Source organism: Lithobates pipiens, unplaced genomic scaffold (genome assembly GCF_037356315.1).
Source record: "Lithobates pipiens isolate NorthernLeopardFrog02 unplaced genomic scaffold, aLitPip1_a1.2 Scaffold_27, whole genome shotgun sequence".
Taxonomy (NCBI): domain Eukaryota; kingdom Metazoa; phylum Chordata; class Amphibia; order Anura; family Ranidae; genus Lithobates; species Lithobates pipiens.
Genome location: NW_027507788.1, coordinates 206,068,560 through 206,140,648, shown reverse-complemented (window position 1 = coordinate 206,140,648; position 72,089 = coordinate 206,068,560). Strand labels below are relative to the sequence as shown.

The window sequence follows — 72,089 nt, the reverse complement described above, 5'->3', positions numbered from 1 at the left end:
AGCACACGAAACTGCATCTGGTGTGAACTGGCCCTTAATGTGTACAGTTGTTGTATGATTTTTGTACGAGAAAAATCAGAAACAAAAGACTGCGCATGATCAAAAACAACAAAAAAAAGCTTTCTCCATGCAAGAATTTTTGTACATTATTTCCTTCCACGGTTCAGACTTGCTGTGAAACAGCAAGGAAAATCGGACAATCATTCGCCTGATTTTCTTGTAGTGTGTACCCTCCTTTTACAGAGCTATTTGCACATGTAGCTCCGTCTCTCAGGTACCTTCCTGAGTCGCAGGCCAGAGCACCCTCTTGTTCTAGCCCTTCCTTATTTATCCCACCTGCTGCTGGTCACAAGTGGGTAGCAAAATCTGGTTCAGGTCCCAAACTGCCAAAGTGGTCTGGAAAACCCAAACCGGATTTCACCTTATTTTCCCACATATGAAGGCATACGAGGTGACATGTAGTGTCCCTCAACCACCCCGCCTTTCATTATGTCACAGTCATGTAATATGAATATATAATCAGTGGTTACTTATTGATATTCCTATTCACTCCTTTATAACTATATTTCATTGGATCCCTAAAAAAAATCAGGTTTCCAGGCAGTGGCGGCTGGTGCTCCATTTTTAGGGGGCCTCAAATAAACCAACCACCACCCCATTCGGTTGGTAAGTCGATCAGTCAAAAACCCCCACCCCCCAACACTCGCCCACCCACCAGCCCCGTACTTACCCCATTTAGGTCGTGGGCAGCTTCAGCTCTGTAAAGAAAATTTGTAAGTTCTATATATACCGTATTTATCGGTGTATAACACGCACAGGCGTATAACACATACCCTAATTTTAAAAGGAAAGTTTGAGGAAAAAAACATATTTTTAAAATAAACAACTTTGAAGCAAATTAAGGGCCAGTGCCCATCAATGTCCATCTGCAGCCTGATTAATGCCCTTAATGCAGCCCAATTCATATGCTCAATGCAGCCTAAATAAAATCCTCAATGCAGCCTGATCAATGCATCAATGCAGCCTGATTAATGCCCTCAATGCAGCCTAAATAAAGTCTTTTATGCAGCCTGATTAATGCCGTTTTTTTTTTTTCAACTACTGTAATTTGCAGTCTCACTACCTCTCATAAAAGCAGCCTGAATCAGGAAATCACTGAGCCATCATTTACTCTTCACTCGGCACTCATGTCACACACACACAGTCCTGCCCTCCGCCATTGGCATTGGACCAGATCCTGTGATAGGCAGAACACTGGATCAATGCTGGTGGCGGAGGCGGGACTGTGTGTGTGTGTGTGTGTGTGTGTGTGTGTGTGTGTGTGTGTGTGTGTGTGTGTGTGTGTGTGTGTGTGTGTGTGGCATGCGAGCCGAGTGAGAGCTAAGGAGTGGAGAGGAAATTACAGCTCTGGTGCTCGTCCCCTTCCGAGGTATGCTGTCGGTGTATAACACAGGGGAAAAAGTGCATGCTATACACCGATAAATACGGTAATTGTATTCTATTTTGTATGTATTGCACACTGCACTCACTGTGCACATGGCACTAATAATGTTTTCATTACATATTTGCATTTTTTTGAGCCCTGATTAGAATTAGTCTGCCTATGTTATGCCCCTTGTTACCATAGAAGTACAATTGTAATATTAATGTGATAAAGCAGAACAGTTATTTGGAAAGATACGGCGTGTATCTTTTTTGTCTGTTTTATAAAATTCTATGTCATGCACCTAACTGCGTCTCCTCCTCCTTGGAGGCTTCACGGCAGCTTCACCCTGCATCACCTTCTCCTCGGCAGCCAATATGGTTGCTTCTCCTCTCGGCCAATGGGGTTTTAAGAGACACTTCCTGATTGACCGGGAGGAGAATCAGGAAGATAATAGCGAATATTAATTCGCTATTGTCACACAACTGGGTGGGCTCAGGGTGCAGCCCACCCTTTTCTTGAAGCCAATTAGAGCGTAAGACTCTAATCATGTGCTTCAAAAAAAAAAATTTCAATCCATGCATGGATTAGGGTGTCCCTTATAGGCAGGCCGTCACTGTTTCCAGGTAAGCCCCTGTACCTTGTTAGGTTTGTGATCCATACATCAGCACTTGTTTTTTTTTTTCTTCCAGCAAAGCGATCTAATAAACATCATGGATAATTCAGATTATATATGTGAGCCCACCAGTATTAAAATGCCAAATGGTGGCAGATTTTGTGGAAAACGTTATTCTACAAAACTGGGCAATATATGAACATAGGGCCTCTTTTTTTCTATGGAGAAAATCACAAATTACAGTTCATTCTATATTCTTTAACTGCAAATAATAGAATGTGACAGGAGCAAATTGTCAAATATGCTTTTGTTCTGTAATAGAGGAAAGAGTACGTAATCGATTTAGCATTATAGAGCTTAACAGGTTGCAGATGGGACAATTCTTTGTGTAGCAGTTGGGGGCCAGTGTGAAATGAAGTATGTTGAAAGTAGTTCATAGCACTGACACAAAGAATTCTCAATAAAATAGTTACACTAAGTGCCCGTTCACACAGGGGCGACGCGACTTGCAGCGCGACTCACAGACGCGACCTGCACACGACTTCAGCGCCGACTTGCAAAACGACTTCTGTATAGAAGTCAATGCAAGTCGCCTGAAGTCGCCCCAAAAATAGTACAGGAACCTTTCTCTAAGTCGGAGCGACTTGAGTCGCTTCTATTAGAACGGTTCCATAGTACAGAACGGAGCGTGACTTGTCAGGCGGCTAAGTCGCCTGACAAGTCGCGGTAGTGTGAACGGGCACTTATGAGTTATGTTTACTAGCCACTCATAAACAGATCGATGGTACCCAATGCAATCTCCAGAAAACTACACATAAACAAGAATTAATTCAGGGTGTTTACTCATGATTCCCCTCCCCGGACAGTTGCCATTTTCCAGCTTCCTCTGGACGTAGTCCAGTGAGTGATACAGTTCTTCTCTAACCACTTACAGACCGCCCGCCGTCGTTATATGTTGGCATTTTGAAGAGGAATATCCTTGTTATGGCAGCAGCTAGTTACTATAACCCCAGTATCCTCTTCTTCAGTGGGCGGTCCGCTTTCAAATAAAAGTGGTCTCTGCAATGGATTCGCCGCAAGATCACTTTTATCGGCGGCGGTAGAGGAGCCCTCCACCGCTTACTGGAGCTGCCGGCGGAGGCGATCGCATTCTCCTCCCTGTTAGGTATGGAGATGTGTGAGGGAGAGATGGTCCTCACCTGTCTCCATACCATTGCAGGGAGGAAGCGACGTCAAAACGTCACTTCTGCCGATAGCTCATGAAGCAACATTTTTTTTTTTAAATGACATTTAATTCTTATTATTATTGCATTTTTATTGCATTTTAGTGTAAATATGAGATCTGAGGTCTTTTGGACCCCAGATCTAATATTTAAGAGGTCCTGTCATGCTTTTTTTTCTATTACAATGGATGTTTACATTCCTTGTAATAGGAATAAAAGTGACACAATTTTTTTTAAATAAAAGGTAAAATAAATAAGAAAAACATTTTTTTTAAACATGCCCCGTCCCGCCAAGCTCACGCGCAGAAGCGAATGCATACTTGAGTAGTGCCCGCATATGAAAACGGTATTCAAACCACACATGTGAGGTATCGTTGTGATCGTTAGAGCGAGGCCAATAATTCTAGCCCTATAGCCCTAGATCTCCTTTGTAACTTAAAACATGCAGCCTGTAGAATTTTTTTAAATGTTACATATGGAGATTTTTAAGTATAAAAGTATGTCGCCATTCCACGAGCGGGTGCAACTTTGAAGCGTGATATGTTGGGTATCAATTTACTCTGCGTAACATCATCTTTCACAATATAAAAAAAATACTGTTGTCTTATTTTTTCATTAAAAAAAGTGAATTTTTTTCCAAAAAAAGTGCACTTGTAAGACTGCTGCGCAAATACAGTGTGACAAAGTATTGCAACAACCGCTATTTTATTTTCTAGTGTGTTCGAAAAAAAATATATCATGTTTGGGGGTTCTAAGTAATTTTCTAGAAAAAAAATTATTTTAACTTGTAAACAAGTTTGAAAAATAGGTCTGGTCTTAGCCCCTGTACACACGTCGGAGATTTCCACAACCAAATCCGTCGGATTCTGCCCATCGGATTTTGTCAGTCAGATCTTGTCCGAAACTGTTGCATACACACGGTCGGACAAAGTTGGCGAAAAATCCGATCTTTCAGAATGTGATGACGTAATTTCGTTATGATGGGACTACATTCAGGCTAGTAGCCAATAGCTTTGATGTAGGAATTTGATCTGAGCACTTGGTCCGAACAAAATGCTCTACACATGATCGGATTAGGTCCGACCGGCCCAGTTGGTCGGGAAATATTTCCAACATGTTGGAAAATTGGGTCCGACAGAGATTTGGACGGAATCAGTCCGATGCATACCACACAGTCGGATTATCCAACAACACGGTCCGATAGGACACATTCCGACGGATTCTCCGACCGTGTGTACAAGGCTTTAAAGTGGCTAAACAAAACCCTTATGGCAATGTCCTGCATTCAGCTTCTAACAAGGTCCACCCATACTCTCAGCCCTGACACCACTGGGGCTTTTAAACAGCTGCATAGCGCATAGGCAGCAGCCCCTCAGACCCTGGGAACCCTCCTGTGGAAAAAGAACCCAGTGTTTCAGACTACTTATCATATTTCCAGCCCTTTTCCGGATATACCTCTCAAGAGATTGGCTGAAGCCTGATAAATATTCAGGCTGGTTATTTGCATCTCCCTTCCTAAGCTCTGGAAGCTTCTTCCAGAGACAGTGGGAAAAAAATCAAACTCCAAGACTGTGAAACCCTGAGCAGGCCAGAACAAACGATCACTGCTCCCTTGATTACAGAAGGAGCTGAAAACGAAATTTGCCATAAATTCAATACATTTTCATTATTTAGAAAATAGAATTTTTGGCTCCATAGACTTCAATGGGAACTCCTAAATGAGCTTTTTTTGAGCATTTTGTTTCGCCACACAGCTGCTATCCACCCATAATCAGCATCACTCCACCCCTAAACACACCTTTTCTGATGAGCAAGATGGAGGACAGCACATCTCATCTCCTTGACCCAGAGAGCTTCATTACCCTGGTGCGTGCCCACACATGCCTTTATAACACAAAGGACCCCAAATATAAAAACAGGGGCCAGAAGAACCAGGGCTGGGAAGACATCCCACCCAAAGTATTTTCAGACTGGACCAGCTACTCTGCCTCACAGAGACAAGGAAAAATGTAATCTCACACCAGCATTTCTTGCTCCCATGACAGCAACATTTCAGTTGCATTTCTTGCAGACGTCTGATGATTTTTCCCACTATATGCAGCATGCTTTGCTAATTGTTACCTCCCTGTAAACTTTTGTGCTGAACTGCAGCTGTAGATTTTGCAGACATAAGTCAGCCATTTTATGTATTCTCGTGCTCTGTATCCTCATAATTTTCTAGTAGTCATAAACAGCCTAGAATGCAGAGGCGGCTGGTGCTCGATTTTCTTTGGGGGGGCGGCAAACAAACCACCCAGGTTTGGTCAGTCAAACTACCCCACCCCCCCCCCCTTGCCAGCACTCATTCGTCTGCCCACCAGCCCCGTACTTACCCCATCTAGGTTGTGGGGAGCTTCGGCTCCTTTCTGTGTCTCTTCTTCTACCGGTGGTTTCCCCTGCATCTCTTCCTCGGCGGCTTCCTCCTTGATGGCCGATACAGTCACTTCTTCTCTTGGCCATTCAGGTCTTAAGACCCGCTTCCCAATTGGCTGGGAGAAAAATCAGGAAGACAATAGCGAATATTAGTTCACTATTGTCACACAACTGGGTGGGCTCAGAATGCAGTGCTCTGTGCCCCAAGCCCACCCTTTTTTGAAGCCAATTAGAGCCTCAGGCTCTAATCATGTGGTTTCAAAAAAAAAAAAAAACAATTGAAATCCATGCATCAGGCACCCTGCATGTAGATTAGGGGCTGAACGCATGGATTAGGGGGGGAGGCACCTCTTGTGGATGGGCCGCCACTGCTAGAATGTTTGTGCAGCATTGTAGCAGCATGCACATGTATTTGCAGACATGTTAGCTTAGTTGGAAATATTCTCATTCAGCATATGGCAATCTTTTAGCTGACTGGTACTGCTAGAAGAAACAAAGTCTATCTCAAATGATAGCACCAAATAAAAAAAAACACATTTCAAAATCAGATCTGAAAATGCATCACTGCAAGTCTGCAGAGCTGATTATTTAGATGCTCCCAGTATTGTATAATTGGGACTCATATTGCGCTTTTGGATCATCTTCTTAGTGTTTGGGCTTACATGTACATCTTTAAGATGTACTCATCAGCATTACCATACTTTGATAATATACCTATGATATCTAGTATCTTCCACTTCTCCTTCCCCTTTGTGGGGCGGGGGGGGGGGGGGGAGGCTTTAACTATTTTTATGGCTACTTTGGACCCTTTTATACCTTTTTTTTTGTAGATTTTTGACGGGGAATCCATTATTCATATCTCCATCTCACATGTATGCACATATCACCCCCCCCCCCCCCACTGCTTTAGGGGTCATGTTGTGCCCTTATAGATACTATTTTTCAATTTGGGATCCCTGCTACTGTTCTTGCATAAGTAGGCCATAATCCCATTTCGTTTCTGAAATAAAATATTTTTAGTGATTGGAGGCGTCCCTCAGTGGCTTTATAAATATCACCAACATTGTGAGTGTATTTTATTGCAATATGTAATGTGCTATATTATATTGATGTAAACTTTTTTTTGTACTTTTTGGTTACTATATTGTTCTCTTGTAGAAACTACCCATCCTATCAACCCCCTATAGAAGACAACTAAAGTTAAAACACGTTAGTCCCTGTACACACGGTCGGAGATTTCGACAACCAAATCCGTCGGATTTTGTCCGAAACTGTTGCATACACACGGTCGGACTGAGTTGTCGAAAAATCCGATCATTCAGAACGTGATGACGTAATTTCGTTACGATGGGACTACGTTCAGGCTAGTAGCCAATAGCTTTGATGTAGGAATTTGATCTGAGCATGCGTGGCACTTGGTCCGATCAAAATTCTCTACACATGATCGGAGTATGTCCGATCGAACCAGTTGGTCGGAAAATATTTCCAACAAGTTGGAAAATTGGGTCCGACGGATATTCCGACGGAATCAGTCCATACCACACACAGTCGGATTATACGACAACGCGGTCCGATAGGACACATTCCGACGGATTCTCCGACCGTGTGTACAAGGGCTTAGGGTTCTATCCAAGTATTAGTGCCCTTAGGGTCTCCTTTTAGTGGATTGATGGGGATCCCATATGACAATTATGTGATACTGGTTTTATATGTGGTCTCTGTAATGGATTCATATAGTTGGTTTTAATCTTTGTACGATAAACTTTATGCATTTTATTTATGAATCACTCTTTTGGCTCCTTCAAAGTCCAATTTATCATTTCTACTTCAATGTTATCTTCCCTGTGTGTACTGTGTTGACAGTTGGTAATTTTGAATGTTGATGACCTGTAAAAGGCTTTTGAAACATATGCAACAAGGCTCATGACAATTGTAGTTAACATAGTTTTTTGCCATTTACAGGCACTTGCTGTTTCGGTATCTATTTTCTCAACACAGGCTTGTCTTTTATATTTTACTGGTATTTCATTTGGTTGGGTATTTAATTCTGTTTGTATGCTCTAAAATTACTTTGGGTGATTTTTTTTTACTAACAAATATACATTCGATAAACAGTGGCTCAGAAAGATTGACTCTGCCTCTTACTTATGCTTTATAACCACATATTACCTACAGAGATATTGCCATGAAGACTCCACGTTTGTAAAGATTTCATAATCTGTTTTTTATTATTTTGCAGTGTATGTATGTTCTTTGCTATTCTGACCCTGTTTTGCATTAACCTCCCTGGCGGTATGATTAGTTCTGGTTTTAGGTGCTGAAAGCGGTACAATTATCTTGCATGGAAATTTGGCGTTTTATATTGTAGTCCTGTAATTCTTAGGAATAACTCTCAAATCTGTTCAAACCAGAGTCTAGCAGACATCCCGGGTATGATAAAGTTTATAATATAATAAATAATAATAAAAATTATTCAATAATGTAATGAAATCCTAAAACACTGAAATTTGCTCATTTGCAGAATTGTCGCTGTCATTAGATTTAGAGTTTGATGACGAATTTCCCCACAAATCGCTATCGCTCAATTCTGCAAGTGATTCTAATTTATTATCGCTGTTTTCTAGTTGGTCTAAAATCACTTTTGACATAAAGGGACACTTTTTGGTTGCTATGGACAATCTCCAAATTCCAGGTAGAAAAAACAGTATTCATAATATAAAAGTGCATGCAGAGCACTGGACAGACCACTAGGGACAAAGGGGATCTGTAATTTTTTTTTATACAGTACTGTAATCTGTAAGATTACAGTACTGTGTGTGTTTTGTGTGTTTTTACTTTTTTGAATTTGGCGCCGTTCTCCGCTCCCGTGTGCCGTAAAGTCGCAGGGAACGGAGCTCGGCGACACTCGGGCACTGTGAATCGAGCGGAGGACAGCTTGATCACACAGCGCGGAGGACATCGCTGGATCCAGGGGACAAGGTAAGTAACCTCTCCCTGTATCCAGCGATGCGATCCCGAGTCTGGCTCGGGGTTACCGCTTATGGTACTAAAATCCCAGCCCGAGCCAGACCCTGGATTACCGTCAGGGAGGTTAATGATCCTAACTTTGCACCTGTTTAGTAAACTGCCAGTTACAGTTCCTTGTGTCTGATTATTTGGTCGATTACCCATAATGCTACACTCAGGATAGGACAGGAAGTGAAGGAAAATCTCCCTGATGAAACAGACAGAAAAAATTAGACAGTGGTTATATACTTTATATACATTCCTAAATCCTAAGCTGTAGCACTAAATCAACCCCAAAAGCTATATACTCATCTATTCAGGTGCCTAAAATATCTACACTGATTATTCAATAATGTCAGTGTAGGGACTTGCTACCCTCTGCTCTCTATATTTTTAAATGTCTGGGCTGCTGGTATATTATGTATGCACTTTTCATCTCTGCGTTGTTGGGCTGAAAACCCTGAAAGGAGGAAGTGGAGAGAGAGAGAGAGAGAGAGAGTGTCTAAGACCACATGTCCTGCCCGTTAAGAAGCTGGTGAAAAAAGGCAAGGGCTCCTATGTTTAATAGTTTACTATTGTTGCCGATAGCCTGTGTGTATGTGTGTATCTATCTATCTATATCTATCTCTATCCATGTCTCTATCTATATCTATCTATATCTATATCTATCTATCTCTATCTATCTATATATATCCTCAAAAAAGTGAGTACACCCCTCACATTTTTGTAAATATTTTATTATAACTTTTGATGTGACAACACTGAGTAAATGACGCTTTACTACAATGTAAAGTAGTGAGTGTACAGCTTGTATAACAGTGTAAATTTGCTGTCCCCTCAAAATAACTCAACACACAGCCATTAATGTCTAAACTGCTGGCAAAAAAAAGTGAGTACACCATTAAGTGAAAATGACCAAATTGGGCCCAAAGTGTCAATATTTTGCGTGGCCACCATTATTTTCCAGCACTGCCTTAACCCTCTTGGTTATGGAGTTCACTAGAGTTTCACAGGTTGCCATTGGAGTCCTTTTCTACTCCTCCCTGACGACATCATGGAGCTGGTGGATATTAGAGACCTAGGTCTGGAGACATGCTTGGCCAGTCCATCACCTCTAACCTCAGCTTCTTTAGCGTGTTTGGGGTCGTTATCATGTTTGAATACTGTCCTGCGGCCCACTCTCCTAAGGGAGGGGATCATGCTCTGCTTTAGTATGTTACAGTATATGTTGGCATTCATGGTTTCCTCAATGAACTGTAACTCCCCAGTGCCGGCAGCACTCATGCAGCCCCAGACCATGACACTCCCACCACCATGCCTTACTGTAGGCAAGACACACTTGTCTTTGTACTCCTCACCTGGTTGACGGCACACATGCTTGACACCATCTGAACCAAATATGTTTATCTTGGTCTCGCCAGACCACAGGACACGGTTCCAGTAATCCATGTCCATAGTCTGCCTGTCTTCAGCAAACTGTTTGCAGGCCTGTTTTGAGTGGAACCTGTCCTGTTAAACCGCTGTATGGTCTTGACCACCGTGCTGCAGATCAGCTTCAGGGTCTTGGCAATATTCTTATAGCCTAGGCCATCTTTATGTAGAGCAACAATTCTTTTTTCAGATCCTCAGAGAGTTCTTTGCCATGAGGTGCCATGTTGAACACCGAATTTAACACACCTGCTCCCCATTCACACCTGAGACCTTGTAACACTAACGAATCACATGACATCCGGGAGGGAAAATGGCTAATTGGGGCCAATTTAACATATTCACTTAGGGGTGTACTCACTTTTCTTGCCAGCGGTTTAAACATTAATGGCTGTGTATTGAATTATTTTTAGGAGACAGACAATTTAAACTGTTATACAAGCTGTACACTCACTACTTTACATTGTAGCAAAGTATCATTTCTTCAGTGTTGTCACATAAAAAGATGTAATAAAATATTTACAAAAATGTGAGGTGTACTAAATTTTGTGAGATAGTTTATCTACACGTATACACTGATGACAAAAGTATATCTGTCTCTTTGCTGTTTTTTATATATATATGATATGGTGTGTATGTGTAGTGATCTCCTTGCTGTATGTTAGTAGGAGAACCTGTTATTGCAATACAGTTTATATTCAACTGTTGTTATTTTAGTTAACTCTGTCCCATCTGGTCTGGGATTCTACAGCTAGTTTTACCTTAGGGCTCAATAACCAGCATAGGCTAGAACCAGGTTAGGCATCTGATGGCCACCTCTGGTAATTAGAGGTCCAGTTGCATGACTGATTAGAAACTAATAGGGACTAAAGGCTTGTACACACGGACCAAATCAAACTGCCCGACATTCGGCCAGTGTGTACAGCACCCTGTCTGACAGAAGCCAGATTAACGTTAGGCTTCTGTTAAACGGGCATGCCGGAAAACCAAGATCTGATTAGCACTCAATTAGCGATTAAAGCTGATGGCTGCAAGCAATGATCCCCACATATGATGCAGAGTAGATAGGCTGACTCTGAGTTCCAGTGCCACATCATGGTTTCAGCTTTTGAGAATCTGAATTCCAGGCTGGTTGAGCATCAGTTTAAGGATCACTCAATCATAGGTGATCTTGTCTTAGCCCTTGTACACACGGTCGGAGATTCTGACGGAATGTGTCCTATCGGACCGTTTTGTCGGATATTCCGACTGTGTGTGGTCTCCATCGGACTGTTTCTGTCGGAATATCCGACGGACCAACTTTTCCAACTTGCCGGTAAAATTTTCTGACAAAATGCTCCGATCGGACATACTCCGATCATGTGTAGCCTACTCCGACGGACAAAGTGTCACGCATGCTCAGATCAAATTCCTAGACCAAAGCTATTGGCTACTAGCCTGAACGTAGTCCCGTCGTAATGAAATAACGTCATCACGTTATGTACAATCAGATTTTCCGACAACTTTTTTTTTCCGACCGTGTGTATGCAACACCAGTTTCGGACAAAATCCGTCGGACAAAATCCAACGGATTTGGTTGTCAGAATGTCCGACCGTGTGTACAAGGGTTAAAAGTGGAAGTAAACCCTTCTATCATTTTCAGTCAAGGAAGCTGCCATCTTGGCCTCTAATGATTGTTCAACTGCCATAATGCTGTACATGTGATCAGTTATGACACCAGCCATTGGATGGTTTGAAAGTTTGGTTGAGAGCACAACCAATGTGAAAGTTAGCATTTCCGGCATGTAAGTGTTTTTTGAAACTGGGCTTACTCCCGCTTTAAGGTCTCCAATACCAAGACAAATGCTGCATTGTGACCATCTTCAGGGGCTACTGCAACTGCACTTTGCTGCAGCATTCATCTAAAAGTATCTCTATTACTGTATACCCAGGTATATGTGCACAGTTCCACCAGGCTTCCTGATGACATCAGCTTGACAGAACGTACGCTGAGGCATAGCTTCTGGTCACATCATTTCCGGTACGGTAATCAGAACGCACATTGGCTCCAGGGCAGAGAGCAGCGTGGCTGCATTTTTCTACTTGCATGTGGTGTTTGATTACAAAGCAGGCTATTCGTGCAGATAGAGCACTTTTAAATGTGAGCATTTTAATGTGTGTTTGTTAAATGTCTGGATAAATAAATATACTACACTATATCAGTTTTCCTTCCTTGGTTTCTACAGTGGAGTGGAAAAGTCTAAGCCCTTGTACACACGGTCGGACATCCCGACAACAAAATCTGTCGGATTTTGTCCGAAACTGGAGTTGCATACACACGGTCGGACAAAGTTGTCGGAAAATCGGATCGTACGTAACGTGATGACGTTATTTAGTTACGACGGGACTACGTTCAGGCTAGTAGCCAATAGCTTTGGTCTAGGAATTTGATCTGAGCACGCGTGGCACTTTGTCTGATTGGAATTCTCTACAAACGATCGGACAAAGTCCGTTTGTATCATGTTGTCGGAAAATGTTATAGCCCAGCTCTAAAACTTTGTCAGTCTGATATTTCGACTGAAAAAACAGTCCGATGGAGCCCACACATGGTCAGATTATCCGACAACACGGTCCGATCGGACATTTTCCATCGGAATGTCCGACCGCGTGTACAAGGGCTAAGATACAGACCTTTGACTATGGTGTGAATTGCGAAAGATCTAAAAAAAAGTTTTATGGTGAAGTGGAGGAGCATACTGGGATTTAAACTCCAGACCGTGGAATAAGCTGTGGAGGAGCAAGCCGAGGAGTTTTTTTCACAGAAAAAGCTTATATTGAACCTTATTTTGCAAGAAAGAGCACAATTAGGTCGGCGAGTGGTTTAATTCACATAACACTATCACAGGTGAAAGCCCAAGATCCTATTGTGGTTGAGAAGAACACAGTATAAATTCACATATAATAAATTGGCTTGATTTAGTTTTTAAGGCACTGTAAAAGTCATTATTATCCTGTGTTATACAAATTTAGAACTTTTTTATGTACTAACTATTTGCATGAATAGAGTGTAATTTTATATGGGTTAGCGCCACCATTTTTTCACTTTGTATAGGACTCTGCGTCGCTTTAACTGACAATTGCGCGGTCATGCGATGCTGTACCCTATCAAAATTTGCGTCATTTTTTTCCCACAAATAGAGCTTTCTTTTGGTGGTATTTGATAACCTCTGTGGGTGCCCTCTGGCGGCTTCTAAAGGGAAAGCCAGACCCATACAGGGTTTGACCCAGGAGAGCCACTGTGCCGCAATATATCTGCATGAGCCGGTCGGGAACCAGTTAACCACTTGCCTACTGGATGCTATAATTTTTTTTCCCACAAATAGAGATTTCGTTTTGCGGTATTTAATCATCACTGTGTTTTTTGCTAAATAAACAAAAAAAACATTTTTTTCATAGTTTGTTATAAAATTTTGCAAACAGCTAATGTTTCTCTTTCACTGATGTATGCTGATAAGGCTGCATTGATGGGCACTGATAGGCTGCAGTGATGGGCCCTGATGAGGCAGCACTGATGGATATTGATGGGCACTGATAGGCTGTACTGATGGGCACTGATGAGGCGGCACTGGTAGCAATGAATAGGAGGTACTTATGAGGCTGCGCTGATAGGCAGCACTGATTGGCACTGATAGGTGGCACTGATGGGCATTGATAGGTGAAAATGATGGGCACTGATAGGCAGCACTGATGAGTGCTGATAGGTGGCACTGGTAGGCAGAACTGATAGGTGGCACTGATGGACACTGATAGGTGGCACCAATGGGCACTGATAGGCCGCACTGGTAGGCAGCACTAATAGGTGATACTGATGAGGAGGCACTGGATTTGCACTGATTGGTAGTACTGGTGGGTACAGATTTGCAGCATTGGTGGGCCTGTACTGATCATCAGGATACTGATGATCAGTGACCTGATTATCAGTGTACATGTCCCTTTTAGAGATGCCAGTTATCGGCTCTCTTCTCCAAGCATGAGGAAAAGAGTGCTGATCACCGTTATCTGTTTACCTCCATGACCAGCTGTGATTGGATTGGCTCTTTACCTCAATCTGTGATCAGCAGTGTCCAAAGGACACTGTGATCACAGAGTGTGGTGCCCGCGCCCAGCAGCGTCCCAGAACTAGACAACTATGTGACATGACATAAAACTCAGGGCTACATAAAACTTATGTATACTAGTATAAATGATTGCTTATATTATCAGATATAATAAGTCAATTAATCTTTTTTACCAGGCGAATTATGGGATACATATACAAATATAGGGCACTTTCAAATCCAACAATCTCAATATTTTGTGGTCTATGGCTCTGTGCCAACCTAGTTTACTAATACCTGTTTTACAGTGTAATAGCTGTGCCACATTGTTGGCATTGAGACATTATAGAGTGAGGCATGCTTTCACGCCACTTTCATTGTCACAACAGAGCGGGGAGAGCAAAGCTGGGATGGACTTTAATACTGGAGGGCAAAACTGGAACTGGACAGGACTGGGGGCACAGTAGAGAACAAGCTTAGCCCCATTTATATCAAATGCATAAGATTTTATTAGTACAATTTTAATTCCTATTTAAAAAAATTATCTGAATAATTTGTGATAACATTTTTTACAGCTGCAAGTCTTTTTAGGTATGTCTCTGCCAGCTTTGCACATCTAGAGAGTGACATTTCTGTACATTCTTCTTTGCAAAGTAGCCCAAGCTACTGTGAACAGCAATTTTCAAGTCTTGCCACAGATTTTCAATTGGATTTAGGTCTGGACTTTAACTTGGCCATTCTAACACATGAATATGATTTGATCAAAACCATTGTAGCTCTGGCTGTATGTTTAGGGTCATTGTCCTGCTGGGAGGTGAACCTCTGCCCTAGTCTCAAATCTTTTGCATACCCTAACATGCTTTCTTTTAAGATTGCCCTGTATTTGGGTCCATCCATTTTCCTATCAACTCTGTCCAGCTTCCCTGACCCTGCTAAAGAAAAGCATCCCCCCCGGACCATGATGCTGCCACCCTCATGTTTCACAGTGGGGATGGTGTGTTCAGGGTGATGTGCAGTGTTAGTTTTTTGCCACACATAGTGTTTTGCTTTTAGGCCAAGAAGTTCAATTTTGGTCTGACCAGAGCACCTTCTTCTATATGTTTGCTGTGTCCTCCACATGGCTTCTTGCAAACTGCAAACAGGATTGTAATGGCTTTCTTTCAACAAAGGCTTTCTTCTTGCCACTCTTCCATAAAGGCCAGATTTGTGGAGAGCATGACTAAAGCCTCGTACATGCGATAAGATTTTCGGATGACCGTTCGTCCGTTTTTTGTTGCATGCTAGTCTCATGTTAAAAGTGAAGAGGTTACTCACCATACAAAAATTCTCATACGACAGAATAAAACTTCAGAAGTGATGTAATGTGTATGTATTCTTTTGTTTCTGAGCATGCATAGTCTTGCTCTTACTGTTTTTTCACACGAAAACTGTACGAATTAAATGAAAATCGGACGTTGAGTTCATGTAAGACAAAAATTTTGTAGTCTGCTCATCCAGCTTTTGTCTGATGAAAAACTGGAATCAGCCACCTAGAGCACCATACTAATGATCCGAAAATCAGAAGATTGTTCATTGGACGAAATTTTACTTCTGATTTTTGTATCGTATGTGTGTGCCTTGATAGTTGTCCTGTGGACAGATTCTCCCACCTGAGCTGTGGATCTTTGCAGCTCCTTCAGAGTTACCATGGACCTCTTGGCTGCTTCTCTGATTAATGCTCTCCTTGCCTGACCTGTCATTATAGGTGGACGGGCATGTCTTGGTAGGTTGCAGTTGTGCCATATGCGTTCTATTTTTGAATGATGGATTGAACAGTGCTCTGTGAGATGTTCAAAACTTAGGATATTTGTTTATAACCTGAACCTGCTTTAACCTCCCTGGCGGTACCATTATTTCGGATTTTAGGTGCTAAAAGCGGTACCATTATTTTGCATGAAAATTTGGCGTTTTATATTGTAGTCCTGCAATTCTTAGGAATAACTCTCTTAAATCTGTCCAAACCAGAGTCTAGCAGACATCCCAGGTATGATAAAGTTTGAAAAATTAAATCATAAATTATAATATAATAAATAATTATAAATAATTGTACCAAATAATAATATAACAATAATAAAAATTATTCAATAATGTAATCTAATCAAAAACACTGAAATTTGCTGAGTTGCAGAATTGTCACTGTCATTACTTTTCAGTATTTGATGACGGATCTCCCCACAAATCGCTATCGCTCAATTCTGCGAGTCATTCTAATTTATTATCGCTGTTTTCTAGCTGGTCTAAAATCATTTTTGATGTACAGTGACAGTTTTGGTTGCTATGGGCAATCTCCAGTTTCCAGGCATAAAGAACAGTTTTTACAATATAAAACTGCATGCAGGACACTGGACAGACCACTAGGGACAAAGGGGATGTGAAATATTTACATACAGCAATGTAATCTGTAAGATTACATTATACTGTATGTATACTGTTTATTTCACTTTTTGAATTTGGCGCCGATCTCCGTGCCCGTGCGTCGCAACGCTCGCAGGGCACGGAGATCGCCGATGTGATAGATCGAGCGAGACACGGCTCGCTCGTACAGCGGGGAGACATCGCTGGATTCGAAGGAGAAGGTAAGTAAACCTCCTCCTGGATCCAGCGACGCTGTCCCGAGTCTGACTCGGGGATACCGCTTTTGGTATAAAAAATCCACCCCGAGTCAGACTCGGGAATACCGTCAGGGGGGTTAAACTTCTCCACAACTTTATCCCTGACCTGTCTGGTGTGTTCCTTGGCCTTCATGATGCCATTTGTTCACTAAGGTTCTCTAACAAACATCCGGGGGCTTCACAGAACAGCTGAGATTCAATTACACACAGGTTTACTAATTAGGTGACTTCTGAAAGCAATTGGTTCCACTAGATTTTAGTTAGAGGTACCAAAGTAAAGGGGGCTGAATACTAAAGAATGTCACACGTTTCAGGTATTTATTTGTAAAAAAAAAAAAAAATGAAAACCCATTTATCATTTTCCTTCCACTTCACAATTATCTGCCACTTTGTGTTGGTCTATCACATAAAATCCCAATAAAATACATTTACATTTTTGGTTGTAACATGACAAAATGTGGAAAATTTCAAGGGGTATGAATACTATTTCAAGGCACTGTAGATAAAAGTGAAATTCAAGTAGATAAAAACAAAAGCCCAAATGACACAAACATTCAGAGAGACGGTTTTAGGACATGAACTTTTTTTTAGTGATGAATGTTATAATGCTTTTACATAAGGGAACACCAATAAATGTACTTATCATTATGTGGAATAATTGTCAATCAAAATAAAATGTATGTATAAATACATCCAATTACTAACTTTCTAAACATCAGCTAATACTGCAGTATTATAAATACATTGATAATGGAACTGGAGCCGCATGCATTGTTAGTGCCTGACAGTACTATTGATGGCTAGAATAATAATTTAGTATTCAGGCAACACTGAGCTACTTTGCTCCTGGGCCATAACAGTAAAATTGCACCAGCCCAGTAGGATCCCTTTTTCCTCTTTGTAATAAAAATGTTAAGGAGAAAGGCTGGTGCCATGGAAGTTGGCTAAAACATTGTTTTATTATAATATATATATATATATATATATATATATATATATATATATATATATATATACACACATACATACATGCATATATATATGTATATGTGTATATATATATATATATATATATATATATATATATATATATATATATACATATATATATACACACACACACATATATATAAATACACACACACATACATATATATACATATATACACATATATACATATATATACATACATATACATACATATACATATACATTTTTGGGGAAAAAATGTTTCATGAATAATAAAAAAAAAATCTCCATAGGCGACGCTGTAAACATTTTTTACAGGTTACATTTTTAGAGATTCAGAGGAGGTCTAGTGCTAGAAATATTGCTCTCGCTCTAATGCATACCTCCCAACATTTTGAGGCGGGAATGAGGGACACCTATCAGCAAAAGTATGCAGGCATAGGACACACCCCATTGCCATGCCCCCTTAAAGGAGAATTGTACAAAAAATGACAGTTCGGCTGTTTTTTGTTGCTTTTTTTTACTACTACTATTCCTTTATAATGGCTTTTGGAACAAATGCAGCAATTTAGAAATCTGATGAAAGGTTTAGCGCTAGAAAACACTTTTTGATAGATAAAAAGTGCATTTTATATAAATCTATATAGATCAGACCAAAATGAGGAGGAATGAGGGACAGAGGGACATTGCTCCAAATCAGGGACATTGCTCCAAATCAGGGACAGTTGGGAGCTATGCTCTAATGATTGCGGTGTAACCTGTGTGTATCTGGCTCTGATACTAGCCAGTGCCTCACCAGCCACTGACCTCACCGAACGTCCCTGCAATGTTGCCCATATATCAAGCCTCAGGAGTGCATGACTGGCTCTTGTTTTAACTTGTTGGACAGGGATCTAAAACAAAAGAGCAGTTCCTTCAAAGTATTCATTTGTTAAGGAGAATTAAATAATGGTGATAATATTCTACCCAAGTAGCTGTACAGTTCATGGTATTTTGTTTCATGTTGAAACTACATATGAGCTCCATGACCACCATAGGAGGCACAGAGTAGCTGCATAGGTTGAAAAGAGCAGTAGGTAGGCTCTAAACATGAGACGGTCTAATCTGTAACATAGGCCGAGCCAGTGGGTGTGCCAGGCTTCCTCTGACTCTATTCCTTGTATATAGGTATGGATGGAGGCCACTTCCTGCAGGATGTGCTCCATCAGATGGTCATCGGCTATTGCAGGGCTCTGGAATACTTCATCGACACCACAAATGCTTTCTAGAAGGCAAGACAGAACAAATTAAAGTGTATGTGAAGTCAAAAAAATCAAAACAATTCATTTAAAGACACATTATAGCCTTCCCGTGTCAGACCTTTTTCTCTACGTTTGCATGCAAAATATGCAGAAATACCTGGTGAGCCTCCCAATTGTACCCCTCTTCCTTGCTCTATTCTGTCAGTGCTATCTGCAAGCTCTGACTCCTGGTAGCATTGACAGGCATGTGCAGTTTAGCCTTCAAAGGAAGCACCAGGCACAGCAAAACTAGAGCAAGCCAACAGTTTCCTTGTGAGTCCAGGGGTTGGATTTACTAAAGGCAAATAGACTGGGCAATTTTCAATGTGCAGTTGCAGTCTGCAAGAGGTGTTGCTCCAGAGCTTAGTTAATGAGGAAGAGGGTCACTTTGCAAAGAATATCCAATCATGTGCAAGGAATTAAGAAAAAAAAAATTCTTGCACATGATTGGATGATAGAAGTCGGCAGAGCTTCTGCTCATTTACTAAGCTCTGGAGCAACTGCTCTTGCAGAGTGCAACTGTACTTTGCAAAGTCTAGTTGCCTTTAGTAAATCAAGCCCTATGTCCACACAGGCTGCTATGCCCCCCACAGCTAACATGGACAGTAATGCCACATACACACGATCGGACTAGCCGCCAATAAAACTGTGGATTTTTGTTCGAAGGATGTTGGCTCAAACTTGACTTGCATACACACGGTCACACAAATGTTGACCAACAATTCCGAACGTGAGAACGCGGTGACGTACAAGACGTACGACGAGCCGAGAAAAAGGAAGTTCATTAGCCAGTGCGGCTCCTTCTGCTTGATTCCGAGTGTGTGTGAACTTTTATGTGACGGACCTGTGTACACATGATCAGACTTTCCGACAACAAAGTTTTTTTGGCAGAAAATTTGAGAACCTGCTATCAAACATTTGTTGGCGGAAAGTCCGACAGCAAATGTTCAATGGAGCGTACACACGGTCGGACTTTCCGACAACAAGCCCACATCCAACATTTCCCGTCGGAAAGTCCGATCGTGTGTATGCGGCATAAGAGGGCAGCTTGGGTGGTCTTGTCAGTGAAAGCAACATATTATCAGGTGTCTCTGCTCCTATCCCTCAGAGCTCAGGGAGAAAAAGGGGATAAAGCAGTCATGTAACCAAATTTAAAATAAGCCAATAAATATCTTTATAAGACAATTTGTGGAGATTCTGTCAATGTGGATTGCTTTACTGAATATAAGCATACATTTTACACGAGCAAAGGAGTAGAAAAAAGTCCCCCGGTAGGCAGGATAGCCAGACAAACTCAGAAAGGCTCTTAGGCACACATTTTCATTTCATAAGATTCGCCCAGTTCCAGGTTCTTTGGAAAAATACTTCACGGAAAAAAATCATGTTAGAAATTACAAAAGTAACATGCCAAAATCTTTAAATTGTAATCCAAATTTCTTCTCCCAAATTACTTTGCATCCCCTTCCTAGTTAGTTATATTTCTCAGCAACATGGGCAGCTGAATTTTAAAGGGAGGCCCACAGCTATCAACACATCATATGCTCGCCCCAGGAGAAGTCCTTTGGTGACGAAATACATAGGGAGGAGTGACGTGCCTATGTCATGGCGTTTACCGCACGTGACATATGTGTTTGCGGTAGTATTGGATGCCTATCGGGTGATTACCTCAAGGTTGTGCCTACCTCTGCTCCAAGGTCATTCATCTGAATGCTGATTTAAAGGGGAATTTCCCTAAAGCTGACCAGACCTGCCTGTAACTAGGGGGTCCTAGATACATGGTAGGCGCACACATGTTTAACCCCTTGCCGCCGAGCGTACGCAGATGTGCGTACTCAGCTTCCGAGGGTTATACCGGGATGATGCCGGCACCTGCTATCCAGCCATAACAACCGATGCCGGAGGAGTCGGAGGGGACATCCCCCCTCCCACAGCTTCCTGCCGCTCTTACCGCTGCTCCCATTTAATCGGGAGTACCGATCTCACATACGCCGCTTCCAGTGGCTAGGGAGGGACTGGAATGAAGCCGTAAGCGACTTCATTCCAGTCTCCTAATTGTAAACACGGAAGCGACGTCATGACGTCACTTCCCGTTTCCTCGGCTGCCAATGGGGCCGGAATTAAAAAGAAATACACTATTCAGAATCACCGAAAATGGCGATCTGAATAATTTGAAGTGTAAAGAAGGGATTGGGGGTCTAGACCCCTGATCCCTCCATAAAGAGTACCTGTCACCACCTAGTACTGTCACAAGGGATGTTTACATTCCTTGTGACAGCAATAAAAGTGATAATTTTTTTTTTTTTAAAACAATTTATTAATTTTAAAATAATTAATTTTAAAGCGCCCCCCCCCCCCCCCCCGTCGCCACAAGCTCGCGCAGCAAAGAAAGCGCATACGGAAGTCGCGCCTGCATATGTAAACGGTGTTCAAATCACACATGTGAGGTATCGCCGCGATCGTCAGAGCGAGAGCAATAATTCTAGCACTAAACCTCCTCTGTAACTCTAACCTGGTAAATGGAATTTTTTTTTTTTAAAGCGACGCCTATTGAGATTTTTAGGTACCGTAGTTTGTCATCATTCCACGAGTGTGTGCAATTATAAAGTGTGACATGTTTGGTATCTATTTACTCAGCGTAACATCATCTTTCACATTATGCAAAAAAAAATTGGCCTAATTTTACTGTTTCATTTTTTTTTAAATTCATGAAAGTGTCCCTTTTCCCAAAAAGTTGCGTTTAAAACACCACTGCGCAAATAACGTGTGACATAAAATATTGCAACAATCAACATTTTATTCGCTAGAGTCTCTGCTTAAAAAAAAAAAAAAAATATATATATATATATATATATATATATATATATATATATATATATATATATATATATATATATATAATGTTTGGGGGTTCCAAGTAATTTTCTAGCAAAAAATATATATTTTAACTTGTAAACACCAAATTTCAAAAATAGGCTTAGTCATGAAAGGGTTAAATAGAATCTTAATGCTGGATTGCAAGTCAAAAATGTTATGCTATTAATACATGTAATTATGGTATTTTGTATATTCACCGTTTTTTTTTATGTAAAAACCCTTTATTTATATTTTCTCCATACTTACATGCAGCCAAAGCTGTCCAGAAAAAAACTGTCAGTAAAGCCCCTTACACACTATCAGATTGTCTGCTGATTTTTTCCATCAGATTTACCAAAACCATATAATATGAGGTCAAACCTTAGGGGTTTCAATGTGTATGCAATCAGGTAGGCCCTTCTACTACATGGTTTTGGTAAACCTGAAGGAAAAAATCAGCAGACAATCTGATAGTGTGTATGGGGCTTAACAGTAACTGCCACTGTCATATAAAGGGTATGTGTAAAGGCACCCACCCTCAATGGAATAGATTTGTGAAATGCTGTTAAGGCCTTTCATTTTCAGAAATGACATAACTGCATCACCTTCTGTTTCATTGGTTGAACTTATAGAGTGATCCTCTGTATTTTCGTCATGGTCATCCTGTCTCTCTCGATTCAGCATTCGGCATTGGGATATCAGAAGACTTTCAGATCCTTCCTTGTCAAAATGAAGAAACTTTACCACCATTATAGATTTGCCAAGACTCAGCACCATTAGGGCCATGAAAACCATAAAGAATACACCTAAATCACATTAAAAGATTTGAAAAGGTTTTTTTAGATACAAAGAATTTTTTTGGTTACTCTTTTCATATAGGTGGTGAAACGTGTCATCTATCACACTAAAACCTAAACCTCTATCAAAGTTGACTTTGCTGAATTGCTTAGTTAGCCCCCATGCTTATCCTACAATTTATATTTTATGGTAAGTAATGTAATAATTAGAGTCAGCTAGTATGTAACTGTTTCTTTTCATTTAAGCATTTTAAAAATATTGAAAGCCATGTCACATTAAATCCTTAACCTCTAGAGATCCGCGCTATAGCCGAATGACGGCTACAGCGCGGACCTCCTTTGCCAGGACTACGTCTATTGACGTCGTCCCGTGCACGAGCGGCCTGCGCGCCCCCTGAGGGGCGCGCGCGGCGCGCTCTGTGATCAGCGAGTCTATGAAACTCGCCTGATCACGGATCGAAGCAAGCGGTCAATCCCGACCCCTTACCACGTGATCAGCTGTCAGCCAATGACAGCTGATCATGTGATACAACGGAGATGGTAATCGGCTATTTTTCCTCCTCGTGCTGACAGCGCAAGGAGAAAAAAAAAGAGCCGATCACCAGCGGCCATGATCGGGACATCAGTCCCGATCACAGCCAGCTTACCAGTGCCCACCTGCCCTCTGCCAGTGCCACCTCAGTAATTAAAAAGTGCCCCCATCAGTGCCACCCATCAGTGCCCCTAGTGCCACCCATCAGTGCCCACAGTGCCACACATCAGTGCCCATAGTGCCACCCATCAGTGCCCACAGTGCCACCCATCAGTGCCCACAATCTGCCTCAAAGTGCCACATATCCGTGCCCATCAGTGTCATCTACCAGTGCCCATCAGTGCCGCCCATCAGTGCCCAGCAGTTCCACCTATCAGAGCCACCTATCAGTGCCCATCAGTCCCATCTATCAGTGGTACCTATCAGTGCCCCTTAGTGCCACCCATCCGTGCCACCTATCCGTGCCACCCATCTGTGCCATCTTATCTGTGCCCATCAGTGCCGCCTTATCTGTGCCCATCAGTACTGCCTTATCTGTGCCTATCGGTGCCACCTTATCTGTGCCTATTAGTGCCGCCTTAACTATGCCTATCAGTGCCCACCAGTGCAGCCTATCAGTGCCCACCAGTGGCGCCTCATCAGCGCACTTTAATGAAGGAGAAAAATGACCTGTTTGCAAAATTTTATAACAAACTATTAAACATGATTTTTTATTTTTATTTTTATTTTTTTGCATCTTTTTTTGTTTGTTTAGCAAAAAATAAAACTCCCAGCTGGAATTAAATACCACCAAAAGAAAGCTCTATTTGTGGAAAAAAAAATGATAAAAATGTCATTTGGGTACAGTGTTGTATGACCGCGCAATTGTCATTCAAAGTGCATCAGCGCTGAAAGCTGAAAATTGGTCTGGGCAGGAGGGGGGTTTAAGTGCCCAGTAAGCAAGTGGTTAAAGGTGTAGAGTAAACAAGTGTGCCACACCAAAAGGTTTATGAGCCCAAGACTATTTATTCCAACATAGAAGTCCAAAGAATTTTTTGGAGCTCTATAATGAAATAAATAAACTTGGACACCTAAGAATTTGGTGTGACACACTTCTTTTCGCTACACGTTACTGTATTCACCCTCTGAGGCCCCTTGGTGTCAGATAGCTGCATAAACATAGACATTGCGCTCAATAGTATGGGCTTAGCTTAAAGCGGTAGCAAACCGCCAGCTATTTTTTTTAAACCTGCAAGGAAAAATGATAATGTGCCAGTATGCATCACATACTAGCACATTATGTAAAAAATACCTTAAAATGAAGCCCTCCAGTGGTGCGCTGTCACTGCTGACAGGGCTTCCATCTTCACTTGGTCTTTCTTCCAGGTTGGCAGGCTCTTGTCATTTGATTGGATGAGCACACGGGAGCCGCTGTTTATGGCACAGGACTCTGAAGGAAGGGTACAGGTATGCTGGTCCTTCAGAGCATATGTCACCAGGGGTGGCCCATCCATTAAGGGCGCATTGGGGGCCACCCCCTCTATCCATGCCACCTCCTATATGAAAAGATTCATGCAAAGCATGAGTCTATCCACAGCTACCAAGGCCAACCCCTATTCATGCGTCCGGCCCCTTTTTGGACACCGGGCGCATGAATTACAGTGGTGGGGATGTTTTTTTTTAAGCACTTGTAATCTCAGAAGAGAGGAGGACACAGGAGATGCTGCCAGATGCCCGCCGCAGCCTGATTCCTTGTACGATATGCCCAGAGATCCCTGCCGCTGTGTGCCCACAGTTCCCTGATGTGCCCACTGATCCCCGATGTGCCCACTGATCCCCGCCACCGATGGGATATGTGCCAGTGGACCGGCAGACAGCAGGGGAGAGGTGTCGCGGGTGGGTGGTTGTTTTCCACACCCCCCCCCCGCAAACAAAAAAAGGCTGCATCCAAAGTAAATATATCCTAAACGATGCCTGTTTAGGAGATATTTACTGTACCTATAGGTAAGCCTTATTATAGGCTTACCTATAGGTAAAAATCATACAAGGGAGTTTACACCCACTTTAACTGCTTGCCAACCAGCCGCCGCAGTTATACTGTGGCAGAATGGCACGGGCAGGCGAAGCGACGTCATGTTACGTTGGCTCCTAAGGAAGCTACTAGGGGCAGGCGCCCACTGCTCGCTCCTGGAGCCGATGCGAGTGCCCGGCGGTCTTGAAGACCGCTGGGCTTCTGAGATCGCTCGAAACACGGCGAGAACCAGAATACAGACTATGAACAGCGATCTTTCATGTCCCCAACTCAGTCCCCTCCCACCTTCAGTTATAACACACACTAGGGAACATATTAACCCCTTGATCGCTCCCTAGTGGTTAACCCCTTCACTGCCAGTGACATTTTTACAGTAATCAATGCATTTTTATAGCACTGATCTCTGTATTAATGCCAATGGTCCCAAAAATATGTCAAAACTGTCCTATGTGTCCGCCATAATGTCGCAGTCATGATAAAAATCGCAGATCGCCGCCATTATTACTAGTAAAAAAAATAATAATAATAATAAAAATGCTATAAATCTATCCCCTATTTTGTAGACACTATAACTTTTGTGTAAACCAATAAGTATAAGCTTATTGTGATTTTTTTTTTTACCAAAAATATTTAGAAGAATACATATTGGCCTAAACTGAGGAAAAATTTGCTTTTTTAAAGAAAAAATTGGGATAGTTATTATAGCAAACAAAATATTGTGTTTTTTTTCAAACTTGTCGCTCTTTTTTTGTTTATAGCGCAAAAACGAAAAACCACAGAGATGATCAAATGCCACCAAAGGAAAGCTCTATTTGTGGGGGGAAAAAAAAGTCAATTTTGTTTGGGTACAACGTCGCACGACCACGCAATTGTCAATTAAAGCAACGCAGTGCCTAATCTCAAAAGTGCTCTGGTCAGGAAGGGAGTAAAATCTTCCGGGGCTGAATCGGTTAAAGCGGATTTTCACTACATCTGAGCACCACAAACCAAAAACACAATTTTAATAATTTTTAATATACAAAGCAAACTCCCTCATCCATCCATGTCTCCATGCTTAATATGAGAAATCACTTGGAAAAACACCCCTTTCGCATTTCTGGCTGTGGCCATCTTGAGTAAGGGCAAATCATTTACATAGCATTTACTTCCAGGAATCCATCTGCTCTTATCTCAAGCATGCATGCAGGAGAGTGTGCCTAATTGAGAAAACCCCTCCTCCTCTCCTCCTCTCCTAAAGTAAATATGATATACTGTCCTATCTATATACTAATGCTAGCAGCATAAGGATTCAAAATAATACATGTTGATTTGGAGAGTGAAGTTTCACTTTAACACTGAGATAAAAAACCAACATTGGAGCCAAGCCCAATTTTGTTTTAAAGAATAGCCATCTTGTCAGTGGTGGCAACTCGCCAGCAACAGAAATGCTAAAAACATTGCTTACCTTCAATGTTCAATGAAGCCTTGCTTGTTTGAGCACCAAACCGGCAATAACATAACGGCAGGCTAGTGTCTTCTATTTTCTTTTACCAGTTCTGTTGCTGGCAAATTGGCATCAACAACTAGATCTCTAATATGGCATGGCTCTAAATCTGCATTGAAACCTTTGCATTTTTCATACGTTTTGATGCAATGTGCTTTCGCCATGATTTTCATGTGCTGTCATTCATACCCCATAAAACATGCAGCAGACAAGATTTTAAACAAACCACTAGACATGTGCACTGCTGAAAAATTAGTTTGTTTTAATTTTAAACCGTTCTTTTTTTTTCTTTCTTTTTTTTCTTTCGTTATGATCGCAATTCGTAAATTATTACATTTGTAAATTTGAAAATTCGTAAATTCGAAAATTCATGAATTTGTCAATTTTGTAAATTTGTAAATTTGAAAGTAAGAAAGAAAATCTGAAAATTCAAAAGAATAACTAACTAACTGATAATAACTAACTATTAAATTATAGATATTGGAATTTCCTTTCAATTTATCCAAAGTTATGACATCCTTTCATTTATCCAAAGTTATGACTTATCCAAAAATAACGAATGCTGCATCTAAACAAATGGAACAGAACAAATTAATAATAAATAATAATAAATAATAAAACTGTTTTAATATTATTATTCTCATTTATTATTAATATTTTGTTATGCTCCATTCGTTTAGATACAGCGTTTGTTATTTCGGATAATTAGTAACTTCATATTTGTTACGTTCACTAACAGCCAAATTTGAAAGGAAATTCCAATATCTATAATTTAAAGGGATTGTAACGTGATTTTTTTTTTAAAATAACAAACATGTTATACTTACCTCCACTGTGCAGCTCGTTTTCCACAGAGTGGCCCCAAACCTGGTCTTCTGGGGTCCCTCGGCAGCGGTCTCGGCTTCCCCCAGCAAGTACTTCTCACGTTCATGCAAGCTCCCTCGCATGGTGAGAAGTGCTTGCGGGTGCACTCCCGTGATATAGCCGGTGGCTATAGCTGCTCGCTGTAGCCCCCCGGCACGCTGCGTCATTGGATGTGATTGACCGCAGCGCGAGCCAATGGCTTCGCTGCTTTCAATCAATCCACTCTAGCCAATCAACGGCCAGTCTGAGGGGCGAAGAGGATGTCGGAGACGAGCGCGGGACTTTCGAGGGGTCAGGTAAGTAAAACAGGGGGGGCTGGGGGGTCCGGCACTGGCAAATGTTTTTTCACCTTAATGCATAGAATGCATTAAGGTGAATTTTTTTTTACCTTTACAACCACTTTAATAGTTAGTAATAGTTAAGTTATTATATTAGTTAGTTATTGTTGTTTCAGATTTTAAAATTTTCGGGTTTTTGGATTTCCAAATTTACAAATTTGTTAAATGGGTTTTCATTCATTTGGATATTTCCAAATTAACTAATTTGTTGGAATTCATAAAAAAAATAATTCGGAACTAAACTAATTGCACATATCTACAAACCATCACAATGAAGCATGTAGGCATGAATAAAACATGACTACAACATGTTTGATTATCTTTTGCTCTGAATAAATAAAAACCTAAATACAATAAAGGAACAAGTCAGACTGTTGAGGATATTAGTACAACACATACAAATAAGATATGTTACTTTATTGTGTTTAAATGAAGTGCTACCTACCGATTAATGGCACACTTAAAGTGGTAGCTGGCAGTTCGTCTGCCATATTCACTCTGAAGACTGTATAGCCAACAAGAATGGTGGTTTTGAACATGATTCGGGTTCCACTGTCCGGGGGCAGGTAAAAGCTCATGAGGTCTACAAACATGAGAAGAATGCTGGGCAAGAGGATGCCTACAATATACAGTAGAGGGCGCCGGCGGATAACAAGCTGCAAAAAGGATCAGAGGTTATGACCTATAGATATTGTATAACTTCCATTATGAAGTATCACAAATAGATGGTATTCATTTTTACATAACACTTGTATATCAAAACATAAAGCACGATAAAATAAGACTGAGGCCGCGTACACACGGGCGTACTGTTCGCCCAACTTTGTTCGTCAAACAATCCGACAATCAGTCCGCTCAAAATTTGAATGAACGGACTTGACCACACACGATGAACGAACAGTCCGCTGAAAGCGTGCGCGATGACGTGAACGGCACGTACGACGGGACTAGAAAAACGACGTCCTATACACTGCAATGCAACCTTCGGCCGTGTAAATCCTTTCTGAGCATGCGCGATACTTAGTCCGTCCAACTTGCCTACACACGAGCGGACTGTCCGCTGAAACCAAGTTTGGACGGACAAAACCAAGTTTCAGCGGACTGTCTTATGGAAGTTCCGAAAAACTTTGTTCGTCAGACTGTCCGCTGAAACTGTCCGCTGAGGCCCACACACGAGCGGACTGTCCGCTGAAACACTGTTCAGCGGACAAAGTTGGGCGAACAGTCCGCCCGTGTGTACGCGGCCTGAGGGTCCTGCTTATATTAGCTTGTAAAAATTTAAATAATAATTAAAAAGAGCTGCGCTAAACAATAAAAAACTGTTAAGCCTATTTCCTTTGTCCCCATGCTTCCAGTTTGGCTTTCATCCAGGAAATGGCAGCGGCCGAGCTCATTGAACTACAAGTAAGCACCCGGCCACCCGTGCTTCTTCGGGCACCTGGTGCACCCGCTTCCTGGTCCCAACTTCAGGAGCATGCTGCACCTAGCCGCAAGGGGAGCCGTCTTAGCATCTTGATCTCCATACACGCCCCTGATAGAGGGCTAGACAGGGGAAGCACCTTAAGTCTGGACATTACTGTAATAAAGGATTTCATGGTTTAGGTAAGAGCATAGGTGGCTCTACAAAGGAGCGACTGAAGCCCCAAAACAATTTTTTTACTGTGACTCACCTTTTTATGTGATGAAGGTTCTGTACTTCTGTACTTTAAGATTCTTCTACTAGCGGCTATGCGTATATTAAGCATTACAGACAACAACCCTGCTAAATTTCTGCTGAGATAACATCAGTTTGCCAAGTAAAACAATGGGGCTGATTTGCTAGAGGAGTAGAAGGTGTTCACTTAGTATAGTGCATGTTCATGTAGCTAAGTACAGTATGTAAGATGAAACTGTGTTCATTCTGAACATCCAATCCTGTGTAAGGCAAATAAAAAATAAAAAAAGGAGCTTGCTTGCGCTCAGGGAGCGCAGTCTGTTTATATAATGAGCATATAAGGCTTCCCCCATGTTCATATACATTTAAAAACTTTACATTAAGCATGTCATTTGTAAAACATTAGCAGACACTAATAAGATTATTTACATAGATCGTATTAACAAGTATACCTATAATCTTCAAAAAGATTATCTATGGTACAATATGCTAAGTAATATAAAAAGCCCATTGCAATTGCGTAAGCAGTAAATATTTTAGCATTGCTTCTAATTGTTTCTACAAAAAGATAAAATAATTCCAGAAAAAAAAAAGAACACTGGATCTGTTTTTTCCTTTGTTATTTGTTTCTTAGCGATGCCAAAGCACCATGGTGAAACTGTACCTTTAAAGTGGGCTCTGCTGTGTACACTATTGTTTCGAATTCCCATTGATGATAATGAAAGGAATAAATCTAATTGGGAATTTGTACATGATGAGCACACAGAAGATGAAATAGAAGCCCTACGGTGTTAGCCTAATTGCTGTGCTGCTCGTCTAACCTTCTGCTGGTTCATTTGATAAGGTTCTTTTTATGATGCTATGAATTTCGGAAGTGCTCATTTATTCCACACATAATTCCCCCTACCCCCCCCCCCCCCTTTATTTCACCCTCTGCTCATTTGTGAGCCGTTGTCGCAATGATAATGATTTTGCCATTAAAGCTGAAATCACTGCTGCATGAGAGAGCTATGTCCCAGGCTGGCCATTCATCTCGCTGTGTTTTGTGTGGCTAACTTCCCGTCAGGGTCGTTGTTAGTCCTGGACATGCCAGAGCAGAGGAAAAGGAGTGGCGGTATAAAGATCGATCAATGTGAAAGAGTGGGGCAAGCTGGCAGATTATAACAGAGTACTTACAATTTGGTGATCAGCAGCGTCCTTGTCTCTATTAAAGCCTGTGTTCACTTTTTGGTGACAAATTATCACCATGTACATGGCATTGTTTTACATTCAACTTTTTAAAATGTTCTCCTGTTCTGCTTGTGAATACAAGCAACTTTTCAGAAAAGCAACAAACGGGCTTCAATTAAATGAACTGAGTCAATATACTTTTTTTAAAAATAGGGTGACCAGCTGACAATTTTGTTCTTCATGCTGGAGCACAAATTACAATCTTTTCTTAAAACATGCCAGCAACAAAAATTCAAGCTGCACTCCGTGACGTCCTTTTTCTCCTTGAATCAACTTTGCTGTAAGCCCTTGTACACACGGTCGGAGATTCCGACAACCAAATCCGTCGGATTTTGTCCGACGGATTTTGTCCGACGGATCTTGTCCGAAACTGTTGCATACACACGGTCGGACAAAGTTGACGGAAAATCCGATCTTTCAGAACATAATGACGTAATTTCATTACGATGGGACTACGTTTAGGCTAGTAGTCAATAGCTTTGATGTAGGAATTTGATCTGAGCATGCGTGGCACTTTGTCCGATCGGAATTTTCTACACATGATCGGAGTATGTCCGATCGGAGCAGTTTGTCAGAAAATATTTCCAGCAAGTTGGAAAATTTGGTCCGATGGATATTCCGACGGAAACAGTCCGACGGAATCTCCGACCGTGTGTACAAGGGCTAAGAGTAACAAGGCTTACAATGCACAGTCCACCCTGCTGGACAACATGACTTATCCTCTGATGTATTTCACCTCGGCAAGGCCTCATCATAGAGATTCCTACAATTAAGTCCCTACCAGGGGTGAAAACGTCAGAGAAAGAGTTATGTCCAGCACGCCCTATTACCACTTCTAGGGGAAATAAGGATCTCAGTGCAGTGCAGCTTGAATGTTTGTTGATTGCATATTGAGGTAAAAGACAGATCCCGAGTTGAGTCTAAGGCCGCGTACACACGCACGGACTGTTTGCCCAACCTTGTTCGTCAAACAGTTTCGGCAAACAGTCCGCTCAAAATTTGCATGAGCGGACTTGCCCACACACGAGCGGACTGTTTGACGAACAAGGTTGGGCAAACAGTTCGCTCAACTTTTGAAATGAACGGACTCGCCCACGTAAGGAGGAGGCAAATCCGCCCATTTCGAGCGCGTGTACAGGTAGGCGGGGCCCGCGAAGGAGACGTCGCGGGCTCCGCCGCCTGGAATGGGCTTAAAGGGGAACCCCAACGCCGAAAAAAATCGGCGTGGGGGTTCCCCCAAAGTCCACACCAGACCCTTGTCCGAGCACGCTACCCGGCCGGCCAGGAAAGGGGGGCGAGCGAGCGCGCCCCCCCTCCTGAGCCGTACCAGGCCGCGTGCCCTCAACATGGGGGGGTGCCTTGGGGAAGGGGGGGCCGCGCCTTGGGGAAGGTTTGGGGACCCCAAAGCACCTTGTCCCCATGTTGATGAGGACAAGGGCCTCTTCCCGACAACCCTGGCCGTTGGTTGTCGGGGTCTGCGGGCGGGGGGCTTATCGGAATCCGGGAGCCCCCTTTAAGAAGGGGGCCCCCGGATACCGGCCCCCCACCCTATGTGAATGAGTATGGGGTACAATGTACCCCTACCCATTCACCTGTGAAATAAAGTACAAAAAAAAACACAACACAGGGAAAAAATATTTTATTGCACAGCTCCGGGGGGTCTTCCGTCTTCGGGGGTCTTCTCGCCGGACTCCTCCGCTATCTGTGTGTAGCTCTTTTACTAGCGGAGGAGTCCGGCTTTCTTCCTCCCCGCCGCCGGCCTCTTCTCCCGACTTCGGGGGTCTTGTCCCCCTCTTCGGTTCTTCTGCCGGGCCACCGCGCCTTCTTGTAGCTCTTTTACAGGCGGTGGCCCGGTCTTCTGTCGCCGCTGCCTTCCGTTCTTCTGTCGCCGCCTTCGGTTCTTCTGCCGGGCCACCGCGCCTTCTTGTAGCTCTTTTACAGGCGGTGGCCCGGTCTTCTGTCGCCGCTGTCGTCGCCGCCGCCGCCTTCCGTTCTTGTTCTTCTTCTTGTTCTTCTTCTTCTTCTCCTGGAGATGTTGACTCGACGAGCTCTCCGGCCGGAATGCCAGGGACACGCTCCGCTGCCACTTATATAGTGACAATGGGGCGGTGTCACATGGTATATGTCACATGGGTTGGTCACATGGTGACCCCGCCCCCTTACGATGTCATAGTCCCCATGTGACATCAACCCATGTGACCAACCCATGTGACATATACCATGTGACACCGCCCCATTGTCACTATATAAGTGACCGCACAGCGCGGCTCTGGCATTCCGGCCGGAGAGCTCGTCGAGTCAACATCTCCAGGAGAAGAAGAAGAAGAACAAGAAGAAGAACAAGAACGGAAGGCGGCGGCGGCGGCGACGACAGCGGCGACAGAAGACCGGGCCACCGCCTGTAAAAGAGCTACAAGAAGGCGCGGTGGCCCGGCAGAAGAACCGAAGGCGGCGACAGAAGAACGGAAGGCAGCGGCGACAGAAGACCGGGCCACCGCCTGTAAAAGAGCTACAAGAAGGCGCGGTGGCCCGGCAGAAGAACCGAAGAGGGGGACAAGACCCCCGAAGTCGGGAGAAGAGGCCGGCGGCGGGGAGGAAGAGAGCCGGACTCCTCCGCTAGTAAAAGAGCTACACACAGATAGCGGAGGAGTCCGGCGAGAAGACCCCCGAAGACGGAAGACCCCCGGAGCTGTGCAATAAAATATTTTTTCCCTGTGTTGTGTTTTTTTTTGTACTTTATTTCACAGGTGAATGGGTAGGGGTACATTGTACCCCATACTCATTCACATAGGGTGGGGGCCGGTATCCGGGGGCCCCCTTCTTAAAGGGGGCTCCCGGATTCCGATAAGCCCCCCGCCCGCAGACCCCGACAACCAACGGCCAGGGTTGTCGGGAAGAGGCCCTTGTCCTCATCAACATGGGGACAAGGTGCTTTGGGGTGGGGGGGCCGCGCGGCCCCCCCTTCCCCAAGGCACCCCCCCATGTTGAGGGCACGCGGCCTGGTACGGCTCAGGAGGGGGGGCGCGCTCGCTCGCCCCCCTTTCCTGGCCGGCCGGGTAGCGTGCTCGGACAAGGGTCTGGTGTGGACTTTGGGGGAACCCCCACGCCGATTTTTTTCGGCGTTGGGGTTCCCCTTTAAGCCCATTCCAGGCAGCGGAGCCCGCGACGTCTCCTTCGCGGGCCCCGCCTACCTGTACACGCGCTCGAAATGGGCGGACTTTCCGAGCGGGAACAGTCCGCTCATTTCGAAAGTACAGCGGACAGGCCCACACACGGGCAGACTGTTCGCTCAAACACAGTTTCAGCGGACAGTTTTTCGGAATTTCCGAAAGACTTTGTCCGTCCAACTGTCCGCTGAAACTGTCCGCTGAAAGCCCACACACGGGCGGACTGTCCGCCCAAACACTGTTCAGCGGACAAGGTTGGGCGAACAGTCCGCCCGTGTGTACGCGGCCTAAGGCCGCGTACACACGGGCGGACTGTCTGCCCAACTAACTTCGGCAGACAATCCGACAGACAGTCCGTTCAAAATTAGCATGAACGGACTTGACCACACACGATGAGCAGACAGTCCGCTGAAAGCGTGCGTGATGACGTGTACAGCACGTACGATGGGACTAGAAAAACGACGTCCTATACACTGCAATGCAACCTTCGGCCGTGTAAACCCTTTCTAAGCATGCGCCATACTTAGTCCGTCCAACTTGCCTACACACGAGCGGACTGTCCGCTGAAACCAAGTTTGGACGGACAAAACCAAGTTTGAACGGACTGTCTTACGGAAATTTCGTAAGACTTTGTTCGTCAGACTGTCCGCTGAAAAAGTCCGCTGAAGCCCACACACGAGCGGATTGTCCGCTGAAACACTGTTCAGCGGACTAAGTTGGGCAGACAGTCCGCCCGTGTGTACGCGGCCTAAGCATCTGAGGCCAGTGAGCACAACACAGAGTACCACCTAGAGCAGTAATGGCGAACCTTGGCACCCCAGATGTTTTGGAACTGCATTCCTCATGATGCTTGTGCACTCTGCAATGTAGTTGAGCATCATGGGAAAAGTAGTTCCAAAACATCTGAGGTGCCAGGTTCGCCATCATTGACCTAGAGCAATATCAACTTTGGTGGACTTTCATGAAACATGATGATGTCTCATTACTCATTATTAGTTCCAGTCTAACTGGAATATAGAAAATCCATGCTTATATAATCAAGTGAAGAATTAAGTAAAGAGTATATTAATCCACAGCAACCAATCAGGAATCATCTTTCCGTGGTCTTATTTCAGTTGGTAACTGCATTTTTACATTTCCTGTTTGCAGTTTATGCTACACTTTTATGATGACCCCCCCTCCAACGTGAAAAAGTTCTTCTGGGTAATACCAAGCCTAGCTTGGCTGGTCTGTAAGTAAATGCCCTACACAAGCAACCAGACAACCCTTGCTAAGTTAGTATTTAGGTCACAGACAGTATGGTATTACCTTAATGGACTTCGTCAGCACAGGACAAGTCATTGGGTTTTGTATGTGAAGTGCCAAAGGAATGTCTTCCCTATAGTGCTCAGAACAAAATAGGAGATTTGAATCTAGTGCTCCACTGGAATTATATGTACATAAGCCAAAAATTAGAAGGGACTTTATCTAATGCATTTTTGCATGACAGACCTGTAAGTGAATTTCTCACTCACTGTATTTTTTTAAGCTCCTTGGTGTAGTGTGCACTTGCCACAAAAAAAAGTGAACACACAAAAAGTGAAACACACAAAAAAAGTACATTGAGTGTATACATCATCCTGCTCTGAAGAGAAAGGACCCTGATCCCACAAGGAGCAAGACTCCTGACAAGGACTGGGGTACATGGTTCGACCTAGCCAAAACCAGGTGGTCCCCATTCTTCAGGGATCCTGGAGTAATGTCCACCCAAGTCCTTGGTGAGGCTCCCTCAAAGCGAAACCCCAAGGAAGAGGGTGAACTTGACTACAAGGCCATGGACCCTCCTCCTCAAGACTTTCAGGGCAAGTCTAAGGTCCTATACATTACTAATCAGGAGTGAGCACATTGTGCACTTGCGCAGGACAAAAAGTGTAAGACATACAAACATTAAAAAGGGGATGGGTAAAGGAAAAGAGCTTCAGTGCCAAAAGTGCTATACATTGGTTGGCCCTATGGCCAGCGTAAAAGTTCCTCTGTTCCTGACCAAAAGGCCTAGCCCAGAAGGCAGGTCTGAAAAAAAGCATGCAATGAGTGATGCCACCAAGGTGCCATACTAAAAATGTAGTGAGTTTCCCTACTGTAAATTTTTCTGGCACTTCTGGTCCACCACTCCAGAAGCACAAGCCCCGCAGGATTTTTTCAACCACTGGATGCTTAACAAAATGGCATGGCTTTTAAGGGAATCAGAACACTGAACTGTAGATAGAAATGTTTTGGTCAGGGGGATTTGAAGTGCTAACTTATGTAGCACTCACTCCTGGAGGGGCTGCTGAGAGTATGCCCATGTCTCCCTTGCTAGTACAGAAGCTGCAAGTCACAAGTACCGTTCCATGCACACTGAAAATACAGGCTCAGTCTAGGGGATGTCTTTTTAAAATGTATTTCTGAGTACCTTGAAACAGGAGAGGGGTTCAGGGATTCAGGATACTCCAAAACGATCAATAGGAGTTCAATCCTTATAGTTGCAGACACACATGAAAGTTCCACAGTAGGTCTTACAGTGTCCTAGGAGCTGAGTGCCACCCAGCTTCCACAGGTATTTACTCAGTAAAGAAGATAAAAGATCCTTCTCTAGAAAAGGTCTTCATAACAGTGCCCTCCAGCAAAATCCATAAAAAATCTTCTCTAGGCCCTCAGCCCAGCACCTGTTAAGGCCCAAGCTGCAATGCTTGTCTCAGTATAGCTGCATCCCAGGGGCAGCAGCCCAGGAGAGCTGGAACACTCCTGGAAGAGAACCTCATGGAAATCCTCCCTAAAACATTTATTACATCTCCAGCCCTCTTCTGGATGCCCCCTTCCAGGGATTGGCTGAGGCATAATAAGGGTGGCACAGTGGTGTAGTGGTTAGCACTCTCACCTAGCAGTAAAAGGGTTGCAACCACAACACCACCTGCCTGGAGTTTGCATGTTCTCCCTGTGCCTGCGTGGGTTTCCTCCGGGTACTGCAATTTCCTCCCACACTCCAAAGACATGCAGGTAGGTTAATTAGCTTCTGTCCCAAATTGGCCCTAGTATATGAATGGGGACCTTAGATTGTGGGCTCCTTGAGGGTAGGGACTGATGTGAGTGTGCAATGTACAGGGATAGGGACAATTGTAGACACTCACTCAGGTTGAACTCAATGGACTGGTGTCTTTATTTAACCTTACTAACTATGAAACTATATAATACATTTTCATCATTAGATATCTGACTCTCCCTGCCTGATATTCTGACTCTCCCTGCCCTATATTTTTAAAGTGTACTATTTTATCATGCTTATTGACATCACTGCACAGTAAGTTTACAAAGAAGTCTCCCATGTCATCATTGGAACAAAGTTTTTTTTTCTGGCTAGGATTTATTAAGCTATGATATACAAAATGGAAGGAGTAGTCACTTAGGAGAAAATAATTAAAATGTATAAAATGTACATATGTATCCCTGGAAGTTGCAGTAAAAGGGAACACTTTCAACAATAAATTAGTAATTATAAAAAAAAGTAATAATTATATTTTAGAATCCTGCAGTCAAACCAGATAATAGGAGGCTATTAATTAGTTGCCATGGGCTCACGTACTCATCGTGCTTTTTGCTCAGCTGTATTGAAGTCTGGATATATATTTGGTAGAGTTTTCTCATTTCACTCCTTTACAGAAGAGGAAGTATTTGACACTGGTGGTTTTCTCACATTCATTCACTGAGTGGAACATTTACATAGCCACGTTTCTATTTATATTTGAATTTTATTTTTCAAGTAAATCAGACTATATGTTTTATTGATCCTTTGAGGGTTTATTCACAGACACGGTTTTGTAGCTGTTTATGCATGGCGCATTTAATGCAGATAAGCAGGTACTGAACTGCTCGAGAAATGTAATGATGCCTGTGATAGCAGCTTCTTCCTGCCAAATCACAGACATGTTATATCTAGTTCTTTAGCATGGTAGACTCAATGTAGAGTAATGGTACTTTACTTTATAAGACCTCTTGCTCAAGCTTAATACAACATTGTAATCTATTGCAGACTGGCAGTCCTTAGATGTGGCTGCACTGTTTTTCTTTTCTCAGGCTTTTTTCCTCTGTTTTCACCTGGTGCCCCTTCTAGTAACACATCACCTGTCCTACTGTGAAAACGCTCCCTCGTTATACTGTATCAATCGCGGAGCAGCATTGCCACCCTAGGATGTTCTCCTGATCTAGACTGCAAATACCTCTTCCTCTTCTTGCCTCCATTACATAGGGGGTAGGAGACCCGATATCCTCTTTTTAGATTTTAGTTTAGCACACATGAACTGGCAAGATCAATAGATGTTTTCTGCACTTGAAGAAAATACTCTAAGCCCTTGTACACACGGTCGGAGATTCAGACGGAACGTGTCCGATCGGACCGTTTTGTCAGATATTCAGACTGTGTGTGGTCTACATAGGACTGTTTCCATCGTAGTATCCGACAGACCAAGTTTTCCAACTTGTTGGTAAAATTTTCCGACAAAATGCTCCGATCGGACATACTCCGATCATGTGTAGAGAATTCCGATCGGACAAAGTGCTACGCATGTTCAGATCAAATTCCTACACCAAAGCTATTGGCTACTAGCATGAACGTAGTCCCGTCGTAACGAAATAACCTCATCACGTCGGATTTTCTGACAACTTTGTCCGATCGTGTGTTGGAATCTCGACCGTGTGTACAAGGGCTTAGACTAAAAAAGAAGAGTCATGCAGCCACCACATATAAGGGCTGGTAAGCTGCAATATATTACATGTCTGATCTTTAGTTTGAATACTGTAAACTTTAACACCTCTCAATTTACAATTTCAACATACAGTGATGACGTGGACACTTGACCGGACTTTCTGGCCGAAAGGGTCTGACCAAATCATTTCATCAGATATTCCGATCATCTGTGGGCTTTTTTTTTACTTTTTTCTTCAAAAATTCTGACGGACCTAGAAATAGAACATGTTTTAAATCTTTCCCGACGGAATCAATTCCTATCGGGAAAACCGTTCGTCTGTATGCTGGTCCAACGGACCAAATACGACGCAAGGGAAGCTATTTGCTACTGGCTATTGAAATTCCTTTTCTTGTCCCATCGTGCACCATCACATTAGAAACGAATGGACTTTGGTGTGATCGTGTGTAGGGAAGTCCATTCAGTTGGACCTCCATCGGAGAGACCGTCAGAGTTTATTCTGACGGAAAGTCATGTGTACAAGTCATGGCCAGGTAAAGTGTATATCAAGCCAATATTCTAGTTTTGGATATAAAGTAAGTAGGGATATGTTAGAATACCTGTCAGAATTTTATTGTTATGATGGGTCCACCCTGCTGACCACAATTTCACCATCTATGAATGAGTTACAAGACTGATATCTTTATTCTATCACAGCTATAAGTCAGTATTTTTGAAATTCCCTTTTTAACTATCTAGCAGTAAAAATCTAACAGGTTATCTTTGCATGTACCGTATATACTCGAGTATAGGCCGACCCGAGTATAAGCCGAGGCCCCCAATTTACCCCCAAAAAACTGGGAAACCTATTGACTCGTGTATAAGCCGAGGGTGAGATATGCCTGTCCATCCCTGTGTGTGTGTCCATCCATCCATCCATCCCTGTGTGTGTGTCCATCCATCCATCCATCCCTGTGTGTGTGTGTGTCCATCCATCCATCCATCCCTGTGTGTGTGTGTGTGTCCATCCATCCATCCATCCCTGTGTGTGTGTCCGTCCATCCATCCATCCATCCATCCCTGTGTGTGTGTCCATCCATGTGTGTGTGTGTGTGTGTGTGTGTGTGTGTGTGTGTGTGTGTGTGTGTGTGTGTGTGTGTGTGTGTGTGTGTGTGTGTGTGTGTGTGTGGCCTTGTGTGTCCAGCCTACCTGTGTCCCCAGCCTCCGTCCGGTCCCGAGCCTCCGTCCGGTCCCGTCCCGTCCCGAGCCGAGCCTCCGTCCGGTCCGGTCCCGTCCCGTCCCGAGACTCCGTCCGGTCCCGTCCCGTCCCGTCCCGAGCCGAGCCGAGCCGAGCCGAGCCTCCGTCCGGTCCCGTCCCAGGATCACCGCTCTTCGTCGGCGCCCATTTTCCTGTTCAAATGCCGCGCCTCCCTGTCTGTGATAGGCGGAACACAATTTCCCAGCAGTCTGTGTTCCGCCTATCACGGCCATCCTTTCATCCTCGTCCGTAGTACGAGGATGAGCGGATGTCCGTGATAGGCGGAACACAGGCTGCTGGGAAATTCAGTGTTCCGCCTATCACAGGCGAAGGCGGAGCCGGAGGCGCGGCTTTTGAATTAGAATAGAATGGCCGCTGTCTGTCTGCTCGACACGCTGATCGAGCAGGCAGACAGCGATGACTCGAGTATAAGCCGAGGGGGGCACTTTCAGCCTCAAAAAAGAGGCTGAAAATCTCGGCTTATACTCGAGTATATACGGTATGTGTTTATTCCATGTTGCATTTTTTTTGTAGCCCTGATGAAGGGGGCCTGTTTTTAGCTCCCAAAATGTGTTGGTTTTTTTCATTCTATGTCATCAAATAAAATGACTATAATTTTTATCATTACTTTCTTACCTAACCTCTTGGCACCCAGGCCAATTCTGACACTTCTCTCCTACATATACAAATCACCCTTTTTTTTTTTTGCTAGAAAATTACATAGCCCTCTCAAACATTATATATTTTTAAGCAGAGGTCCTAGAAAATAAAATGCAGGGTGCTGCAATTTTTTATGTCACATGGTATTGGTGTAGCGATTTTTCAACTTTTTTGGATAAACTATACTGTAATTAATTTTAGTGCACACAAACACAACTTAAAACCCAATTTTTTGACAAATTCTAAAAAATAATGTCACGACGAATAAATAGATACCAAAGATGTCACACTTTAAAATTATCCATAAGCAATGCTTTAAAATCCTGTACAGGTTGCCAGTTTAGAGTTACACAGGATGTCTGGCACTAAAACTTTTGCTCTTGCTCTGATGTTCGCAGTGATGTGTGGATCGCAATTTACACCTATGTGCATGTTTTCATTTGCACATAAACACAGGGGAACTTTAAAATTACTTTTTAATTTTATTAATTATTTTATTTTAATCGATTTTTTTTAAGAATGTAGCTTTTTTTTCTTATCAACTTTATTGCTATCACAAGGGATGAACAACATCCCTTGTGATAGCATGGGCTTTGAAAGGTCCTCTTTATGGAAAGATCTGGGGTCTATTAGATCCCAGATTTCTCATCTAGCCTCCAAAGCATCTGATCAAACCAGTTTGATCAGATGTTTTACAAGCTGGTAAAGGTTTGTTTACATCAGACTGAAACTGAAATTGAAAAAATCCTTGTTGTTTCCAGTTTCTGATCTCACAGAGATAGAGGGGAACAATGTCAGTTTCTCTCTTTCTGTTGAGTGCACAGGGTGTCGTCGGTCGGATCAGTCCTGGGCTCACCAATGGGACAGAAGAGCCCAGGAAAGGTATGTGTGTGTATAGATGTCAAATCACTTCTACAATTAAGAAAATCTCTGGCTAAAAATCTTGATACTGGTATGATGTCTGTAACCATAGAAAGTGGTTAAAGAAGAATTCCGGGTACAGCTATATTACATATTGTTAATTGGACCAGCTTTGGTCAATGTACCACTTATGCAACATATCTGGCCATTATTACATACATACTGTACCTAGCTGATGGCCCTGGAAGCTGAATATTACGCTGCCTGACCTGCAACCAAGATGGGGTAGATGGTGTTCAGAGAGCAAGCGGTCACAGTAGCTTCATTTATAGTTAGTAAGGTTGAATAAAGTCACCAGTCCAACCAACCTGACTGAGTGTCTACAATTGTCCCTATCCCTGTACATTGCACACTCACATCAGTCCCTACCCTCAAGGAGCCCACAATCCAAGGTCCCCATTCATATACTAGGGCCATTTTTTTTTTGGACAGATGCCAATTAACCTACCAGGATGTCTTTGTAGTGTGGGAGGAAACCAGAGTTCCCGGAGTAAACCCACACAGGCACAGGGAGAACATGCAAACTCCAGGTAGGTAGTGCCATGATTGGGATTCGAACCAGCGACCCTTTTTTACTGCTAGGCGAGAGTGCTAACCACTACACCACTGGCTGCAATTGATGGACACAGTGGCTGCAATTGAGGGCACAGTGGCTGCATTTGAGGAACACAGTGGCTGCATTTGATGGGCACAGTGGCTGCAATTAATGGCGCAGTGGCTACATTTTATGGGCACAGTGGCTGAAATTGAGGGCACAGTGGCTGCATTTGATGGCTCAGTGGCTGCATTTGAGGGGCACAGTGACTGCATTTGGTGGGCACAGTTGATGTATTTGATGGGCACAGTGGATGTATTTGATGGGCACATTGGCTGCATCTGATGGCATAGTGAGGCTGCAATTGATGTTTTTTTTCAGTATTTTTCAGAATTTTTTTTGTTTGCTCCCCCCCCCCAAAAAAAGTTACCAGCCGCCACTGGTATACGACCATCAAGAGGTTAAAGCCCATCTCCAGCCAAATCCTTTCATGTTATTTTAGAGTAAGGAAGGGTTAGGGCCTCTGTCATGGCGGCAAGTGATGGGAAACCTCTCCAATAGGGACACAGGCAAAAACAACATGTTTTTGGTAGAGTGAGAAAGGATTTTGAATTGGCAATGTTTGTATTGCTGTTCTGAAGACAACCGTCAAACACCCTTCCCCAATGTGCTTTTCTGGTGTCACAAGGACAAGAAGTAAGAAAAAAAGTGTATTCAAAATGTATAGGTATATACAGCCTATATACTGTATTTGCTGGCGTATAAGACTACCTTTTACACTTAAAAAAATGCCCAAAAATTGGGGGTCGTCTTATACGCCGGGTATACAGGTATACAATGCTGCCCGATGGATGTCAGCCCCCAAATGTCTGCTAATACTGTATGTGGCTTCAGCAACAAACAGTATACGCCGTTGAGCCAATCCCGGCGAGCGATGTATTCTATTAATGAATACAGAGCCTGCTTGGATTGGAGTAACAACCACTGCCAATCCGAGCAGGCTACATAGAGTAGCCTGCTCGGATTGGCTTTGAGAGAGAGAGAGAGAGGGAGAGAGGCAAGGGCTGATGATGCTACAGCCTCTGCCAATCCAAGCAGGCGTTGTATTCATTAAAATAATGCACCGCTCACCATACTTCCCCGGGTAAATCCATTCACTGATCTCCTACTACTATACATCCTGCTATTTGCCTTTGAGGTCTCAGGCACCCAAGAGGGACAGGTAAATCTGGGACATATGACAGGGGGGTTATTAAATGCATTTTGGTGGACAATTCCCATAGAATGTAACCCAAAAGTGGTATAGGTTTGGTTAGTGAAAAATTCTACTTTCCAGAGTTGTGGTATTCAATAGATCTCTGTTTGTGTTATTATTGTTTGATTTACTTTATGACATAACACAGCATGGCGGATGAGTAGTTGGCATTCTTGCTTTGTATTTTTTAATCGTTCTAATGTTTTTTTTAAATGGTGTTGCCTCAGAAGGGGGGTAGTCTTATACCACAAGTATTGCCCAAAACCTATGTTTTCACTTGAAAAATAGGGGGTCGTCTTATACGCCCAGTCGTCTTATACGCCGGCAAATACGGTATATATATATAGATAGATAGATAGATAGATAGATAGATAGATAGATAGATAGATAGATAGATAGATAATATATAGATAGATAGATATCTATTAATAGATATACACTCACACACACTTCAAATGAAATGTACAATAACCTTTCAATGAGCAGAACTGCAATTTTCCAACTTCTCTGCTAATCTGTCCATATCTGTGCATTTCAGTGCAATCCCTCTAACAGGTAATGGTGTGTGGCCTAATAGCTGTTCCCTGCATTACTTGATGTGCAGTTGTGTATTCCATACAACGCTTGCTATCCTGTTTCATGGTAATGAGGCTGTATGGCTCATATGCAAATTAACGAGCTGTGGAATTTTAGCTTAGCGAAAGACGACATCTATTTGTAATTCAGAGCTAAACCACCAATTCAGGTCTTACAGACAATAGATAATGAGGTTTCATATTTGTTTTCATGGTTAATACAATCCATGGATCATGAAATGCTTAGATTACCTAATATAGGAATCTCTTGTCTGCTTCAAAACTTAATTTTCTATATCATCTACTAATCCTTAGTATCATAGAAAGACATATGCAAGTCAAGTTTGAAAAATCCAAAAAGAACATTTTAAATGCGTATGTAATGATAACTGTGATAAATTGTGTCACCGGCCCAAAAAATATATATTATATATGTTAAAAAATAAAATATTTACAAAGTAGAGCTGCTGAAAAGTGTCCTATAACATGTATAGAAAAAATGTATTAAAAATAGTGAGACTGTGCTAATCCAAGTGCATATACATATTGTTACCACTAATACGGTGTTTTTACTTAAGTATTTTTACGTGTCAACCTCATTCTTTTAAAGTGCAACGTGAAAAATATATATGTAAAATATATAAAAGAAAATAAAAAATTTACAAAAAATGCCAACATTTATAGAGTGGAACAAGGGTCACAATTATAAACCATTTACATATATCATAAGTCTCCAATGTTCATACTATTTGACATGTATATTCAAAGTGCTCTTGTGCTTCAAATTTCATTTGTGCTGCATAACCGTGACTTTTCACCACGTCTTGTGCCACCACCACCTTCAGAAATGGTCACTCACCAGAGCCTAGAAAAAGTTTTGCCTTTGGTTCATATAGGGATAACCACTCCACTATCCTGGCGTTCCTCCAGTCAATTAACCACTAGACATTTCTTAATGTGGATATCTCATAAAGATTAAAGATTTATCATTGCGCAGTATGTTTTATAAAAGCAATTTATTTGTAGCCATTAAAAACATATAAAGCGTTTCCCAGTGCCTTAAACCGAAAAAACTGAGTCTGTCCAGCGTTCTGTTGTGGGGCTCTGTTATGCCACTTCGTTTCTCGTTCCCGGCTTGCACTCCAAGCCTTGTTTTAGTTTGGGTTAGTGGCCAGAAGTGATGTTCATAATTACCCAGAAGCCTTGACGCTTCTGGGTAATTACGAACGTCACTTCCGGCCACTAACCCAAATCAAAACGGGTCTTGGAGCCCAAAGCCCGGAATGTTTGCAATTACCCAGAAGCCTCAAGACTTCTGGGTAATTACGAACGTCACTTCCGGCCACTAACCCAAATCAAAATGGGTCTTGGAGCCCAAGCTGGGAACGTTTGCAATTACCCAGAAGCCTCAAGGCTTCCGGGTAATTACGAACGTCACTTCCGGCCACTAACCCGAACCCAAGGTTGACACGTAAAAATACTTAAGTTGAAACACAGTATTAGTGGTAAAAAAAAAAAATATATATATATATATATATATATATATATATATATATATATATATATATATATATATATATATATATTCACTTATATGGATTAGCGCAGTCACATTATTTTGAATACATGTAATGATAAATGGTTGATTGGCTTCTTGTATCAGCATAACTTGATAAGTATATGAAAATATGTTGATGCAGATGTGCCTTAAACTGAAAAAACGGAGTCTGTCCAGCGTTCTGTTGTGGGGCTCTGTTATGCCACTTCGTTTCTCGTTCCCGGCTTGCACTCCAAGCCTTGTTTTGGTTCGGGTTAGTGGCCAGAAGTGATGTTCGTAATTACCCAGAAGCCTTGAGGCTTCTGGGTAATTACGAACATCACTTCCAGCCACTAACCCAAATCAAAATGGGTCTTGGAGCCCAAGCTGGGAAAGTTTGCAATTACCCAGAAGCCTCAAGGCTTCTGGGTAATTCCGAACGTCACTTCCGGCCACTAACCCAAATCAAAACGGGTCTTGGAGCCCAAAGCCCGGAACGTTTGCAATTACCCAGAAGCCTCAAGACTTCTGGGTAATTACGAACGTCACTTCCGGCCACTAACCCAAATCAAAATGGGTCTTGGAGCCCAAGCTGGGAACGTTTGCAATTACCCAGAAGCCTCAAGGCTTCTGGGTAATTACGAAGGTCACTTCCGTCCACTAACCCGAACCCAAGGTTGACACGTAAAAATACTTAAGTTGAAACACAGTATTAGTGGTAAAAATATATGTATATTCACTTATATGGATTAGCGCAGTCGCATTATTTTGAATACATGTAATGATAAATGGTTGATTGGCTTCTTGTATGAGCATAACTTGAATTGCTATTAGGGTGTAGCCAAAGTAAGTCTGTGGGGTAGCATTTTCAAGGGCTTCCACAAGCCAGATGTCTTATTTGGTATGACTAGGAGAAACACAATAGAGCCTAGTTAAAGCACAACTCAACTCCTCCCTCCCTGAAGCTACCTCAGCTACTTCCCATTATGCACACCTTTTGCCTTCAGTCTTCTGGCCGGTCCTTCCTCTTCTTCTTCAGTGACAGTCCTTAATCTTAGACAGGGTAACACTCTGCCACCCACGGGTACTGTAATCCCAGGCTGGTATAATAATATTTTTCTACAATCAACCTGGCAACTTCTAGGTTTGGTTTATATGTGTGTGCAGAGGAGGTAGATATGCCATTTGTGCAGACTGTTGCACAAGGGCCTTCTGGGATTGAGGATCCACTTTAGGATGTGAGTCATAAAACTGCTAAGACCCCCATCCACTGTAACTTGAACCTGGGCACTGTTTACTAACAAGTTCAGGGCATCAATAAAGCCACTCTTTGCCTGCATTTATTTATAAACAGTGAATATGTTCTGAGCCCTTTACTGACTACGTTCACCATCATGTGCCTGCATGTAGAAGATATACTCCTGGGCACAGGTGACATCAGTGGATCTGGCAGCGAATACTAATAGCAGCTCTTCTTTCAAAATCCATTAGACTGTATCATTTCACTACAGAGATGAAACGTGGTTGTAAACTTTAGACATTAAATATAAACAAAGCATATCCCTCTATAGTGCGTACTTGTCTCAAACCAGAGCACTGAGTGTCATTTTTGTCTGCTGCCTCACTCCTCTGCTATCACCAGTAGTCACCTCGGAAACGTCTTCCTGAGGCCAAGAGAAAAAAGGTGACAGTAGAGGAAGCTCCAACTGATTGACAGTCTCAGCTCTCTTTCTGTGTGCTGTGTGAAGGGGGGTGTCCCTTCCCTCCAATGAGCTCTCAGAGCTCTCCTCACTGATGTAGCTTCAGCTCTCCACCCCCTGCTTTTCAGAGCTGAGAGATGCTGTGTAAATTCATAATGTAGGTGTTTCACATTATTAAAATTGCAGAATCTGTTATTTTTAATTAGACACATTTTATCAAAGAGATAAAAGTATTCACAAGAAAAGAAATGGATGTAGGGGAAAGATGGTTGTAGATAAACAGGTACAACTTATGTAGGAGGAGTTGCTTCATCTCTGTGCATCAACTGAGGGCAGTTACTTCACTGGGTATATATTAGGGTTTACAACCACTTTAAATTGTTATGCCGCGTACACACGACCGGACTTTTCGAGGGACTAGGTCCGACGGTCTTTCTGACGGACTTTCGGCGTAGTTCCGACGGACTTTCCGAATGAACGGACTTGGCCACACACAATCACACCAAAGTCCGACGGATTCGAACGTGATGACGTACGACTGGACTAGAATAAGGAAGTTCATAGCCAATAGCCAATTGCTGCCCTAGCGTCGGTTTTTGTCCGTCGGACTAGCACACACACGAATGGATTTCTCGGTCCGGCGGAGTTCCGGTGGAAAAATTTCAAACATGTTCTATTTCTAAAGTCCGCCGGATTTTTGGCAAGCAAAGGTCCGATGGAGCCCACACAAGATCGAATTGTCCGACGGACTAGTTCCGTCGGACCTTTGCTGTCAAAAAGTCCGGTCGTGTGTACGCGGCATTAAAGTATTTGAGAAGAAACTGCTTCCTTGTGTAATTGTAGCTCCCGTCTCTGTTTTACTCCTTTTATGATGTAAAAAAAAATCAAAGAAAGACACTTATAAAATCAGTAAATCCAACCTTGGGCATGCTATCAGGGTCAGAAGGTCAGGCCTTCAAAATATCTTCCCTACTAAATATAATTCATAATGTAGGTGTTTCACATTATTAAAATTGCGGAATCTGTTATTTTTAATTAGACACATTTTATCAAAGAGATAAAAGTATTCACAAGAAAAGAAAATCTTCCTATGTAATTAAGGTTTTCAAAAGATGAACACCCTTTAATAACATAGGTTACATTCAGCTTTAATAACATAGTGCATTTTAACATGTACTGTATATATTAAGATAATAAAATGTTACAGATCCATTTACAGTTAAACAACAATTCATCTACTTACATTAAACTGGACCTGAGCAAAGCTGCCACCATGAGTGTGTAGGAGCTCATAGGTGGAAGGAACAGCTAGAAGCTCCCATTCTCCATCATCAAGAAATATACTTTTGTCATTTCTTATTTCCTCATAACTTCTCCAGATGGAGAGATTCAGATCATTCACTGCAACAGATGAAACACAGTACATATATAACATTTTCAAATTTTATATCAAGTTTGTAATAACATACTGTGGAAGATTAAGCCAAGCAAGGGCATAATAAAAATGATAATAATTGATGGATGATGATGTATTATGAACAGATGATAGTAGAAGGACTGTGCAGTTCTACATGATGATAACTATCATTTTACTTTCTTAATTCAGGAATGATTGGTGTGTTTTTGAACGGAACCGGTTTCTAGAATCCCCCACTGAGCCAGAAGATATCCAAACTTTATTATAATAGTTACCTTTAACCGGTTCCCGACCAGCGCACGCCGATGTACGTCGACAGAATGGCACGGGCAGGCATATTGGCATACAGGTACGTCCAATCTTCAATGCCGCCCTGCCATCAGGAGCGCGCCGCCGGCGGCGCGCTCCCGCACTGGTCGGGACCCCCGTGAGTCCGGTCGCGGGACCCGCGGACTCGATCGCCGCGGGCATACCCGCGATCGTCTCACGGGACGGCTGAATGGAGGAAATGCCGTGTAAACAGCATTTCTCCATTCTGCCTAGCAACTAGTGACGCTGATCTCTGCTCCATGTGATTGGAGCAGAGATCAGTGTTCACTAAATGAAAGCCCAACCCCCCCACAGTTAGTAACACACCCCTAGGAACACTTAACCCCTGCACTGCCACCCCCTGGTTAACCCCTTCACTGCCAGTGTCATTTACACAGGAATCACTGCATTTATATAGCAGTGATTACTGTATAAATGACAATGGTCCCAAAAATGTGTCAAAAATGTCCGATGGGTCCCCCACAATGTCGCAGTCACAATAAAAATCGCTGATCGCCGCCATTACTAGTAAAAAAATAAATAATAAAAAAATTATTAATAAAAACAGAACCAATCAATAATCGCTTATTGCGATTTTTTTTACCAAAAATATGTAGAAGAATACGTATCGGCCTAAACTGAAGGAAAAAAAATGTTTTTTTATATATTTTTGGGGGATATTTATTATAACAAAAAGTAAAAAATAATGCGTTTTTTTCAAAATTGTCGCTCTATTTTTGTTTATAGCGCAAAAAATAAAAACCGCAGGGGTGATCAAATACCACCAAAAGAAAGCTCTATTTGTGGGAAAAAAAAGGACGTCAATTTTGTTTGGGAGCCACGTTGCACGACCGCGCAATTGTCAGTTAAAGCGACGCAGTGCCGAATCGCAAAAAATGGTCTGGTCTTTGACCAGCAAAATGGTCCGGTCTGTAAGTGGTTAAATGTTATAAGGTATAATATGGCAGTATTAACTCTACATTGTGTGCTTTCTCATTCAAAAGTTTTTATTTTATGTTAAAATAAATTACATGTACAGAATATAAGACAAATTATGTGATACCAGAAATAAAAAGTAGACATATTGAAGTTCGGATGATACAAAGCAAAGAAGAATTTCAAGATATTCTCGTGGGAATGACAATAAATGGCCTTATATATTTTAGAATTTGAAAACATTCTTATAGCTGAGTTTTAAACATTTTAATCCCAAGAAAATATAAATATGTCTAAAAGAAAATATATGATTTTAAAGTTTTGACCATAACTTCTAAAGTATGTTTATAGTAAGTATTATATAGTAAGGGAAGAACATAAAAGGTATATAGGAGGGGAAGGGGAGGGAATAATTCTCCGGAGGAGGTTTTATATATCATCTAATGTTGTAATTCTATAAAAAATCGTAATCACCATAACAATAAAACTCGGTTGTAAATATTATCTTACGTATAATATTTAATGCAGGGTTTCCATATGATATCACACTTTGTCATCTGGTTTTTATCTATAGCGTCCATTTTAGCATGGATGAAAGATTGATTCATTCTACGTTTGGTCATTGTGTGTTTTCTCAAACAAGTACTGGATGCAGAACATTCAGAAGGCAATTGAAGTCTATGGCATGAATGCTGCATTCAGCTACAAAGCAGGTGAATAATTTGACTCGTAATGGTCGAATATTGTCATAACTACCTGTCATAAGCCCAATTTATGGTAAACAGGCCCTAAAATAGAAGCGCTGATATGTATTTGTAAATGACAGGAGACTGGCAGATTTACCTGTATGTAAGCAGCTGCTAAAAGTCAGGCTGCAGTTCTGTATATCAAAGGGAAAGGCATAGGTCTCCAGGCTACATGCTGACACCACTTGCATAGGCTTGTTGTTTCTGATGGTCCCAGAGGAGCTCACATAGACATAGGGCAAATCGGGTGACTTTCCATCCTCAACACTATAAAAACACATTATGTCATGTGGTTTGTAGAAAAACACATTAGTCAAAACATTGGAGAGTGAAACATGACTGCAAATAAATTAGTAGCAGACACTATATCTCATAAAAAGAAGTAGTGGTTCTATTTAATCAAGTTCCTCATCTACAATCAATTGAATTTAAAGGGGGCAATGATGGTAAGGTGTTACATGGAGTGACAAAATTGTCTATATGTAAGTTTAGTTGAACAATTCTTTCCTGAACAATATCATCTATTTATATGATATATTTATATTGTATAACCTTATGAATGAAATGTGTCCTCATGGACTGACTCTTTTTCTGATTTAGTGGCTTCAATATCTTTCAATACCCTTTAGTCACTTACCAAGAACAAGTATACAGATCAGGAAAATCAGACAAGTAAGAAGTCCACTGTATGCTCTTAGGCAATGACTCAAAGTGTTGAAACCAATGGATCTTTAAGACCCAGTCAACAAGAATTTTTAGAAGTCATAGTAGCCTCCATGATCATTTCATCACAGGTTCCATGTAAGCAATGGACGTTGGACATTATGGTAGAAATGGAGTGCAGCAAGTTCTTTCAATAATGAAGTGTACTGTATTTTTGAAGGGTAAAACTTTTATCCTGCTCTAATACTTTATATCCAACCCCCATTTTAATACTGTAGCAACTTTTGGAGATTAGATTAAATTAGGTAAACTTTAGGCTATATACATATATATATATATATATATATATATATATATATATATATATATATAGATATATAGATAGATATATATATATATATACATATTTATATATATTCTGCATCCAATGTAGCCTATATCTACAGTGCATTCGGTGATGTACTGTTTCTAATACACAGGCTGTGTACATAGTATCCAATACAGCGTGTACATTTCTATTACACTTCTGATGGTGTAGACAGTATAAAATACAGTGCAGCCATTGTACAGTTTATAATACAGTGCAGGCAGTGTACACAGTATCTAATACAGTGTGTACAGTTTCTACTACTTTTCTGGTGGTGTACACAGTACACAATACAGTGCAGCCGTACTACAGTTTCTAAAACAGTGCAGGCGGTGTACACAGTATCTAATACAGTGTGTACAGTTTCTACTACTTTTCTGGTGGTGTACACAGTACACAATACAGTGCAGCCATAGTACACTTTCTAATACAGCGCAGGCGGTGTACACAGTATTTAATACAGTGTGTACAGTTTATAATACAGTTCAGGCTGTGTACACAGTATCTAATATAGTGTAGTGTGGTGTTGCAAAACAAAAAATACATCATGTCTGGAAGGTCACCAAGGAGAGGCAAAGCCGTCCTCATCCTCCTCATCCTCTGTCACCCAGGCTCAAACTAGTTTGCCTTCCAATGCAGCTGCCAAAGTGGCCTATTCTGCTGGCTCTTTGTCCCCAGTCACTCTTTCCAGAGTCCCCCCATTATGCATGGAGGAGTCCCCAGAATTATTCGACTGCAGTGTCGGGTACATGTTGCTGGAGGATGCACAGTGATTTGAAAGCTCTGATGTTGGCTCCCAGGTTGAAGAAGGGAGTAACTTGAGCCTAGAGAGAGGGGGTGCCACAGAAGGACATGAAACTGTCAGTCGTATTCCCCCAGCTGCAGCATACTGTCAAGTTTGCTCCAGTGATGAGGATGGAGGGGATGATGAGGTCACTGACTGTACTTGGGTGCCTGAGAGAAGAGAGGAGGAGCCACAACTCCAACGAGGCAGGGCCAGCTTAAGGGCAGCCCCCCCTACTGCATCACACCACAGAGCTCCGCAGGTGCAGGGCACTGCTGACTCCCCACTGACTTTTAAAAGTTCCTTGGTGTGGGCCTTTTTCGATATGTGTGCAGTAGATCGTACCATTGCTGTTTGCAACCTATGTCTCAAGCGGATCAAGCTTGGCCAGAACAGCAGTCACTCTGGCACCACATACTTGACCAGACATATGATGACCTGCCATGCAGTCCATTGGCAACATCACTGGAAAGATCCACATCAAAGAAAAAGGCAGAATTCTCCTTTCTCCTCATCTGGGATCTCCAACCGTACTATACCTCCAGTCCTCTCAAAAACCTGCACTAAGAGGAATGACGGTATAGCAATAGGTGTCCCAAGTACAGTACACCACCATCTGATTTTAGCAGGCAAATTTTCCTACCCCAGTTGCTGAACCATAAAAAAAATTCGGTCTCATCCATCCACCATGCTCAGAGTCTAAATGCCAACTTGGCCAAATTACTAGCACTGCAAATGCTGCTTTTTCAGCTAGTAGACTCTGGCCCCTTTTGTGAATTTGTGTAATGTGCTGTACCTCAGTGGCAGGTTCCAAAATGCCATTTCTTTTCATCAGATCATCTCTACTACTGAGTTACTACATATTATCTTTGTGACTTTTGGTGTGACCTTCAAGCAAAGTTGTGAGCAAGTGAATTACTGTACATTGAATTTTTTACATTTTCTTATGCTGTGTACACATGGGTCATTTTTTTTATTTAACCGAGCAGGCTGAACATACAACACAACTTTCAGATCACCATACTAAAATGCCTGATGTTATTGCAGCGATCAGCCCCGCTGGGCTAATGTGTTTTGACAGGGGGACTGCCCCACTCTGCCAGAACACAGTGATCAGTGCTCACAGTCATAAGCTGTGGGCACTGATCGGATACTGGTTTTATAGCAAGCTCATTCGATAGAAGCCGTCATAAAACGAGGGCTGAAAGTCATCTGTTTTTTTTTTGAACCAACCATTTTAGGCTGATTCTGTACCCAGCTTCAACAAGCAGTAAATACGATTTAAAGGATGAAGGGTTCTTTTTCCCTGCGCGTAAAGCGGAGTTCCACTCGTTTTTTCAATTTATTAAAAGTCAGCTGGTACAAAAAGTGTACTGTTGACTTTTAATAAAAACACACTCACCTGTCCCACGGTCCAGCAATGCAGCCACCCGAAGCATTGGTTCTCTCCTCCGCCTCTTCTCTGCGCCGCCATCACTAGTGTGGGCACCTGGCTGTGACAGCTTGCAGCTTCACAGCTGGGTGCACACTGCGCATGCATGAGTCACGCTGTCCTGAATTGGAGGGGCAATCTTCTGTGACCTGTCCCAGAAGATTGGAGGGAGGGGGGGGAGAGGAGTCACATAGGCAGTGCAAGAGAAAGTGGGAGCTGGGCACCTTTCAAAACTAGGTACCCTCCCCCCCCTCCAAAAAAAATGACATGCCAAATGTGGCATGTCAGATGGTTAGGACTCCTTAAAGCGGAAGTTCCACTTTGATCCAGAGATGTGCACAAAGGCAGAGGCTCTCTGCTCTCTCCCTCCTCATTGGCAGCAGTGGGAGCTCTGGGGGTTCTGAATAATTTTCTAGCAAAAAAATTATTTTTAAATGTAGGAGAGAGATGTCAGAATTAGTCTGGGTGGCAAGGGGTTAATTACCATAAGTAAGTAATATACAAATAATTATTCTATATTGTTTTTAAGGTAATTTATTATAGTTTTCTAAAAGCGGTACTTAAGCAGAAGGCTTAATGGACAAATTACTGTTATAACTTCCACCAGCAATTTCACAGTAAATAAATAATAAATTACTATGTTATAACATAGCATAATAATATATGATTTAGCTTGAATAAAACAGTACCTTATCAACAGCAGCAGATTCTCATTCTACCTCTTAACCGTGTGAGAAAAATATGGGATTATGGGTAAATCTTATACACATAAACCCATGTTTTTTCCTTGTACTTAAGAGGGCGGGGCTGGAAGGGTGCATGTGTCCTTTAGATACATGCCCCCTTCAATGACACTGCAGTGAGAGGCGTGCCTCCACTGCAGCTTTTGTATTGGACAGCTTGGGTCAATGATACTTTACCATTGGTCCAAGACTCCAAGCTGTCCATTGATCTCAGTGCTTCTGACAGGAAGTGAGAGGCACTGTGAGCTCATCCTCTCAGTCTGCTGCAAACAGAGTGTGCCAGCTTGTATTTAAACTGCCCGCTCTGTATGTAGCTTCTGACAGGCTGCACAAGGAGCCCCGTATCTCCAGAACCATAGGTTGTAAGAGCCCCAAATTTTGACCAGTGGTGGGGTAGGACTTCAGCTACCTACCCAGGTCACCGGGCTTCGACCCTTGAAGTGCAATCTTTTTTTTTATTTGTTTTTTTTATGTTCATAGCAGGTGAGGCTCTCCCTGACGTGCCTCCCCTGACTGCATGTCCCTGGTGGAGTGTCTTAGTCACTACTGACAAAATAAAGATTTTGTATGCAAGGGATCAGCAGTGTGGGGCTTCACTACCTCCACATGTAAACAGTGTAGGGAAGCCAGAGGACCCAAAGAGGTTTAAAGGATTTTTCGAGTGACACCTGCTCAGCTCTTATATTAGAGATTTCCAGGCTTAACGGCTTCCAAGTCAATGCTGATAGTGAGTAGAAAAAACAGCTACTGAGAGAAAATTAAAGTGAAAGAGCTTTTGCTGTAAATTTGAGGAAAAATTACTCCACAGTACTTGCAGCTACAGGGGTCGGTGAGAGCTTGTTTTAAAGATGGCACTAAATATTATTTATTAAACATATGCAGATATGTGAATGTCCATAGCCTGGTCAAAGAACTTTCCAGTGGATTCTCTATATGGGCTATTTTTACGCTTTTACGAAGTGATCATACCTCCAATTGCTTCTACTCAAGGAGAAACTTGGTAATATGAATCTAATTAATATATTTCTAAATAAGTGTATTAAATTGAAATTTTCACAAGAAAAAAATAATTGCATGCTACTTTCATGAGGAAATATGCATAAGTACTTTTTTTTTTGTTATAACAGTAACTTTTACATACAATTCATTAATGACAATGTCAGGCACCCAAATGACATTAAGCGGGAGGGAGATTTCTCCAATTCCATCAAACTGACTGGAGTTCCATGATAGAAATTCATCTTTCCACATCTAGAATGAAAAAGGTAACATTAGAAATGGCAATTTATCCATTTGTATAGTTATGGGTTTAACTGGTCTTTCCAACAGAAAACAAAATGTCTTCCTACGTTTGACCTCACATTGCATTAAGAATGAGAAGCCTCTCAATTGGAGGGAAAAAGAAAACAAAATGTACCCCAGGACAAGATCACCAAAATTCATTAAAAAACATAATTTTAATAATACAAAAAAAAAGGAAAAACAATACACATATAAAAATAGTGTCTATGCAGAGACACATATGTTAGTACACCATTCACTGTACAACCATGTTGTTGATGAATGTGCATATACTTGTATTGTCTCCAAAGTAGACTTCTTCTCTCAACTGGAGGGAGGGCTGCTTTTTGTCTTATATCACAATCATGAGTTTAAGCACCTATGATAATACAACACGAGCTTCATGTTTTGAAAAACCCAACATTATGAAAAAGGTGGTCAAATAAGAATACTCAGAAGATACTGTATACCCTTTAATGGGATAGTCATGTTTCTATTCATGCCGAACTGGAGGGAAACTGTTCTTGTTGCCCATAGCAGCCAATCAACCTTCGGGTGTAATTTTCCAGAGAATCCTAGAAATTAAAAGCAAATTGCTGAGTGGTTGCTATGGACAACAGGATTTTTCCTTCCTCCAATTTTTATTATTTTGGCCCAATATCATTTTATTTACAAAGACTTTTCCTTGGTACCTGCCGCATAGTTCACATTCACTCTGTGTGTCTATACCTTATAGTGTTGAGAAAACTTAGCATGGTGCCAAGTACAAAATTAGTTTAGGATAGATGTAGCTGGTATATTTTTCCAAATCTTGTGCTGTCAACTAGACATCCCAGCTATGTCCCTGAAACCTTACCCTTGAGCCCCGTACAAAAGAGACACCAGCCGGTTCAATAAAAACCAGCCGACATTTGGCCTGTGTATATGTCGGTCTGTCTGACAGAAGCCGGCCATTTGACCAGTTTTTGTTGGATGAGCATGCTGGAAAACCAGCCAATGGCAGAGAGCCCGGGACACAACAGATCAAGGGGAGATCGCTGTACTAACTTCAGATGGTTAGTACAGTGGCTCTGACCGGAGCTGCCAGATTTGTTTAATTCAACCCGCTGGGTTGAACAAAAGCAAACTTGTGTGTACGAGGCTTAAGAGTAACACAGACTCTAATGTTAACCCTAACAATAACCCTAATTTATTTGTTATAAACAAAGCTGGTTATCATGGTGATCATATGGCTTTGTCCATCAACAGGTCTGACATCGCAATCACATGACTTTGTAGTTAAATATAATTTATAGCTAGGGTCCTTTCCCAGGGGCTTTGTCAGCACTGGTCTGCAGGGGATCCATGAACAGAGGCCTGTGTCTGTCCATTCAGGTCTCATGCTGCATTTTTACAGTGGACATCTGTGGACCTGTGATGGCTCTATGGGCAAGGGCATGTCATCTACAATGAGAGAAAGGGGTAGGTTACACTGGCGTTAGCCCTTTTAAACACTATCAACCCGTATTGCACAAGTGTGTGGCGGCGGTTGAAGCATGGCCCCATTCAGATGAATAGGGTGGTGTTCAGTGGGTGGTGTTGCCTGTTGAGTGCGGAAGAGGGGATCATTCTTTCTGCGCCTGTGAAGCAAAGCTTTGCAGCCGCAGCATGTTCACAACCCTGTTGGGAGCAGTTGGGGTAAAGTAAAAACATGGTTCAACAGTATGTTTTTAACACCCCTCCAACAGCAAGTGTAAACAAGCCCTTAGATCCAGTAAGATTAAAAACAAACAGGTAAAAAAGGGCATCTGTTCTGAGTAATTAAAAAACACAAACTAAACAGGATCTTTGTTCTGACTTACTGTATTTATTGGCGTATAACACTCACTTTTTCACCATGAAATACGGGTGCAAATAGCGTGTGCGTGTTATACGCCAATACTTCAATTTTAGCTGCCTCAGAGTGGACAGGGATGGTTGATGGCAATGGTGAGGCTGCTGCATTGATGGCAATGGTGAGGCTGCATTGATGTGGACTGATGAGGCTGCATTGATGGCCCTTCTGGGGCTGCAGATGGGCATTGATCGGGCTGCATTGATGGCCCTTCTGGGGCTGCAGATGGGCATTGATCGGGCTGCATTGATGGCAATGGTGAGACTGCAGATGGGCACTGACCCTTATTTAGCTTCAAAGTTCTTTATTTAAAATTTAAGTTTTTTTCCTAAAACTTCCCTCTTAAAATGAATGTGCGTGTTATATGCCTGTCCGTGTTATACACCGATAAATACAGTACATAGCAAAACATGCTTTGTCAATGAATCGTAATGAAAATAAAGATATGTGAGTTTTAGTAGAGTTACACTCTGTTCTGGACCTCAGTTCAGATTCTAACCCCATTGTAGCAACAAGGGGGCAGTGGCAGTTGAGCCCGGTCATTGTGTGAAGGTGCAATTTTTTTCTAATAAGGATTTTTGGATGAGCAACATATCTGTAAATGTATTTATGCATCAGTACTGTATGTTTCACTAATCATGAAAGTTCTTCTTTAAGCTTACCTGTCGATACCAGATACTCGTTGTCAGCTTTTGATTTTGTCCATCCTGGAAAAAGAAAATATAATTGATAAAAATATGCACTATATGGCCAAAAGTATATAGACATCTAATCTAACTATCAGACCTATATTAGCTTGTTGGACATCCCATTCCATACCTATAGGCATTTTTATGTTGGACATACCTTTCTGAGAAGGCTTCCCACAAGATTGGTGAGAAGTTGTGGTAATTTATGCACATTCAATTGGGCTTTAAATTAAAGTAAAGTAAGAATTTTACAAATAGTTACATGTTGGTTGCCACAAATTTTCACTAAAGTCTGACTGACAACGTAGGGGTGAAACAACGGAAAAAATTAAAAGGTTAACATTAATGGTTAACTGTTTAGAAAACATGTTGATGCATGATCTAATGATATCCACTAAAAAATGTAATTTTTTTCCCCAAGTGGTAAGCTCATTGCTCTTCCTCACAGATTTTCTCTTGTTACGATACTGGAACCAATCCGGTGGCTTAAAGAGGAACATCACCTAAAAGGGGAAGTCCTGCTCTTCCTCCTCCTCCCTCCTCCTCCTCTTCAACTTTTGTCACAGACATTTTTTTGAAGGGGAGCGGGTACCTAGTTTTGACTGGTACCCACTCCAATTTACTCACCCCATCCAGCCCTCAAACTTCTGGGACAGGTCCTAGGAGGCTGCGGGACCATTTACAGAGCCAGTGGGTAGATGGCTGTGAAGGAGTCACAGTCAGCTGTCCACAGTTAACATGAAGACCCAAAGGCAGATGAAGAAGCCTGGGTGAGGATGACGCTAGAAATTACCTTTTTTTTAGCTGCTGGCTTTACATTTTTGGAAACCTGGCGGAAGAAACTCTTTAAGCTGAAGACCTCCTCATTCAGGACTTTGCTACAGAATGTAAAAATCTCTGTGTTCCAGTAAAAACGGGAGCATGTAAGCCCTTGTACACACGGTCGGAGATTCCGACGGAATGTGTCCGATCGGACCGTTTTGTCGGATATTCCGACTGTGTGTGGTCTACATCGGACTGTTTCCATCGGAGTATCCGACGGACCAAGTTTTCCAACTTGTTGGTAAAATTTTCCGACAAAATGCTCCGATCGGACATATTCCGATCATGTGTAGAGAATTCCGATCGGACAAAGTGCCACGCATGCTCAGATGAAATTCCTACACCAAAGCTATTGGCTACTAGCCTGAACGTAGTCCCGTCGTAATGAAATAACGTCATCACGTTGGATTTTCCGACAACTTTGTCCGACCGTGTGTATGCAACAGTTTCGGTCAAAATCCGTTGGACAAAATCCGACGGACGAAATCCGACGGATTTTGTTGTCAGAATCTCCAACCGTGTGTACAAGGGGTAAGACTTTGCAATAGGGATCCTTACAATGTATGTAACTGACCAGGAGTGGATTGCTCTTTGCTCAGCAAAAGGGAAGTTACATATTAATCTGATGGTTTTAGCCCATAAAATATTCTTACATAGTCTAGTTGAAAAAAGACACAAGTCCATCTAGTTCAACCAATAGAAGAAAAGACAAAATACAATCCTATATATACAATCCTATACCCAGACTATGATCCAGGGGAAGGGGAAGGCAAAAAACCAGGGGAAGACAAAAAAACCAGCAAAGCATGATCTTATTTGCTCCAGCAGGGGAAAAAAAGTCCTTCCTGATCCTCCAAGAGCCAATTGGATATTCCCTGGATCAATTTTATCTATAAATATTAGTATCCAGTTATATAATCTGCATGTAAGCAAGAATCCAGGACTTTCTTAAAACAATATACTAAATTGGCCAGAACTACCTCTTGAGGGAGTGTATTCCACATTTTCACAGCTCTTACTGTTAAGAAGCCTTTCCATATTTTAAGATTAAATCTCTTTTCCTCTAGATGTAAAGAGTGCCCCTTGTCCTCTGTGATGACCTTAACGTGAATAACTCTACACATAGTTCACTATATGGAGCACTTATGTCATTATACATGTTGATCATACCCCCCCCCCCCCCAATCGTGTTACAGTCATACTGTTTTAGAAGAACGGCATGGCCATTCTGTCAGTGGCTGCAGCTTACACACAAGAGGAAGAAGAAATGAAAATAGCAGTGTTCAGTTTGACCTAAATAGTTGATAGAAGGCACCCTGTTGGGTTTTCCTTGTACAAATGATAGTGAACCTAGCTTATTTCCCACTTTGGCAGAAATCCATTGCAAAAACCGGAGTATGCTTTAATTCATTACTTGTTGTCCATGGAGCTGTTCCTGGTTTATCTTTGATTAAACTGAACGTCACCTTCAGATGACACATTAAACAAATCACCAGCCTCTCTCGCAATTTTAATTAGTTGCTAAGTCATTAATCAGGATGTTTGGGAGAATTATATTACCCAGAGGTTCAGACTGTTGCTGCTCTTCATAAGCAAATATCTCACAACAGAAACTTATTCTCAATAAGCTTTTCAATGGAGACACTCTCCATGTGTTTATACTAAGCAGAGGCTGCAGCCATATTTCCATCTTGGAGACAGAGGCTGCTAGAAAAGAACTGCATCTGCAGATTTGGAGAAAACAGTATACTGCAAGGCAGTTATATAGGAATAGGAAGCACTGTCACATGAGAGGATTGGGAGCAAGTCACATGCTTCTCATACCAGTAAGTACTAGATTTGTTCTGTGCTTTCAGAGCGTGAAAGAAGCACCAGAGCAATGAATTAAAGGTAAGTATATGCTACTGGGGAAAGGTGGTGCGTAAAGTGAATCTGTTGAATAGCACTGCATGGGCAAGCACATGTTTGCTTTAAACATGAACTTTATAGGATACGCTACAACTTTATATAGGGCTCTGCTGCCCTCTGCTGTCTGTATTTGTAAAATGCCTGCAAATATATGACGTATGCACTTCCTGTCCCTGGGTTGCTGGGCAAAATAAAACCCTGAAGGAGGAAGTGGGATAGAGGGAGAAAGTTGCAAATATATGTCTTGTCCAGAAGAGTTTCTGCTGTTGTATTTCCACCCAGACCAGAAGCGGAGACTATTATGCAAGTAATCTTATGCACTAACAGCTTAACTAGAGCTGATCATAGCATATTGCATATTGAGTGGGTATCTGAATCCTTGTGACAGAAAGTGTATCTCTGCCCTGTTTGTTATTATCTCATATGCACAGCACCAGATAGCTGGGGCTGTGCTACTGGATGTGTATATTAATAGATGAACCTGTTTATTGCCATATAGTTTATATGCAGCTATTACCTTTTGTACCACCAACCCCTCCCTTTAGAATGTAAGCTTTATGAGCAGAGCCTTCCTGTACCTTTTATATTGAACTGTACTGCAATTGTGTAGGCCCCCCTATACATTGTAAAGCACTGCGTAAACTGTTGGCGCTATATAAATCGTGAATAATAATAATATGCAGATCCTGTGAATTTTGTTAACCGTGTTTTTTCTGGTCTGGAATTGTATAGCTAGTTTTATCTAAGGACTCAAGTGATTATAAAACCTAAACAATTTTCACCTTAATGCATTGCTTGCATTAAGATAAAAAAATGTTTAGGCATTAATATCCCTCCTACCAGGGCCATCTTTAATATTGATTGGACCCTGGGCAAAACTTTTCTTGGGGGCCCCCTCCCCATGCAGTTTTGCTCTCCACCTGCTCTGAGACATACAATAAATAGCAGCTAGACTCAAAATCAGTTTACTGAATCAGATCAGGTAGCCATTGCGATTGGTTGCCAGAGGTTTCAGTGTATCATTACAGCTCACTGACTGGTTGCTAGAGGTTACAGAACACATTACAGCTCACTGGTTAGTTGCTAGAGGTTACAGCACATGATTTCTGCTTGTTGATTGGTTGCTAGAGATTACTGTGGATATGACCTCAGGGGGGCATGATATACATAACAATGCTGCCGGCCACCTCTATTTACATATGAATGCCAGTAATTTACATGTAAATACAGGGTCTCCAGGTGAGTCATCTGGGACACAGCACAGGACTAAAACCTCAAGGGGTGAGGGAATTTAAACCAGCATAGTTGGCAAGTATGAAGCAGCTGGTTTAGGCCCCACAAAAATGACAGGGCCCAGGGCAGCTGCCCCTTTTGCCCTGCCTTAAAAACGGCCCTGCCTCCTACTCCCCCTCCCCTATTACTTATCAGAGCCCTCATTCGATCCAGCGCTGTGCCCATCTGAAGCTCTTCTCAACCCTCACTTTCTGGTCTCTTGGGCTTTGCTAAGGCAGCGGGAGACATTGCTCCTCACTTCGATCAATTAAAACCAGTGACAATAGACACAGACAGTGAGGCTCTAGGAGTGAGCCCACATGAGTGCCCCCATAGAAAGCAGATTTCTGAGGGGGTACGCAATGGGGTGGAGGAACCAGGAGTAACAGCGGGGGACCCGAGAAGAGGAGATTTGGCTGCTCTGTGTAATCCAATTACACAGAGCAGGTAACTACAAACATGTTTGTTATTTAAAAGTAAAAATAAAAAATAAAAAAAACTTTGCATTTACAACCAATTTAATAAGAATAAATTAAAAACAGTCTTATTTATAATATAATAAAACATTGCTGGCGCTTACAACATCTAATACTGCATGGACAAAGAGATCAATGTACACCGTGGTAGCCTGTGTCCAGTTCTTCACTGGTCTGACGCCTTTGCTGTAGTTCACCAAGAGATTTCTTGTCAAGTAAAGTAAACTTGAATTCTTCCTTTGTGAAAGGTTATCAGTAAAGGACTCTGAAAGGGGGATATAAAAGCATATCATGAGTTATCATTTTATGATATCATGCTATCATTTTTTTCTGAATGCACATTTCAGAGCAGAGATGTTGTTATTCATTACATTTTAAAGTGATTGTAAACGATCACCTTGTAAACCAACCCATTCAGTTTAAAATAGAAATGAAAGGCAAAACATTTTTGTATAGATATAAAAACAATTATAAATAATTTTTTTCCCCTTTTTGTAGAAGTGATCACATTCCCTCTGTTCTCATCTGCATAAGAACTAGAGGGAGGAGAAGCAACAACACACTGAGATTCCCAGTGAATGGCTGTGAGGGGTGTCAGGACTGATTATTAGAGGAGAGCAGCCTGAGTTTCCATCATAGCTAGAGAACTAGAGTGTGCTCTCCTGCTTAGTGTGGTTAGTTTTTAATAGGAAAGCAGAGGGACTGGCAGGAACACCAGGGATTTCACACAAAGGAAGCAATTTGAAGAGATCAGGATACTTTATTATACAAGATTATGGTACAGCCAGGGCTGTCTTTAAGGCAGGGCAAGAGGGGCAGCTGCCCTGGGCCCTGTCATTGTTGTGGGGCCCAAAACAGCTGCCTCATACTTGCCAACTATCCAGGTTTAAATTCCCTTGTCCCTTGAAGTCTTATTTATGTGATGTGTCCCAATATCTCAGTGTGAAGTGTTGGTACTAATGCTGCCCAGCTCTGCCCTATTGTTGTGTGCAGATGACTCACCTGCAGACCCCGTGTTTACATGTAAATAACCGGCATTCATATGTAAATAGGGGGCGACAATACTAAGTAAATAGCTGCAGCTGGCAGCATTGATATGTAAATAAAGGTGGCATTCCTATGTATATCATGCTCCCCTGCTGTGAGGAGGTGATGTGTTGTAACCTCTAGCAACTAATCAGTGAGCCGTAATGTGTGCTGTAACCTCTAGCAACTAGCCGGTAAGCAGTAATGATATGCTGTAACTGTTGGAAACCAATCGCAATTGCTGCCGGATCTGATACAGAAAACTGATTTTAAGTCTAGCTGCTATTTATTGTATGTCTCAGAGTAGGTGGAGAGGGAAATTGCATGGGGGGGCCCCAAGAAAAATTTTGCCCAGGCTCCAATCTATATTAAAGACGGCCCTGAGTACAGCAGAAATATGAGGGTAACAAATGCTTTAAGTTTAAAGAGTTTGTTAAGTCAAAACTTTTTGGATCTGTTTGAAGAGAGTAGGAGACCTCTGCAAAGCGAGCGCACACTTGTAACCAGAAGAGTTCTACCCACTAAAAGATTTCCCCCGAAACTACTGTTACAGTGGCAAATTTTGGCTTTACCATCAATTTCTATACCAGAGATAATGGTCGCCAGGACAAATAAAGGAATAATCTTCTCTTTGGACACACAGACAGCGATAAAAACCTGTTTTTAATGTCTAATTTTCCAGCGAGCAAAGATATGTGTGCATATGTACTGTCTGTAGCGCACTGCTCCTAATGAGCAGACGCTATTGTTTTTGCAAATTTAAGTTGTCTGAAGCTGCAGTTTGGCTCAGACTATTTATTTCAAAGTTCTGGTTTCTGTATCAGTTCAGCTGGGTTGCACTAGTTTCCACTTGGCCGTAGGTGTCGATGTCACCACCGGTAACTGTTGGAAATGCAACAGGCTGAATGCATTGAATACCCCTTTTACCCGAAAATAGCCCAGTGGGAGTGGTTCAACCACTGTACATTCTGGGTGGGGGTACTTAAGGTACTGACGCCATTTTGAGAGGTCTTTTTCCGGGGTTCGTTATCCCAACGTAATGGCCCTCCTGACCTGGGATGTGTGCAGCCTGTTCCTGTGTCTCGGGGCCAGCTGGCCCGAGGCTTTGCAACTGAGAGGGTAGGCCCAGAAGTCTTGGGGCCTTCCCGAGGCTTTGCAACTGAGAGGGTAGGCCCAGAAGTCTTGGGGCCTTCCCGATCCAGGGGTGGTCCTGTGCTGTCTTGCCTGTGGGGAGAAGCCAAGCGACTGGAGGATCCAGAGGAGGACTTTTCTAGGAGAGGACCGAGCAACAAGGCTGGTATCTCTGGAAGAGCCTGGAAACTCAGTTAGAGGACACCTACCACACAGTATCGCCAGATCGGCTGAAGGAAACTGGTACGGTGTAACAATTCTCTTATTTGCTGGGAGTTGCTGGTTGTGCTTTCATGTGGCAGAGGATTGTACAGCGACTTTGTTTAAAATTGACAGATCTGTGGCAGAGACTTTATTTGAGCATCCCACCGGCTGCTAGGTCAGTGAGAGAGGCCTATCCGGTGATAGCTGGATCCAGTCTGTGGAAGCTGTTTGTCCTCTGGATCAAGTAAATACCTCTAACCCGCAATTGCACGGTACCTGAACTTCCCTTAACCCTCTATCCCTCTATTGCAAAACTTTGTGGTTATCTCGAATAAATCTTTGGGAAAATGGACTAAGTGTCGGAGCTAACATTCTTTAATTTACTCTACAATGGGACCCCTAAGACGAACACAGCGAGCAGGTGAGGTAACGGTAAGCCCAATAAAAATTCAGCAGCTCCATCAGGGGTCAGTGCTACATGTACATATGTATATTTTTAGACATCTGTATATATATATATATATATATATATATATATATATATATATATATATATATATATATAATTTTTTTTTTACAAATAGTAACATATAGTCTCTGTCAAGTAGTTGCTTATGTTAATCACATATCAATCTTTCACATAATTAAAGCAGAGGTCTGCCCACCACTGCAAAATTTAAAGGCCAGCAGCTACACATACTGCAGCTGCTGACTTTTAATAATCAGACACTTACCTGTCCTTGAGTCCAGCGATGTTGGCACCACAGCTGACGTTTCCATCAGCTGTTGGATGCCACCTCCGTTATTGAGTAAGGGAAGCCTTACGGCTTCACACCGGAAACCCTACTGCCCATGCGTGAGGCTCCGCTCCTCTCTCCTACTGGCCCAGCGGCTGGGGAAGGAGGAGGGAGTCTGGGCGGTGACATCAATACCCGTGGCTGAGTCTCCTGGAAGTGGGGACAGGATACCTGTAAAAGACAGGTATCCTTCCCCCCCCCTCCCCCCGAAAGGTTCCAAATGTGGCATCTGAGGGGGAAAGGAGTACAACGAGCGGAAGTTCCACTTTTGGGTGGAACTCTGCTTTAAGATATTTTGCAAGATTTGAATACATTTAACCATCAAATTGCAAAATCATAAACAACATATTGCTAGCTATTGGTTTTAGCATGTGTACTGTCCTAGTCACAGAAATGTACTTACATTTATGTTTTAGCCTTGATGAAGGGAATAATGTGCTATCTCTGAAACGCGTTGGATGTATCACCTGTTATAGTTTTAGATTAAAACTTCATTTTGGGCTGTCCTTCTGGGCCAAGGTATTTTTAATTCTTTCAAAATTGTTTAACACTGATATACAACCCGTCCCTCAGATTGCCTTGCTAAATAGTAACCCATTGGAGCTGACCAGAACCCGATTTTGACTCATTCTTTAAGTCACTGCCACCACAAAACAGACATTATGTCACGTACCTAGTAGTTGAGCCTGGAATGCAGGGAGCGGCCCCTCGTATCCCCTGGTTAAAGAACCCCTGGAGGTGGAGACAGGTATTCAATAGCTCAGGGGGCACAAGTGCCTGGCAGGTAGTACTGGTCCGGAGAATCAGCTGGGCACCGACAGCAAGTTGGCAGAGCAGGAGGTGCTTGGCTGTAGCGGGCAGGCACAAGTGCGGAGACTGGCTGGAGAGCAGACGTCCGGTAACACAGGAACTCAGACAGGCAACAGGAACAGCGGAGTCGGGTACAGGCCGGGTCAGCAGGAATCGGTCAGCAAGGTACAGAGGATGAGGCAGAGACGTGGTCAGACAAGCAGAGGTCGTAGGCAGGCAGCAACGGATCAGGGTCAAGGAACAAGCCGGATATCAGGAACCAAGGTAACGGGTACAGAGACTGGAAGCAAGATCACGGACACGCTGTAGACTGGACAGCACGGGTAGGAGGGAGCCAGTGACTAAAGAAGGCCTTAGGGCGCCAAACGGACGTACGACGGGTCAGCGCGCCCTTGCACGTACACGTGCACCCGTTCGTGACCTGCGTGCGTGTGTGTGCGCGTTCGCGTCGACGCGAAAGCGTTCGTTCGCTTTAGCGCGCGTCCAAGGGGAACGACGGACTCTCCACGACGGGTTCCGACGGGTAAGACTCCTGTGTTTGGCCGAAACGTCAGAGTGGTCGTGACACATTAGCCCAATCTTGGAAAATGCCAATGCTTTGTATCCTTCCAAAAAGCATCAAATTGCCCAGGGCATGATTTATGTCAAATTTGAAGCAACCCTTTAGAAACCCTTCAGGACAGAATCAGGAGCTATAGTAAAATTTCAACCCCTGGGTTGACCGTTACTTGAACCTGGATTTTGACAAATCCAGTCTAGAGCCCTAATAAGGGCAATTCTCTTGTCTATCGCAAACCCTACTAGTGCCACCACTATGACAACCCCTGGGATCGCACCTCACCCTCCTGTTTCTTCCTTTCTATCTTCCTTTTTTCCCCATTGACTGAACACACTTCTGGTGCCTGGGCATCCTTGTCGAAACCCCTTGCTACCATTGTTTACATTTTAATACAACACAGTATATTACACATGCTTATTAGTTAAAGCTTTGTTTAATTACAAGTACCCATGGGCACCCTTTGACTTCGTACTTGCTATTGCTACATGCACATTTCTGTTTGACACTTTACAAACCTCCCAGAGAGAGGGTACGATGGCAATCATGTACATTTCTTGGAAGCACGTATGTTATTCCTTCAATAAAATGTTTGAACAAGAACACTTCATTTTGGACTTCCAGTCTTGATGTGGAGCTCCAATTTGCACAGCCCTGGATCACACTGCTGCATTTCTCGCATTACAAGTCCTGCCCTATTAATGGCAAATTAACCATTCTAATGGTGTGACTCAAGTTGTTCCGACTTAAAAAAAGGTTCCTCGACTACTACAGCTTCAACACTGTTTGCATTGACTTGTGTTAAAGTGGTTGTAAACCCTTACAAACCACTTTGACCTACAGGTAAGCCTAGATTAAGGCTTACCTGTAGGTCCAAGAAATATCTCCCAAACCTATACGGTTAAGGAGATATTTGCCCGAAGACGGGCACCGCACACTGGCACAGGCACGAAGGCACGATGACGAAGATGCCGCGCAATGCCGCGCGTCTCTGCTCCCGTGCGCATGCGCGGGAGTGACGTCATCGCTCTCCGGTGAATCACAGCGCCGGAGCAGCGAGACCCACGGAGACCCACCAAGAAGATGGACGCTCGGAACTACAGGGGACAGCGGTGACTTCGCTGGCTCCTGTGTCAGGTAAGTGACACATAATGGGCTACTATGCGATGCATAGTAGTCCATTATGCTTTGCCTTTGCAGGGAATGAAAGAGGAAGTAAACTCATCAGGGTTTACTTCCTCTTTAAAGATGTCACATGCAAGCTATGCAGGGATATGGGCTTCAAAGTCGGACGACTTTAAAGCCGCACTGGTGTGAACCAGGGCTCAAACACTGTTTCTACAAGCAAAGGTCACTGTTCCAGTTTCTCATGAGAGCAGTCAATCCATCACCTAGACACCCGCTGGAATATCCTCATTATGTTTTTGTCAAATATATTAATTAGGATCTAAGCATGTCTACATAAGGTTCCAGGGCCATCGGTATATCACATCAACCAATAAAAACCTCACAAGGGTTCTAATTCTTCCAATTCAAAACAAAAAGTGTGGACTTTCCATATACTTAAGTGATCACATTGACTGTATAGCTTTTTTTTAAAATTCTAAATAGTGACACCAGCAATCATAACTTAGATTAGAGAACAAAACACACAAAATTACCAAAGTATTGGGATGCCTGCCACTTTAATGGCATCCCAGTCTTAGCCCATAGAGTTCAATATTGTGTTGGCCCACCCTTTGCAGCTATAACAGCTTCAACTCTTCTGGGAAGGCTGTCCTAGATTAAGGCCTACCTGTAGGTCCATGAAATATCTCCTAAACCTACACGGTTTCGGAGATATTTGCAAAAAGACAGGCACCGCTGTCTACGGGGCATGCGCCGTACACAGCAGCACGCAGGCGCACTGAGCGTGCCACTGCTAACGGCAATATGCCATTAGTGGCGGCTCCCGTATTATGGTTTACCTTTGCAGGGAGACAAAAAGGAAGTAAACCCATAAAGGTTTACTTCCTCTTTAAATGTACATTGTCCTTTTTTCTGCCACCACTCTTCTATGTTTCTATGAAAATATTGTCACAACCCCTGCATTTACAGATTATTTTAGATTCATGGTTAATCAAAAATAATAGCTATAAAACTAAAAAGACATGATATTATATTTCATTTTATCTATAATAATTGTAATCTATTGTATCTGTTATAATAATGTTTAATCTATCGCACCAGAAAGAGGAAATTAGAAATATATTAAAAAGTACTTTGGTGTACTTCATCATTTCTGAATGTGACATCCCCATTAACCACTACTTATTTTCAAACTATGCTAGTTCATAGTATGCAGGTTGGAATCAACTTAAAACAGAATCTATTAGTTTCACTCGTGTGTGTTTTGGTTTTCTAAATTATAGAATCAGGAACATAGAAAAGCTTACAAGTTTCTTGTTTCGCTCAAAGGTCCATTGTTTTTTTTTTTTTCTTTTAATTCACGGGACTGATGCCCCGTACACATGGTCGGATTTTCCAGACGGAAAATGTGCGATCGGATCATGTTGTCAGAAAATCTGATCGTGTATGGGCTCCATCGGACTTCTTCCGTGGGATTTTCTGATGCACAAAGTTTGAGAGCAGGATCTAAAATTTTCCGACAACAAAATCTGAGTGCATAAATTCCGATCGTGTGTAGACAATTCCGACGGACAAAGTGCCACGCAGGCTCAGAATAAACTAAGAGATGAAAGCTATTGGCTACTAGCCCGTTTATAGTCACCTCCTTCAGAACAATAGGAAAATCCAACAACTTTGTGTGACCATGTGTATGCAACACAAGTTGCGGCCAAAATCCGTCGGAAAAAATCAGACGGATTTTGTGGTCAGAATGTCCGACTGTGTGTACACTTATAAAACAAGGGCATGGAATCTATAAGTTAACAGGGTAAATACAAGTGTTGGCCCCTGTACACACGGTCGGAGATTCTGCCAACCAAATCCGTCGGATTTTGTCCGACGGATTGTGTCCGAAACTGTTGCATACACACAGTCGGACTAAGTTGTCGAAAAATCCGATCTTTCAGAACGTGATCACGTAATTTCGTTACGATGGGACTACATTCAGGCTAGTAGCCAATAGCTTTGATGTAGGAATTTGATCTGACCATGCGTGGCACTTGGTCCGATCAAAATTCGCTACACATGATCGGAGTATGTCCGATCAAACCAGTTGGTCGGGAAATATTTCCAACATGTTGGAAAATTGGGTCCGATGGATATTCCGACGGAATCAGTCCGATGCATACCACACACAGTCGGATTATCCGACGACACGGTCCGATAGGACACATTCCGACGGATTCTCCGACCGTGTGTACAAGGGCTTAGTAATAACAGTACTTTCAATCAAAAGTGGACATAAATTGGTAAAATACTGTATAATAAACACATACTGATCACAATGACAATAAAGTAATACATGACCTCTACATGGTGGTTTGGTCCATTTGAACCATTTCCTATGCTAGTATCCAATGACCAGGAATAAAAGTGATATATGATACCTTTGCTGTAGTTTTTATAGATAATCATGTGAAACTTTGATTTTGACAGTTATATATAGACATGGATATCGAGCTAAAAAATTTTAATGATGTATTTCATAATAATTGACAAAACCTAAAGGGTCAATCCACTAAAAAGTAGTATTTTAGTAGACGTTGATCTGAGTCATCATTTTCTTTTGTATATCATAATAATTGACAAAACCTAAAGGGTCAATCCACCAAAAAGTAGTATTTCAGTAGACGTTGATCTGAGTCATCATTTTCTTTTGTATATCATAATAATTGACAAAACCTGAAGGGTAAATCCACCAAAAAGTAGTATTTTAGTAGACGTTGATCTGAGTCATCATTTTCTTTTACCTCCTAAGGACTTTGATGGCTAGGTCTCTAAGCATAATTCTCCGAGCTAACCCTCCAGCTGCAGGCTTTTCACAGAGGTCTAACTCTCCCCCGTGGAGTTGTGACCTGCTTAATATAGATATAAAATGCTGCTGGAAGTGTAAGACTGTCTGCTGCTGTGAGACTCCAAGGCGAGGAGGACATTATGATAAGGAAATCTCATCATTCTAATAAAACTATAAGAAGCCAGTAGAACCAGACGTGATTCTGAAATGTAAGTTTTGGATGAGGATCACGAGAAGAAGCAAAAGCTGTCATAGATACATATTTAAAAAGTTTCACTTACCTGATATAAAAAGGATCAGTATAGTAAAAAGCGTAAATGCCATCTGATGGAAGATTTTTGAGCTGGAACACGATGTGTGGCTTGAGGCTAAGAAGCTAGTAGCAGCCATACAAAGCCATATACAAAACACCTCAAGGCCTGTAGACAGATGCAAAGTCTACTGTTACCTGAAAATGATTACTGTCCATTTACCCTCCTTGTTCTGTGTAATCCTATTAAAAGTCTGATTTCATCTTTTCCAAGATGAAAGAACAGGAGATACCACAAGTCCTTGGAAAGCACCAAATGCACAGTTAATTTGATTTTGCACACATCTTTTACCTGTGGCTTGGGTCCAGATCGTATGAACGAGTCTCATTCTGGTTAATCAGAACGTCCAAAATAGCATTTGTGAAAACAAGATAACCCTATTTCTGATCACTGTGACCTAATGAAAGTCATTAGGAGTACATA

The 72,089-nt window shown here is 42.3% G+C and overlaps 1 protein-coding gene across 1 annotated transcript; it reads right to left on the bottom strand.

Annotated features, from left to right (window-relative positions):
* Nucleotides 1–18,473: 18,473 nt before the first annotated feature.
* HTR3B (5-hydroxytryptamine receptor 3B) lies at nucleotides 18,474–71,800 on the bottom strand. The gene is made up of 9 exons (XM_077458139.1): nucleotides 71,637–71,800; nucleotides 62,975–63,135; nucleotides 58,366–58,410; nucleotides 55,691–55,800; nucleotides 50,658–50,827; nucleotides 48,396–48,553; nucleotides 28,409–28,619; nucleotides 22,544–22,744; nucleotides 18,474–19,069 (listed from the first exon to the last, which is right to left on the bottom strand). The coding sequence occupies exons 1-9, from the start codon at nucleotides 71,743–71,745 to the stop codon at nucleotides 18,804–18,806; spliced, it is 1,431 nt and encodes a 476-aa protein (XP_077314265.1). The 5' UTR covers nucleotides 71,746–71,800; the 3' UTR covers nucleotides 18,474–18,803.
* Nucleotides 71,801–72,089: the final 289 nt, after the last annotated feature.

What these genes read in the sequence shown, in the direction of transcription:
- HTR3B (XM_077458139.1), bottom strand. Translation starts at nt 71,745, where the DNA reads ATGGCTGCTACTAGCTTCTTAGCCTCAAGCCACACATCGTGTTCCAGC. An exon ending in GACATTGTCATTAATGAATT is followed by an intron (nt 50,828 to 55,690) that starts GTATGTAAAAGT and finishes GTGTTTTTATAG; the next exon opens with TGTTGAGGATGGAAAGTCAC. An exon ending in TTTAAGTGTGCCATTAATCG is followed by an intron (nt 22,745 to 28,408) that starts GTAGGTAGCACT and finishes AATGTGATTTAG; the next exon opens with GTGTATTCTTTATGGTTTTC.